The following is a 55,539-nucleotide window of genomic DNA, read 5'->3' as shown; positions in this document are numbered from 1 at the left end:
AATTAGGGGTATAGAGGGGCCAAAAGTCTCTCGTCTTTAACTTTTTTGTTTTTCAATATTTTCAAATGATATTAGTATAGTTGATAGAAACATTTCTTATTAGGCTGAATATATAATTCGTTTGTAAATTTATAAATTCAAACTCGAGATATTAACATTCAAAAATCTGAAGCGGGAACTAAATGGCGGCGGTCTCTGTCAATTTCGACATTTCGCAATAGCGGTTAACAGAGGCAGCCGAGCGTTTGCTTGAACGAAAGTAACATAAGGAGCAATGAAATGTGTAGGGATACTTGGATTGTCACGTCCTAGGTTCGTTGCATTTCTGTGTCAAACTACATTTATAATCCAAGGTCTCCTTACAAGTTTTCTTTAATTGGTTTTGGTTGTTTCTCAAAGTAGAAAAAAGAAAAGAATTAATGTGCAAATTAAGTACGCATTGATGATATTACCTAAATCAAAAGAATTTAATCAAAAGAGAAAAGGTATGATTCCATGATGTTTTATAAAAGATCATAGTCAAAGTCATATCTCATCTAATCGAAAATTCGGACGGAAGACCTACTCGTTGCTTGCAACGAGATCGCATCTAGTTGTTATTATTATTACATGTATTATTCAATATATATATGGCTCTTTAAATAATGTGTCCTTATTGTATTTCAGAAAACTCACCAAATTTAGAAAAGTATGTATTTTGGTATTTTAATATGTCTGTAGTTTTGTAGAAACATTGTAAATTAATTTGTTTTTAATTTTAAATTTTTATGATACACCATTTTATATATGTACATCATACATGTAGCTTACCTTGGTAATAGGTAAATAAAATAAGGGAACTTTTTTAATACATCCATAGTAAAATCAAAACATTAAATTTTATGATTGAATTTATTTTCAGTACCATAGAACAGGGAAAACCAGAGATTTCAGGTAATAAACATTCATAAACAAACTTCAGCTATTATTTTATTAATAGAGCCATTATGAATGGCTGCAAAATTATGATATTTCTTGCACGTCAAAATAAATAGAACTTATTTAGATCCTTTACAGTGATAAACATAGTACACACTACACACCTGTATAGATCCCATCCTCATCGGAACTCCACTTATTATACAGAGAGGCGTGGCCGACTCAACGGCCATGCCTCTCTGTACAATTAGTGGTGGACTGACATCATAAACCCTTGACATTGTGAGGATGTATAGATCCATGCATTTTAAGAAAATCCTTTGCGTTTTAGTGATACCTGTATTTCTATAGATATGCATTTTATTTTTGGTATTTATTTATTTACAGGCCTAGACAAGCTTCTAACAGGTTCAATACAGCATCCAGGTTTCACAGATGAGGTAAAAACTCTTCTTGAAGTTTTATTTTTAACAAAACAAAATACATGCAGGTGATCAATGAATTGCATGTACAAATTATAGAAAAGAAAATTAGCAGCATACAAACTGACACATCAACAAAAGTTATCTTTTTGGCAAAAATAAGAAATATACACTGTAGAATTTGATACCATTGTGAATAAATGAAATCACAATACTGAGATAATTCAAGCAGGCATCATCTGCATGAATTTGTATTTTAAAGGAAAAAAAATCTTAATCTCGTTTATTTGTATTTTTGTACAATGATTTTAATAATTTCGATGAAAAAATATCACAGTATGATAGAGTTTATTTAATGGATTGTATTAATATTAGACCAGTGAATTGATGTATTGGGATTTAAATTCCTAGGATGTGCAGGAAATCCCGTTTGAGGAGGACCAACCCTTGGGAGTCCCAGTGGATCCCATTAACCACACCCTGGTCATGAATGACGAGATGGAGCTGACCGGATTAATCGGATTATCCGACGAACCTCCGGATGACTTTGAGGAACTGAAAAGCAAGAGCAGAGTGGACCACAAATTTCTTCAAAGTCTGATTTCATCTGAAAAGAGGACAAAAAGGTAACACTGGCATATTCTAAAACATTGCACATGGTAATCCCAGTTTTAAAAAAATTCCAACTCCAATTATTAGCTCCCCAGAGCTTTATGAGAGTTTTATGAAAGATATGCATTTACATGTATATACAATTAGAGATAAATCGAGCACCTTGAAGGGGAAAGGAGAAAATTTCCAATGAAAACATATTTTGAATGATATCTACACTGTATATTAATATATCTTAGTATGTGAATTTTTTTCAGTACCAGTTTACAGATAGAGACACCAGAAAAGTTATTTCATGCCAAAACACAAGGGGACCCCGATACGTACGTTTATACAACTATGAATCGTTACAGCTGTTCTATGCAATCCACGATGTCTAGTCTCGTATCAGGAACCACAACTCTGTCAAGTCAACTGAGTGTAGCCAAGAGAGCACCTCTAACATTAGTGCCATCTTCTCAAAAACCAGCACTTCTTAGCTCAGGAACTGCTGAAAACTTGACAGCTGATTTAGCAAGTGAACTTAACTATCAGTCTGATTTAGAGAAACCCAAAGCTACTGGATTTCTTCAGTCGCTCCTGAAAAACCCGAACAAAGATTTCATTGAAAATTTGCGGTCAGCACATTCTACCCCTTCCGAGTTTGAAAGAACCCAGGTCTTTGCTTCAGGGGATGGTATGGATGAGACAGCAGTTCTGGACAACACCATATGGACAATGGAAAAGAGGGATCATCACAGTTTAGATATGATACAGAAACATCACAACGTAGTGGAAAAAATTCATGTGGAAAGCAACTCTGAAGTGACACAAGTCTTTCATGGAGGGGATGCTATGGAGGAAACAAAATTAATTTCAGGGGGAATTTGGACAGAGGAGGAAATTCATATGAAAGAAAGAGAGAAAACTCGCCTATACAGTACAGGTGGAAACATGGAAGAAACGAGAGTGCTCAAGGGTGAAATTTTGATGGGATCGGATAGAGATGGTGGGGTGATGTTCAATAGTCAAGGAGTTGAAAAACCCTTCCAGCAAGGTTGGGAGGAAACAAAGATATTTGTGAAAGATGATAACATGGAAGAAACTAAAGCTCTGACAGGCGGAATTTGGACTGCAATGGAAAGTAATGTCGAAAATACAGACAGTAAAGGCTCATTACAGAGTCAGTTTAAGCAAAGCAAGGAGGAGACAAAGATATTTGGAAAGGGGGATAGTATGGAGGAAACCAAAGCTTTGACTGGAGGAATTTGGACAGACCTTGAAAGAAGTGTTGGGAAGACAGACATCAGAAACTCCTTAGGAAGTGTTTTCAAACAAGGAGAGGAAACAAAGATATTTGGAAAGGAGGATAGCATGGAAGAGACTAAAGCTCTGCTTGGAGAAATTTGGACCGGCTCAGACAGAAGTTTTGGGGTGATAGAAAGCAGAAATCAGGTTGGGAAGAGTTTGAATCAGGACTGGGAGAAAATGCAAATTTTTGGAAAGGAAGACAATATGGAAGAAACTAAGGCACTAACGGGGGGAATTTTTACTGGCCCGGAAGCAAGTGGTGACAAGTCAGGCAAGGGTGATTCCATTGTGAATTCCTTCAAACAAGATGGAGAAGAAACGAAGAAAGTTACAAAGGAGGACAACATGGAAGAAACTAGGGCTCTAACAGGAGGAATTTGGATGGCAGAGGCACAGTCCAATGAGAAGACAAAGACTCTCAGTTTAATGGAAGAAACAAAACCTCTAACTGGAGTAATTGAGGTAGAGGATTCAACAAAAGGAGGTAGGAAAGAAGAAGTAAATGGAATGGGAGAGCAGATAGAGAAGTCTAGAAATCATGTGCAAGATGGGGAACAGCAAGTTGTAGCTTCATTATTTTCGAAAGAGTATGAAAACAAGGTGCATGAAATGGAAGAGGCTGATTCTGATAATGATTCAGAAATTAGCTTTAATATCAAGAAAACTGATACAGACAATACAACCACTCCACAAGCAGAAAATGTATTTGCTGCAAAGAGAACAGAACCATTGGTTGAATCCACAGAAAAGGAAAGGTGTGATGAGGATATGGTCATTGACAAAGGTGATGGAAACACTAGAACTCTGGCAGATCTGAAGAACCTCCTCAAGGAACATACAACTAAATTTGATGACATCTTGATGAAACCAGTCGAGAGTTTGTCAGTAGTCAAGGACAATGTCATAGCAAGCCAGAGTGAAAATGTAGAGAGACAGGGGGAAAATAAAACACTGATGTTCAGCAATAAAAGTGATTGGCTGGAAGAAACAAAGATGGTGACCGCCAATATCGAGATAGGCTCCAAACAAAACATCATATCGAAGCCTGAGATTTCAGATCTGCTCAAAGTTGCAGAAAACAAAACAGTTTTATTTGCTGATAAAAGTGCAGCTATGGATGAAACAAAACCTGTAACTACTAACTTGATCAGTGACAATGAACCATTGGCTTTTGCTTCAGGGGTTGCTGCCCAAAGTCAAATGGTTTCCGAGACAGTTGAGAAATTGCCAACAATTACTGGTAGTAACGTAACCCTTACTTTTGGTAACAACAGTGGGGCTATGGAAGAAACCAAGATAACAACAGCATCACTTACATGTATATCAGTGAAAAATAAATTAGAAGGAAATGATGTTGCTGGATTACCCAAATTAACTGACAGTATTTGGGCAGAAGGGGAATCCAATATGAATTTAAATGGGACACAAAAGACAGATGATAAACCATTAAGTAAGTTAAATATTTCCAGATCTCTACAATCAGTTACATTTAAAATACATTAAACCTATTGGGGGGGGGGCTTGTTTGTCCATATATTCATTGATTTATCTTTATAATATGTGTAGGTACTAATAATTTTTAAAAGAGTGATTTTCTTTAAAACAATTTTTATTTGCTTATCAAATAAATCTTGATTCTCACTTAATAATGTACCTGATACAGTGTACATTTATACATTTATTGATAATGCTTAAACTTGAATATATACATGTATTTTGTACTTTGTAGGTCTTATGATGGAAGCTAATATGGAAGTTGGACTTCTTGAGCAGGGGCCACCTGAGAATTTGTTTACAGATGCCACTCTGAATTCTACTGTTACATCCTTTAGACCTGAAAGTACCTCAACCATTGGTAAGACATGTTTAATGAAAGGAATCATCCTTTTGTAGGGAAGATTCATGTTTGTTAAAGTCAGTGTTAGTTTTGTTTAAGAAATTATGCTGTGTAATTTTAATTCGCACCATTTTAAATTCCCCCAATCAGGAAGAGGGCGAAAGGGGCAAAAATAAAACGGGGGCGAAAATTTCCCTGTATACAGTATTAAAGCCGCTTCATCCGAAACAGGCACATATTATCTTAAACAATAAAAGTATGTCATTACATAGATAATATATAAAAAATTAATTATAAGATTGATTTAATAGTTTATTACAACAATCCTTACATGGAAAACATAGACCAAAAACCTTGTTGACAAACAGCAGTTCCTGACGGGAAGTTAAGATCTGTTTTGATTTCACCTTTGAAAAAAATACTTTTATCGGTTATATCTAGTTATGAAGAGAATTCAAACCCGAGTATTTTTTTTTTTCTATTAGTAGAATCCTAAGTCATGATATATCTTTTAAAAATTAAGAAATTAATTGAATATAATCCATAGTAATTTTTATATTAATATGCATATTTACAGAATAGAGGAAAATCAGATATTCTTAAAGATTTTTTAAAAAGGGAGTTTAGTAATGAGGGCTAGAATATTGCCCATGTGGAAAAAATGCTCGGGTTTGTTCTTCATGAGTTATACATGTAAGCGATAAATTTAATTTTTTGAAGGTGATTTCACGCAATGTCAACAAATGTCAACAAAGGATTATTTTTTGTGTGACCTAACAAAAATTATTTTTTTAACTTTTGAATTTTGATATCTTTAAAAAGAAAAAAACTTTGGGGATATAATTTGACAGAAGTTGGAATAAATTATGGACAATTATTTTTCAAAAAGAAAAACGAATGTATATTTTTAGCGATTAGAATCGGACCAAGCGACTTTAAAGATGGACAACAGTAAAAGACTCAAAAGTTTGTACATGTCACTAAATTATAAGGCCACCAAGAGTCATTTTGGGGGACGTGAAATAGGTTAAAAGATCTTCAAGATATATTTAGAGCTCTTTAAAATCAAATTTAGCTTTAATGTTAAAATGATATACAGACAAGCACATTAGCCTTTACATTGTACACATGAAATTGATTAAGTGGGATATTCCCCCATATTTTAGGGGGCACAAGAAAGGGTTTCAAATACATGTATGTACATGTGACAAGTGTTTTACTTTACAAAAAACTTAATCTCTGGGTATTACTTTAAAGCATCACCCTTAGACTCCACCCAGGCACTTCTTAATAAGGACTGTGACAACATCACCATGCCCCGTAACAATACAACAGCTGTAGAAGAGTCCCTCATTTCCCAATTATCCATCAACAAGACCGCAGTGGAATGTGACATTACTCAGGTATGAAATACCATGTAAATATAAAGACAAAGTTCAGATACTGCATATAATCATAGGATTCATTTTTTTGGGGTTTTCCAAGTATAACAAATAAAATTAAGTAACTTTTCTTTCTTGGGCACTAAAAAATTGTAAAGAATTCAAATACGGGTTTAAATGAGAATTATATCTATGATTTTATTGTTTATGACATAGGATGATATCTGGACCGGCCCCACCACAGCCCTGTCTCTGTGTAATTACCTCCAGGTCGTCAAGCCCTCCTGTCTCAAAGCCTCCAAACTTTACGAACTGCGCAGAACCAGATGCAGCTTAGTCCAGGAGGAGGTAACTCTGTGTAGCTTTCAGGCATCTGATGAAGTTTTTGAACAAAATCTATTTTGTATATATACATGTACTGTAAAAAAAATTTATGGGGTAAAATTTTCATGATATGAGGAAAATATGTTAGTTTAAGGGGACTTGTGGTTGAAAAAATATAGCATTAAAAAATTTACATTTCATGGAGGATATGATTTTGTGGGTCTCTCATGCCATGAAAATGTAAATTAATCACCCATGAAAATTGGTGCTTTCACAGGATTTTTTGAAGTTTTTATTGCATATATTTAAGCATTGAATTCATATTTTAGGATGTCTTCGGTCCTATAACACACCTGGCCGTGCCGACAAATTGAATAACGCGCATTAGCGCGGTATGATAATTTGTCGGCACTGCCAGGTATGTTATATGACCGAAGACATCCCAAAATATGAATTCAATACTTATATTTACATTCTTTAATTCTTCCTCTTCATAAGTGTTTATTTCGGTAATCTTTGATGTGAATTTAGCGCGCTTCAAAACTGGTGTGCTTTATAGACGTAAGAGCCGTTTGTGACGTCGTAAATTTAAATAATGCAAACGAACATTGAGAGGAGAAAAAGTGACAAATTAATTTTAAAGCACATTTGTTGTATTTTTACGTTAATTCAACAGGGTTAATTTTTTAAAATTAAGTTGTGTCAAACAATGTACATTTTGGTGTTCATAAAGTATTAAAAATGCAGATAGTTCCTACTGTGTATTCTAACGTGCGGTGACAAGGTTTCGCGTGTGTTATAGAGATTTGAACGTCATGGATTTCTAGTGGATTTCATAAAGAAAATTACACTGAATGTAAATATAAGTTCTTATTGCATATATAATCATGTTTCATTTTCTTGTTAGCTCACCTGAGCCGAAGGCTCAAGTGAGCTTTTCTGATCACATTTTGTCCGTCGTCCGTCCGTCCGTCTAGCTGTCTGTCCGTTTGTCCGTCTGTAAACTTTTCACATTTTTGACTTCTTCTCAAGAACCAATGGGCCAATTTTAACCAAACTTGGTACAAAGCATCCTTGGGTGAAGGGGAGTTTAAATTGTTAAAATGAAGGGCCAAGTCCCCTCACAAGGGGAGATAATAAAAAAAAAAGACAAAAATAGGGTGGGGTCACTAAAAAATCTTCTTCTCAAGAACCACTGGGCCAAGAAAGCTGAAACTTATGTGGAAGCATCCATGGGTAGTGTAGATATTAAATTGTTAAAATCATGACCCCCGGGGGTAGGGCGGGGCCACAATAGGGAATCCAAGTTTTACATAGAAATATATACAACAAATCTTTAAAAATCTTCTGCTCAAGAACCACTGGGCCATGAAAGCTGAAACTAATGTGGAAGCATCCTTACGTAGTGTAGATATTAAATTGTTAAAATCATGATCCCTGGGGGTAGGGCGGGGCCACAATAGGGAATCCAATTTTTACATAGAAATATATAGAACAAATCTTTAAAAATCTTCTTCTCAAGAACCACTGGGCCATGAAAGCTGAAACTCATATCGAAGCATCCTCGGGTAGTGTAGATATTAAATTGTTAAAATCATGACCCCCGGGGGTAGGGCGGGGCCACAGTAGGGAATCCAAGTTTTACATAGAAATATATACAACAAATCTTTAAAAATCTTCTTTTCAAGAACCACTGGGCAAGGAAAGCTGAAACTTAAGTGGAAGCATCCTGGGGTAGTGTAGATTCTAAAGTTTTAAAATCATAAAAGGGAAGGGGGTAGTGGGCATGATAGGTATAGCAAGAGGGGGAATCTGGTAAAAGAACTGCATCACCCAAGTTACTCAGGTGAGCTATGTGGCCCATGGGCCTCTTGTGTTACATGTACAGTATAATCAAATATGTACTTCTTTTTTCTCAACAGGAAATACTTTGTGATGACCTGAAGAGCAAACTACTGGCTGAATTAACAGTGAAGCCCCATATTGAAGCTCAGATGGAAATCAATGCTCAAATGAAGGCAGAAGTTGAAAAGTATGAATGTAAAATTAAAGAGTCTGATTTTTTTTTGGGTTAAAATTTACAGGTATTTTGTGTCAGAGTGCAAGCATGGTACATGTATATTTATGAAGTTAGCAGTTGTTTGACAATCTTTCATATAACACTCTTTTGTATCTTGTTACGGTAAAACACTTACATGCAATATACATGTAACATAGGAATACTAAACCTCACTCAATATCTGAATAGCTTACTACAGTCTATGCGAAAGTCACCGGACCGTCGGTTTTTACCGGTACAATTTAGATCGGGTCGGTAAAAAAAATCATTTTACAGGACCGAATGTCTGGTAAAAAATAAGGCCAAATAAATCTAAATTAAGAGGTAAACATGGTCCAATTCCCCACAAATGTCCTTAATTTGACCAATTTAGCAGTAATATCTGATTAATTTTTATATATTACAACCCTGTCATGATCGTTTTTATTCTAATTCGAATTTCCTCTGTCAAGGGTTAGAGATCTTTAGATAGCTCAGACGTAGATTTGGTTGGGAAAATATTTAGATAGCTCATACGTAGATTTAGTTGGGAATTTTTTTTCAAATGATCATCAAACTTGAGTAACCATAATGAGTTGTTTCAGGAAAAATAAATATGCATTGAAAGTGCATATTAAATTTAAGAATTTTTTTTGATACAGTGTATGTTGTACAAGTCAAATATGAAGGAAAAAAATACATGCAATTGTATAGATACCTTTAACAAAGGAAAATTATAAATAGTTAACATGTCCATTTCACTCTGAATTCATTTAACAATAAGGTTAAATTTCACAGTGAGAATTAACCCCATCCCACCACCCTCTCAATCTTAGTATCATAATGATGTATGGATTTAAAGGAAATAAAGTCGGTCTGGTAAAAAATTGCTTGGTCTGGTAAAAATTTTATTTTTACCAGACATTTTGTCTGGTAACAATTTTCAACTTTCGCGTAGACTGTTACTATGCATTATAGTATGTCCTAAAGATAAAAAAATATTGCATATAATTTTAGCCTATCTGTTTGTGTTGGTCAACAGTGTTAATATGGATAATTGAGGAAAGAAATTTTATTTGAACATGGGTGTAAATTAATGTCGTAAATGTGTGGGAAATTTTTAATTAGATTGATTTTTATTGAGAACTTGAACCAGATGAAGGATAGAAATGCTAAATGTGTTAAATACATGTGATAATCTTACAGGAAGAAGGTAGAAATAGAGGAATTGGAGGAGAAATGGCTGACAGATCCACCTGAAATTTTTCACTACGCCCAGACCTGCAGCCCAGCTCAGGTATAGATGGACAAAATTTCAGTGTGCTGTAAATATGGGAGATATTACATATATATATATACATGTACATGTTCATGCATTTACATAAATGAGACACATGTATATAATTTATTTTACACCATGCATAAGTACATGTAGGTCAAAAACTCTTTATGGTCCCCTTTTAGGATGACTCTCAGAATAACACTGTAATTCATACACAAAAACCTTTTATTTCTGCATATATCAAATTGTAAATAATTTTAAGTGATTGCTTACAAAATTTTTACTGGAGTCATATATATCTTCATTTGTTTAATTTCATGAATGTTATAAGAGCGTGTTGGCCAGTTCGTCTACTAACCTTACCAACTACTTAATATTTGTTGTTTGTGTACAGAAAATTGTGTTATGCAGTAAAACTTGCTTAGTACGAACACGGATATTTTGAATTCATGGATATAGCGAAGTTATCTTGGATCCCCAGCAATATAAAATTAACGAATTTCTTATATGGATATATAATGAATTACGGATATAGCGAAGTAATTTCAAAGGTCCCAGCGACCTCGTTATAACCGAGTTTTACTGTATGATTTTACAGAAAGTAGAATTAAGGGAGAAGATGGTAGCCATGAGTAATGTGTGTACCAGACTCGGAAAAATTGAATGGAAAAAGGCCTCATTACAAGCAGCTACTTTAGAATTACAAAAAATTCAGGTCAGTGTGATACAATGGATTATCTGTGAAGTACATGTATTTCTATCAATAGAAAATCTCAATGGGTGTCTAGTTTTGTGAAATTTTGCGAGCATCAATATTTACAAGTGTTAACATGAATTTGAAGCAAAAATTACTAGTGGGGTGATTTCCTTGACACTAGAGGCAGATAATTTTTTTACCAAAAGTGTATTTACTCTCTGATTTTCAAATCAATGCAGATTTTGATTCTTAGCAAATGATTAAAGGAATTTTGTAAACATATATGTTTTGACATATGTTTTTTGATTTTGAGCTTGTTATGGAAATATAAGTATTTTAGAAGAGGAAAGAAAAAAATAAACTATAAACGACAGTTCCTGCAGCATTAATTTTATGTAAGATTTTCCAAAAAATATAAACAAGACTTTTTTTGCTAAAACTGAGAAACTTTTTTTGGTAATCGTCCTACTTAACAGAGAACACTAACGAATGCTCGTTACAATATCATCTTACATAAATGACACAAGCTTTTGTGTACGTAAAAGTAACTGCATAGTGCAAAGTCTTTCTATAAATTAAAAAAAATACTTTTTTAATCTAAATCTTTGATTTTTTTCTCCCAAAATGAAAAATAAATAATAGCCTTTCATAATTACAGCCAATAATCACCATTTTCTTTCAAACAGGAAGGCATTGGGAAGCTGAATTTAGAAGTGGGAGAAATTCTTCAGATGGCCACAGATGCTATGCAAAACATAGAACTTGTAAACCAAGGTAAAAGAGAAAACAATAAAAGTAGACTGTACTTAAATCTAAGTTTTTGTAAAGAAATCCCATCTTTATTTCTTAAACATTTAGCTTTATATGTACAGATCTGATATACAGTGCTTGAAAGGAGTATGTGGGTTTAAAGCTTTGTTGCATTATATAAAACTACTCTATATGTCACATGACTTGTATTTTTTCAGCAACATTTTATAGAAAAATATGCCACATGTACAAGGCTGAAGCATGCACATGCTTGTCTTAATGGAATTACTTGTACACATTATTGCAGAGTTGTCAGATATGGATGAAGAAATATTAGAAATGAAACAAACTCCTGTTCCATCAGAGGAGGAAATGCAAGAGTATTTGGCATTAAAGGACGAGATACAGAACAAACAAGCAGGTGAGTTTACTATTGCATGATCTCACAATTTTATGTACCGGTATTCCTATATGTGTACAACTTGCAAGGTCTTAAGGGGATGAAGGACCTTTAGCTGAAAAAATACCTGTCATTTAATTTTTTTCATATTTTGTATATATCTTATTTAGTATGTCCTACATACTATAAAGCAGACATATCAATAGGTTTCTTGACTTATTTCTGAGATATTGAGTGACAAATACCATACCCCACAGTGTCTGAGCGGAGTTTTTATTCTCCGTGTTTCTGGGTCCATTACTCGGTCAATAATTGAAATTTTTCATCATAGATAAAAAATATACCAGCGGAAATGTGTCTTTTAAAATATTTTAGAGTATGAATAGGGTTAAAAATTCGAAAAAGCAAGATTCTTTTCTAACACCATATCTGGAGACGGAAATTTACGACTTTTTTAGGACAACTTAAACCATAAAAAAATTAATTTGCAAAAAATCCTATCATTCAATATTTGAAAATTTAATAAGTCGAAGTTCAAGGTCGTCATTGTATTGATTAACTGTAAAAATATCGATTGGTGAAGCTGAGCTCAATATTGCACGGGACAAAGTTAAACGAGTCATGATCATGAAAAAAACGTGTCATGTTTACATTTCTCGAGTACGGGAAAACCCAACTATGACGTCACACATTCCTGAAATAAGCGAAATAAGACAAACCCACAGAACTTTTCCGTCAACAACCATGTAAAAATATTTTTTGCGTTCTGAAATTTACAAAATACCCTACCATGTACATATTATGGCCGGTTTTTATGATTTTATACTACCCGTTTTTACCGTGTATGATCTTACTGAACTAAGAGATCCACTATGACGTCAAAGACGCACTGGACGCGCAGAGTAGGGAAACGGCAGAGTGGATTAATCTATTCCGTAATTTGATAATATTTGCAAGAAATTTTGAATGTTTTCAGATATTTTTATACCAGATGGTGAACGCAAACAAACAGTCAAAAAAATTATACAAGAACTGTGGTTTCAATCTCGTTTTGTACATATTTTATCAGAGATTATGACGTAAATCAACTGAGTCACGTGACCATACATCCTTCATCCCCTTAAATCTCTTCAGAAAATTCATTGTAGGTATTGGAAAATTTTTTAAGTCAATGCTGATTCTAAGATTTTACTACTTAAAGATTTAAAGTGAAATTTTTTTTATCTTTTCCGTGTAGGAAAATTGTAACAAAAAGTATTTGTAATAATTGGTGTAGTGCTGACTGTGTAAACAAATGAGAAAAGTTGTCATTATTGATGCAAACTTTCATATTTAACATTATTTTTCGCCGCAAGGCCAGCTAATATGTACACATAGGAAATATGTAAATGTAAATACACCATATAGTATATGTATCACACATCATATCATATGTATATGTATTTGAACCACTATTGTACTCTATTTACAGTGTATTTTATCAAATCAAATCTCCATTACCTTTCTTTTGACAGATTTAACAAATATGAAGAATGAAGAAATGAGTATGGCTGAGTAAGTTCCATATACATGTATCATCTTGTGTAGTATAGTATTGTCTGATAGTCTTTAGGGTAATTGTATTCTAAAAAAAAAAACCAAACAACTAGGACCATTGGAAAGGTTTATAAATAGAAGAATATTTGAGCAAAGTTTGGGTTTAGAGCTGGCCTGCCTTGGGATGAAAGGGGTAGGGGGGATAATTCACTTTGAAGTTTTTTGATATTTTCACGTTATCTATAAATTTAATATATAAACAGGCATGTCGTGAAACTCGTAATATAAAAGGCTTGAAGAAATTTTACCCCTGTTTTACAAAATTATGAATGTTTAATCAGAGATACTGTAGACATACTTTTTTTCCTCTGGGTCATAATTCCGCGGAATCTCTTTTGTTCAATCCGCTGGTAGAAAATTATGCGGATTACTAAAGACTCTCATTATATGCCTTATAAGTACATGTATATGATTAATAAGTTAAATGGGACCAATTTCCGCAGCAAATTTGTGACCGCATACATAGCGTAAATTGATACCAAGCGGAAAAAAGTACTTCTACAGTACTATATTTTTCAGGGCTAACAGAAGGCTGGCTGAGGAGCATGCAGCTCTTGCTCAGAAGTTGTCAGAAAAAGTGAGACAGGAGTCACAAAAAGAAAACATGCAGGAACTTCAAAACCAGGCACGGAAAATACACAACGAAATTCAACTTTTATATGGGTCTGTTTCCAAATTTAGCAATTCTTTATTTTAAATTTTTTAAAGGTGAATTTGTGAAAATAAAAGAAAAAATTTAGAAGGTTCACATGCATTGAAGGTACTTTTTTCCTTAGCTTCTAAAGGATTTCTGGCTTACTTTTTTTTTTATATAACCTTGTTTTGTGCCATAGAGATGTACAATGTACTTAAATCTGAAAAAAAAAACTTGTATTTTGATATTTCAGAATGAGTGGATGGTATTTTGATGAGTCTAGTTTCAGAAGTGGTCATAAAACTTTTATGTTCAGCAAAAGAAAACTAAGACTAGAAATAAGTCACGATGAAGAGGAAAAAATAACGTCCATTGAAATGATGACCTGTGACAAAGGTATCTAGAAATGATTTTTTTTTTAAATTTACGGAATTCTCATGGATCTCTTGCATATACTGTGAAATCACTAATTTTCATGGGGGTTTAATTTTCATTGTTTTCAAGGTATGAACACACCCACGAATTTATGTCCGCCATGAAATGTAAAATGTTACATGTTACGTTCTCAACAATTCTTCATCCACGAATTCAAATCCACACGAAAATTTGTGATTTTATAGTATACTTTTAGTTTTATTCATATTACAGTGATATGCTATTTATTGCTGTTATTTCAAGGATAAGTGGGTATTGGTCAAAGAATGCTGTGTCAGATAGTTGTATTTTTTTTCAGATTCTGTTTTTAATATGTTCGCAATGCTTCGTTGGTACATGTACACCAAATAATTTACATACAAATTAACGTATTCTTTGCAGATGTTCAGTGTAGGAGAGAGCAATTTTGTTATCATTTAGCAGTAGAAGCTGTTAATGGGGTCTACTTGAAACAAAAGTACTCCAGTCTAAATGATCTTCCTCAGGTATGTCTTAAAGGAATTTCATACTATTTTCTGAAGTGTACTTCGGTCTGATATGTATTTTTTTTTCCAGAATTAATTTACATTGTCAATAGATGCTAAGAATTTTAACAGAAATTAGACTTCATGTACATGTATTTATTTATTTTTTTTTTATATTGTATAAATTTCAAATGCATTTTTATACGCCCGTCTTAAGACGGGACGTATTATGTTATAGGCTTCATGTCCGTCCGTCCGTCCGTCCGTCCGTCTGTCTGTCCATTCCTGTCCGGCTCATAACTTCAATACTATTAGGCCTAGGATTATCAAACTTTGTCAACTGATACTTCTTGGGTAGACGGTGTGTCGCGCGCAAAAAGTAGGTCGCTGTGACCTTTAATTAAGATGCTATGGCCAAATATGGAAAAATCCTGTCCGGCTCATAACTTGTAAACTATTAGACCTAGAACTATCAAACTTGGGAAATGTATACATCTTGGGTAGAAGGTGTGTCGCGACTTATTTCAAGGTCACTGTGACCTTTAATTTAAGTGAATTTTTTTAAAAAACTAAGTTTTTTAAATTTTGAATTTCATAATCCTGAAAAATGTAAAAATATATTTGTATCCTTATTAAAAAAGTGTTAAATCAAGAAAATACTTATTTTTTTCAGCATATACTTGACAGCAATCTATAACAAATATAATGTATGTTAGAGAAATCCCATGTCTCCCATGAGTGTAATTATCAAGCACTGGTCAAGAGTTTTGATAACAGAAAGTTGCATGTCAAATTAGAGAGAAATTAATGAGTTTAGTGTGAGGAGCAAACTGGAGAGCATCGATGCTATCTATATCCCTTTGGGAATTGGGCAGATGGGTAAGCCTGGTGGATTAAAAATAGCTCTTGTTGGCTAGCCTAATTTAAATGAATTTGATGAAAAGTAATTAACACTAATTTGATTTTGCATAATAAACTGATATGATATTATATAATATGATTAATCTAAAAAACTAATTTCATAGGATTGGAGTCAGCATGTCCATTTTCCATAGAAATCCCATATTAAAATCTTTTTGACATTAAATGTTAAAAAAAAAAAATCATTGAGTATTTTATATATTTTTAAAAATATTTTATGGTAGAGAGTTCAGATTCATTCATCTAAAGTAATGAGTAGACAAGCATCCAGTCAAAGATTAATTAATGAGTTCAATTTAGGAAGGCTAGCCAGCATCTTCTTATCTGTTACCCTTTGGGAATTAGACAGAAGAACTGCTGGTCAGTTGAAATAGCATATGTCATTTGATGGCCAGCATTTTATTTTCAAAATTAATTTGGTATAGATTAAGTTGTTAAGACTACCGGTAATTTGATATTGTTTAATATGATGGGCATTTGACAAGGTCTAATACAACCAGTATAGAAATCTATCAATGATGCTATGATTAATGCCTACACCACAGGGGATGGATAAACAAATATATTAAGGAATTAGAAAAAATTATGGAAATTTTAGAATCAAGGTTGACATGATTTTCTTGCACTCTAAACCATTTAGTTAATTTTAATTTTTTGACGGGCGTATCATGCTGTGGCGTGGCACTTTATTACACCATAATGTTTAAAGTTTTATAAATACGAGGGTTGTCCATACAAATCGTGGACAAGTTGTCTAGTGTGAAAAACACACACACACACACTGAAATTTTCACCATTATTTACACACACACACAGTAATATACACACAAATTTCAGATAAATATATGCATAAATAAACAAATTATGAGATTTTATGCCATGTATTGTATGACCTTACGGCGCATGGATTATAACGTCAAAGTGTCTAAAACAGCGTCATCGTTTTATCTTTGCTGAAAATGAAGTCACATGAGTCACGCCTTAATTTTAAATTTCATTACACACATTCTTTAGTCTCCAAAACAGCCGAGGAACGTCTTAAATGGCACCCTCATGCGATCTTCTGAAGATTTATTAGTAAGTTACGGACAATATTCTCACCATCATTCAACTAATAGTAAATCTCATATCGGCGGTCTACTGTGACAGCGTCTTTTGCTATTACATTAGGAGTTTGTCCGTATGTTTTGTACTCCCCAGGGGCTCGATAAAAAAAACTTCGCTAAGAAAACTCCTATTTCATTTGTATACTTAAGGTATGGGGATATTTTTATAATCTTTTTTCTTCTATGTGTCATTACAACATCGAAATAAAACTGAACTGTTCTCACACACACAACGTCATAAAACGTCGCCATTTTTCGTGTGTTGTGTTTACCACTTTCCAATTTCAAATGCCCGAGAAATTGCCAAAAATTAAGCAAATGCCTTACACAATTTTTACAGAGACTACAAAATTAATTGTGGAATTGAATTAGTGTAATTTTAATCCAAATCTTATGTATTTAAAACTTTTATTTTGAATCCAAACTTGTGTATTCTTTAATAAAACCTTGGTTTTTTGACCGTGCGCACACACAATACCTCGTACACATTCACAGCATACATAAAATCTTTATTTTTGCCTATATTTAATCAAAAAAATTATCATGCACTTAAATATGATAAATAAACATTTACTGAAATTTTCAGCTTATTGCGCCCATTACTTTTCAAAAAAACGCTTTGTCCACATTTTACGGGACAACCCTCGTATGTTACAAGTAAAGTTGATAAACATGCAAATTTGTTAAATTTTGATCATAACGCGCGCGAATCTGTCAGTAATAAAGAGAGAAACAACACAAATCAAAGAGCTTTGAGATCTATATTTGGGACTGAGTTTTCCATGTTTTAAAAGATCAGTTCAAAGACAACAATCTAATTCAGAGAATATTTGTCCCCTGCTTAAGGAAAAAATGTGCAGATGTAAAAAGTGTGTGTGTTGGGGGTGGGGGTGGGGTGGGGGTCAGGTCACATTCCGAGGGATGGATTGGGCCATAGGAAGTTATGGTATAAAATTTCTTTGCAAAAGCTTCTTCAGATATTGCTCGGAAATAAAAGTTTTACACACAAAGATAATGTATAAATTTTTTACCTAGACCTTTGACCTCAACATTAATAGAGGTCTTCTTTAGGCCATTGGGAGGTGTGGAATAAAATAATAATAAAATGTACTGACCTTTGAACTTTTGACCTCTAAATCAAGGGGTCTTCCTTAGGCCACAGGAAGCTGCTATGTAAAAATTCATAGCAAAAGGCTCCAAGGCTTCTCGAGATATCTTGTGAAAATGAAAGTGTTACAGACAGACAGACCCAAATTGATATGAAGGGGGGGGGGGGGGGGGGGGCAACAACCTAACCCAAAAACTTCATGGATTGATCAGTAAGAAGTGAAAGTGGGGTCATCTATTTTTTGTCACTAATTCAGCAAAAGATACACTTATCAGATTTCCATTGCTCTGCGAATATGCCATGACAATTTACATGTGCTCCTACGAAGAAAATGAGAATAAAGCAATGGTTCGTACTTTCTGGCTAAGAATCATCAAACCTTGGAAGGTGATGCATCTTGTGTTCTGGAGGAACATCATCTGAAAAAGGTCACTGTGACCTACGTTTGAAATGTAATGGTTTTAATTATTTTAATAGTTTGGATACTAAATGGCTTATAATCATCAAACTTTGTCAGTCGATGCAGCTTAGGTCCTCAACAGAACCGTTCAATCGCCTGCTGATTTGAACTTGCCATATAAATCAAGCAGTAAACCAAATGGCCTCAATACCTAGCACTGAAACTGAAAGCAACAGAAGTGACGATTTCTAACTAGGTAAAATGTAGAGTACTCGACTCGAATAGGATGCTTTTAATTCGATCGTTTTTTATCGAGACAAGCTACTGACAATTCAGTTGATGTTACAACAATTTTAACAAACCCTTTTTAATGCCAACATTTCTAGGATTCCACTTTCGTTCTTATGATCATGTTTGTAAATTAATACAACCTATTGTTTGGTCGTATATACACAAGTCATGTCAGACTATCTCTAGATACGATCCAACAATAGGTTGTATTGAATTGATTGTACGTTGTTTTGCGTCCCATTTGCGAATTTTTCATTCAGTCTCAGAGAGATTTTTTTCGAAATTAATCATAACTTCAATACTTAAAATAACTAAGCCTATACTCTCTTTTAATTAAACGGTATCGAAATGTAATGTTTGTCTCGGCGTTTGAGAAAATACAGACACCTTAAAGTCGCTCAGTCACAAATATATGTTAACTAAAGCGATGAAATATTCAACCAAAAACAAGACTTTTCCATTTGTCTTTTTAAAATATCATTCTTGCTTGAAGCATTGATAAGATTGATAAAGTTTAAGTGCAGTTTTACCAAAAAATTGTAATGTACCATTAATGCACATACATTCCAATGTATGCAATATATCTTCGTTCATGATAATAAAGTTTATTCCCCCAACTCTTATATGCAAATGCTCTATCAGAAATCCATAACAAAATTTATTCCTCATAACGAATTATAACTTCAGAATATTTTTTTTGTCATCAGAATTTGTGAGAACTTTTCACGAGAGGAATTCTTTTTCTTTATTTAGATATCATGCTTTTGGTTGGTATCTTCAAACATTTGTCGCCGTACATTCGACGTGCGATATGACGTTTTTGTAACTTAAGATTTTACAGTCTTTAGAGCAGTGTCAATTCGAATGAAACCGAAAGAATATGTCACTTGCTCATAAGATACTGTTTTGCAAATCTAATGCCGAGAGAAAAAAAATCTTTTTCACCGGTAGATAAACTTGCTCCATCTCTCATTTCATTAATAAAAGAAAACGAATTCGGTACTAATACCCAGGACGCTACACTAATAAAGTTAACTGTAAAATTTGTTTGCCTATCCCATTGCATAAACATGCTTTCCTCCGAAAAATTGTACCCCTGGCCAACTTCTATCGCGGTATTGCTCCATTTGCACCAGAAAGGATGAAAATCTTGACAATTGAACAGGTTCTCCTTGGTAACCAGCGCTAACTCACTCCCTTTCCTTTTTCTTAGTTGAACAGTTCCAGGTCTGAAAATGATTTGGAAATAAGGAGTTTCAACATCGGGCGAAAATTCGGACAATCCCAGGTGTGGCAAACTTTCGTCAACATCACACGTCCTCATTTTAAATGTGACACGCCCCCTTTTTGCCGACAGTCCGTATCGAGTCACATCAAGAAAAGGTTCAATATACTGATTCTCCGGGGTTTTGATATATAATTCTTTATGTCCAACACCAAATCCTTAAATAGAAATATAAATTAACAACCAATATAAATTAACCAACAAAATATGCATTTAACAATAACTCTTTTGAAACTGACTTTTGAAAGATCTTTTAATTTCCAACATTCTTACTAAAAGCTGAATGTTTTCCATCCATTTGGTAAACTTGGAGCATATGGATCCAGCATATTACATTATTTCATTATTATGTTCCCCAAACGAAGTTGGGGAACATATTGTTTTTACTCTGTTTCTTATTATTATTATTATTATTATTTTTCTTCTTCTTCCTGGGTACTTTTTTGTCCGGGAATGATCTCGTAAACTATACATCCGACTAAGGTGAAATGTTTTTAGGGTCAGTAGACATGTTATGTAGATTTGCGGAACGAAGGTCATTTTGCGCGCACGTGCTTGCAACAGCGTGCACGTGCAACATGTGTAATGACTGATTTAATTGATATAGGCGTAACTTTTTAAATTTTTGATGAAATGCTTTGAAACTTATAATATAAGGATATATTAGAAGAATAGACAATATGACATGGTCAAAATAGCAAGATCTCACGCGCATGCACGTGCGCTTTGCTCTGATTGGCTGAAACTAAAGTCTCAATTTCTTTCTTGTTTTTTGACGAAATCCTTTGAAATTTTGAAAATAGCCATGCATTAGGATATCCTACAACATGATATATAGCAATTATCATGAAAACACGTGCATGCATGTGCGCTGCAATCTGATTGGCTTAAACTTTAAATAGCTATAACTCCCTTGATTTTCAACCAAACAGGATGGGATTTGGAATATAGATAGATATACTGGACTACTACAAGAAAATATGGTCACCATGCACATGCATACACGTGTATGTACGTGCGCTGCAATCTGATTGGCTGAAACTTTAAACAGCTATAACTCCCTTGGTTTTCAACCAAACGGGGTGGGATTTAGAACATAGATAGATATAACGGACATCTACAAGAAGGTATGGTCACCATGCTCATGTATGCACGTGCGTGCACGTGAAATGAGCAAAATCAAAAAAACACTTGAATGAGCGTATCTTTTTAATACTTTTGGATTAAATACTTTAATATTTAGTATATTAAAATATACAGATTGTGTAGACAAGATGATATGGTCATTACACACATGCATTCACATGCACACGCGTGCAATGCTAAAATCTGAATGAACTTTGTACACTTCTTGGTAAACGTTGTTAAAGTCTCAAATGCATCGAGTTTGTCTTATTTAATGAAGCTTCCAGGGAATATGGCACCAAAAGGGAGTTGGGGAGCGTTTGGGGAACATCTGTAACGGTCCCCGTTACAATTAGCACTAGTTTGAATTTTTTTTAAAATAACCTATTCACGTACCTCTCAGTAGATATTTCCTCCAACCCTCGCAGCATCTTCCTTCCCGTATGGTGCAACTGCGGTTCTTCTGCCTGTAGAAAAAGTTCTCACATTGTCCGTCTGTCTGGCACAATGAAGCACAATCTAGGAGGGAGCGAACCGAGAGCTCCACGCTGCTGTTCTTTTGGCAGGTGCCCGTACAGTCTACCTGTGTAAAATCAACACCTCTGTCCACCTTATCAATGGTTTGTGATAGACTAAGTGTGAATCGGAGCAAAAAGACCACTGTTACGACCTCTGAAATCATGTCTGGTTTGAAATGAAGAAAAAGAAACCAAACTGGCGCAGATCAATGATATATTGTACAAAACTTATCTGTGTGGAAAATTATAATACTAGTATACATAATGTATGTCTGATATGATGGATTCTTAAGAATTCTAGATTGCTTTTACCCGTTTTAGAAACATTAATAATTTATAGATTTCGAGATTTTTTTATTAAGTGACATTTGCAGAACTGATGTGATGACAGTGATAAACATAAACAAATCACAAGAAAGTCCAAGGTTGTGTTCATGTACAAGGAAATCATCAAACTCTACATAATTAACAAGCTAACTAAATCAAGATCAAGAGTACTGTGCAACAATATATTCAAGAAGTGGTGTAAATCAGATGTGGATACAAGTACTTAAAAATTCCAAGGAACTTTTGTACATTTGGAATCACAAGATTTCACCAAAAACAGCTTAAAAACTTACGACTTTTTCAACTTTATACACAACCAATCCCCACGATAAATTAACGTCCAGGCTTTTTGATATCATTGACAGCTGCTTTTTCAATGAAAATGGAACTCGTAAATTTACTCACCTTGTCACTGGTCATTTGCAACAATTATTCTGAAGCTGACATTAAAAAGATGCTTGAATTTCTAATTGACAATATTTATGTTGTGTTTGGAGACCAGGTCTTCCAACAATCTATTGGAATTCCCATGGGTACCAATTGCGTCCCGTTATTAGCAGACTATTTTTGTAAACATATGGAGCAGAATTTATGCAAAATCTTATGCGTGAAGAGAAAAAAACACTTGCTGTGACACTCAACATTTAGATATATCGACGACGTATTGTCAATTAACAATGGTAATTATGTTCCCCAAACGAAGTTGGGGAACATATTGTTTTTACTCTGTTTCTTATTATTATTATTCTTATTATTTTTCTTCCTGGGAAAATTTTGTCCGCGAGTGATCTTGTAAACTACACATCCGACTTAGGTGAAACCTTTTTAGGGTAAGTAGGCATGTTATGTAGATTTGCGGAACGAAGGTCATTTTGCGCGCACGTGCTTGCAAGAGCGCGCACGTGCAACACGTGAAATGACCAATATACTTGAAATTGCCGTAACTTTTATATTTTTCGATGTAATGCTTTGATATTTAGAATATAGAGACATATTATAAATATAGATAAGATGACATTGTCAATATGCCATTTTGCGCGCACGTGCTTGCAAGAGCGCGCACGTACAACACGTGAAATGACCAATATAATGGATATAGCCGTAACTTTTTTATTTTCTGATGAAATCTTTTGAAATTTATAATTAGTAGTGTAGACAAGATGACATGGTCAAAATAGCAAGATGTCACGCGCATGCACGTGCGCTTCGCTCTGATTGGCTGAAACTAAATTCTCAATATCTTTCTTGTTTTTTGATAAAATCCTTTGAAATTTTGAACATAGTCAAACATTATGAAGATCTACAGCATGATATATAAGAATTATCATAAAAGCATGCGCAAGCACGTGTTCTGCAATCTGATTGGCTGAAACTTTTAATGCCTATAACTTTCTTGTTTCTCAACAAAACATGATGAAATTTAGAATATAAATAGGTATAATGGATTCCTACGTGATACTACTATGTTTGCATGCACTTGCGCATGCGCAATGCGTAAAATGATCAATATATTTGAAGAACGGTGACATTAATAATTTTATGATTTTTTATTGGTTCTTGGAATATATAAAGAAATGTTAATGATTTAGCAACATGCCATGATCACCTTGCATGTGCAAGCACGTGCTTTTGCGTGCAGTGCGTTAAATGACAAAGTTTATATCATTGTAGCTTTTAAAATTCTTTTATGAAATCCTGCAATACTGAGCATATTAAAAAAGTTTTAAAGGAAATTGGCACAAAAAAAAGGAGTTGGGGAGCGTTTGGGGAACATCTGTAACGGTCCCCGTTACAATTAGAACTAGTTATTATTATTATTTTTTTTCTTATTTGTTCTCCGGTACTTTTTTGTCCGCGAGTGTTCTCAGAAACTGTTCACCCAACTGAGCTAAAACCTTTTTAGGGTTAGTAGGTGTGTAGTGTAGGTGTGCGGAACGAAGGTCATTTTGCGCGCATACGCATGCACGTGCGTGCGCGTGAAATGAGTGAATTGACTGATATACTTAATATAGCTATAACTTTTACATTTTTTGATGAAATGATTTGAAACTCATTATATAAGGATAGATTAGTAGTGTAGATAACGTGATACTGTCAAATTCGCACGAACTCACGCGCATGCACGTGCGCTTTGCTCTGATTGGCTGAAACAAAAATCTCAATATCTTCTCTGTTTTTTGACGAAATGCTTTGAAATTTAAAACATAGGCATGCTTTAGGATATTCTACAATATGGTATATAAGAATTTTCATCAAATCACGCGCATGCACGTGCGCTGCAATCTGATTGGCTGAAACTTTAAATGGCTATAACTCCCGTGTTTTTCAACCAAACAGCACGGGATTTAGAACGTAGACAAACATAATGGACTCCTAGAAGAAGGTATAGTCATCATGAACATACTTGCACGTGCATGAACGTGCGCTTCGCTCTGATTGGCTGAAACAAAAATCTCAATATCTTTTTTGTTTTTTGACGAAATGCTTTGAAATTTAAAACAAAGGCATGCTTTAGGATTTCCTACAATATGATATATAGTAATTTTAATCAAGTCACGCGCATGCACGTGCGCTGCAATCTGATTGGCTGAAACTTTAAATGGCTATAACTCCCTTGATTTTCAACCAAACAGGATGGGATTCAGAACATAGATAGATATTATAGACTCCTACAGCAGGGAATGGTCATCATGCACATGCATGCACGTGCGTGCACATGAAATGAGTAAAATTCCAAATACACTAGATTCAACATATTTTTGGATTAAATGCTGTAATATTTAGTATATTAAAATATATCAATAGTGTAGACAAGATGATATGGTCATTACGCTCATGCATTCAAATGCGCATGCGTGCAATGCTTAAATTGAATACTTCTGGTAAAACTTTGTTAAAGTCTTAAATGTATCGCGTTTGTCTTATTTAATCAAGCTTACAGGGAATAAGGCAACAAAAGGGAAATGGGGAGCGTTTGGGGAACATCTGTAACGGTTCCCGTTACAATTAGCACTAGTTTACATTCTTATGTCGATACATTATATCCTGGTGAGCTTGAGATAAAAGATACCACAGAGTCTGACTCATCTTTTTCATATTTGGATATTTTACTTGAAAAAGACATCAGAGGTAATCTAACTACCGAGCTCTATGATGAACGTGATGAATTGAACTTTTATATCGTCAAATTCCCTTACTTATACAGCAATATACTTTCATCACCTGCATACAGAGTTTATATTTAAGGAATCACTGTCTAGTTTTGAGAGTATGCCAGGGCATCAACAATAGTGGGTAACATGGGATAATTTGCATAACGGGCGAAGCCCGTTATGCTAAAATTATCCCATGTTTCCCACTATTGTTGATGTCCCTGGCATACTCTCATAACTAGACAGTGATTCCTTATATTTCCATTTCATTGTGAAATAAAATTGTTGATTTAGACTTTAAAAATGCAGACATAGATTTAAATTTCACGAGGATTCCCATCCCAATTTTAGTAGGCGTCGCCGAACACAACGGCAGCCGCACGAAATTTTCATGCATATTTGGCCTCCTTAGCATCAGACTCAGAGACAGATGCGCACGAGATTTTCATGCATACTAGGCCTCCATAGCTCCTGACCTATCGACCTGCCTAATTTACATTCCGGCAGAATTATCAGGAAATAAACTCCGCTTACTTTCAAAGGGTTATCATAGAGAAAAAATTTAGAAATGGAAATATATCTCAGTTAATTCGATACGCAAGAGCATGCACTACGTATGAACAATTTCTAAAACGAGGTAAATTATTGACAGACAAGTTGATGAATCAAGAATTTCAGCTTTCTCGTACTCTCGTTTAAAGTCATCATTTCGTAAGGTCTATGGTTGATACAATGACCTTGTCAGCAATACAGTTTATCATTGAGTCAAATGCTGACTGACGTTTTTCATACTAATTGTTAGTCCATTATTTATACACTGAATTGACAACGGATTTTCTCGTTATTTCCCGAACATGACAAGGAGCACACGGGGGGTGTGACCGGTCGGCAGGGGATGTTTACTCTTCCATGGCACTTGATACCAGTTGTGATGTTTTGAAGGTCCTTGTTTGCCCTGCTCCTATATTCTATTGTTTTATAGACTTCTGATCTTGAATATTGTTCGTTATCTCTATGTTTCATGTTAGGTCCGCTCGCTTACTCGAGCGCTTCATTAGTTTAGCGTGTATGCGAGCAGATCTAACATCTAATTTTATTAAATTGTATAATTAAATATTTTTAATGATCAGTTTCACATTTTGTGATTGTAGAATTTACCTAAGAACATTGATGTGCGTGTGAAACACTGATGCCCGCATAAGGTAGCACATGGAGAAGTTTTTACAAGGGCAATGTCCTGAACTGTATGACATACAATACAGATATCATATGACATTAAGCTTGACATTCTCTCATAATTGAATATTTAATGAATATATAACAGTTTATGTGACTACTTTTCGTCACATAGTTTCATTGTGAGAAACTGGGAAACAAGGGCTATTCGAGACACTGCATTATAAACGAATGGTAAAGATTCAGTAAACTAGAGTTAAAATAAAAGCTTCATTAAAGCTGCTGTAAAACGTGTTAAAAATTCCAAAGAAATTTTCACTGAAATTTGTGACATTTACAGCAACCATTGCCTGTTTTATAGACAAATGAGCAGGTGGATTTAAATGATAAAAAAATATATAACGGGATACTGTCCTTGCCAACAAAAATTATAACAACTTATGTGCTATTTGCCCAATTTCAAAAAATAATATCTGATAATGTATGATTGACTTTAAGACACATAGCAAATTTGATAGACATCATTTCAGGAGTAGTTTACACTTTTTTAAGAAAAGTTTGACGGTAAAAAAGCTTAGTACTCAAAGGTCACCCTATATTTTGAAAAATGAGTGAAAACGAAAGCGTGTACGAATGTCTTAACAATTATTTTAAAATATCAGTAATTGTAGCTATTAACTTTTGTTTGGAATTCAAACAGATAATGAAACTTGAATCCATTGTTTAAAACCCTCGAAACAAAATTTACAATAAGATGTACTTGACAAAAACAGCGAAGGTCTGACAAGAGCAAAGAATTGCAAGAGCACAAAGACAGATTTATATGCAATTTTCTTAAATATTAGTGGTATTGTTGTTCAAATTCGTATTCGGGGAGACAGTTTAATTTCTGGAGGAGTCTAGAAAGCAATTTGTTTGCAAAAAAACTGAAAGGTTTATTAGAGGAAGGACCGAAACTCAGCAATCCACTACATTAAATTTCTTCATGACAGCGTCCAAACCCGCACGCCCTAAAGAGTAAAGGAGCTTTGCGGATAAACAGAAAGTTAACATTTTTCACATTAACAATATTCGCCAGATCTTTGACTTTTTGACTTGTTTCTATTTCCAAACTTGAAAAAAACACCTTTCAGAAGGAAGAAACAAGTCAAGGAAATCACAGGATCTGCCATTTTCGAGTATACTTAAGGTCATTCTCAAAAATGTCTTCTAAAATCAATCAGGAATTGGATAAAAATGTTATGGATATGTGTTTTAATTAAAAGAAAATATTTAATAAGGGAAATCAGTAAGACTAAATTATTGATAAGTTTTTTTTGGTTTCTTTCCGAGTACCGAGGACATTATTTATTGAACAGCTATGGAACACCATCACTGCCTTATAGCATAAAACTATGCATTCATTATGTCAATCTATCATTACGTGATGTGAACATATCTTAACGTTATGTCAATTTTTTATGGGGTGATGTAAAAATATCTTTACATCATGTCAATGCTGCATTACATGAAGTAAACACATTCTTCCATTATGTCCGCACTTTATAACTTGAAGTCCAAAGTTCATGTGAAGTGAAAATATGTTTACATTGTGTTAAAACTTTATTACGTGAAATGAATGTTTCTTTATATTATTTCATTTCTTTAATATGTGAGGTCAAAATTGCATTACGTCAAGTTAATTTCGTTTTACATGTGTTCTATGATTAAAAGTCAAAGTCCATTCCCTTTTGTGAGTGTATATTTCTATTATAATTAAGCATTATTGCGTGATGTTAATGTATCTTTATTCTACGCCAAGGTCATCACAATGTGAGGTAAAAACATCTTACCTTTATGTCAGTGCTTTATTACGTGATGTAAAAAGGTTTATAATATAATGTGAACATATATTATGGAGACAGTCCCGGCTTTCCGTATTATACCAACACTTTATTACATTATGTCAAAACTCCATTCCGTGATGTGGATATATAATTACGTTATGTCAATTCTTTCTTATGTGATTTAAAACTATCTTTACATTGTGTTAATTCTTTATCATGTTGATTACAAATATTCACTACGTGCCGTAAAATAGATTTACATTATGTCAAAGTTGATAACCGTGTTTTCACGACTGGAAACGGGGGGGGGGGGGGGGGGCCGGATTAATAGTAATTAGGACGAATTACAGACAGATTATATGGGGGGGGGGGGTCCGGCTTCCTCTTTTTTTCCGACATAACTTTATCATAGAAAATGTTCATTGAAATTCCGTCCCACTTTTTGCTGAAGTATATGGGTAATGTAGTATATTTGGAAATTTTTTTAGGACTGATCGAAGTTGGACCCCCCCCCCTCTTTCACCCGAAAAAGGATTTTCGAGCTTGTAATTTTTTTTTCTTTTTGCTTTTTCTTGTACGTTATTTTTTTCTGGCTGACAAACCTCCCCCAACTTTCAAAAAAAAGGATATAAAGACTGACAAAAAGCTTGGGACACTGTTTTGTTGTTAGATCAGAAGTTTCGGACTTTTCAAAATAATTCAAAATAAAAAGGAAAATATTGCTGCATGACACATACTATTTGATTAGCAATAATTATGTTATGAAAGAACTATATGCGGTATATTGCATATATTTGCCCCCATAAAAGTCAAATTTTGAAAACTTCCTGAAATGTGCTGAATTCAATAAATTGTATGAGAAATATAAATGAACAGAACATATTATTGTTTCAAAGTAGTTTGTTCACAATTTTTGTTTTTATGACATCACAAACTAGTCTGATTTTATATTCTTTTTCAGAAAAAGGACTAAATGGACTCAATTTCAATAATTTTAGCTTTAGAATTTATAGAGCGCAAGTTTGTTCAGGAACAATATTGACATATTTCATTGATATTATCATTCTACACATTATATCAAAATATTGATCCTGAACACGCATGCGCTCGGTGACTTTTACTCAAAATATCGACGAAATATGTACATATTTCTGTAAAATTCATAAAAACTGAAATTTACGTCATGTTTGTGACGTCATTACGTACATATGACGTCGGTAATTATGAAAATATTCAGTGCTTCGAAGTCAGCATATATACTCCCCTGTTTAAGAACTTAATTAAATATATCTCCATCAAAGTTTGATTTGGGGGGGGGGGGGGGGGGGCAAATATTGGTTAATACCGAATAAAGTTCTTTAACGGCCATTGAATTTCGACGTTAAAAAAAAACAATCGTCAATAAAGATTCCACGGGAACATGATCCTATTTATAAATTTTTAACCTGATATTTAATTAAGAATTAATTAAGTCTTGTGTATAATTTAATATTTGATATGTTTTATTTAAATTATTTGCATGTTTAACATATGTGCATGTAATATTGAAAACACAAAACGAACTTTTAAGCTAACCTAAACCTCACGTCACGCAATAAAAAGTTGAAATATTATAACATATACTGACAAGAGGCTAAGCATTTTAGACACAATGTAAAGATATAATGGCATAACATAATAATGATTTGTCAAAAAGTAAGGGAAAATTGACATCATGTAATAGATTCCCGTCGTCATGTAGCATATTGATGACACAATATAGTAAAGAATTGGCCACATGTGACAATTTTTTTCACATCATGTAAGGAAATTCTGACATCGTGTTATAGCGACTTAATATTGAATTAAAGATAAATTCACATCATTTAATGAACTACTTAGACCAAATAGTAGAGAGTGCACATAATGTAATAATGAGTTGAAATTATATAAAAACATCTTTACACCACGTAAAATTGTTTTGACTTAATGTCATAAAGAGCTGATATAATGCAATGGAAGATTGGCGCAATGTAATTGAAGTGCGAGTTAATGCCATAAAGACTTAACATAATGTAATGGAAAGTTAACATAACGCAATAATAGTGTGTGTAAATATCATAAAGAGTTGACATAATGTAATGGAAGATTGACATAATGCAATAGTGGTGTGGGTTAATGTCATAAAGAGTTGATATAATGTAATGGAAGATTGACACAATGCAATAGAAGTGTGGGTTAATGTCATTAAGAGTTGATATAATGTAATGGAAGATTGACACAATGCAAAAGTAGTGTGTGTATATGTCATAAAAAGTTGATATAATGTAATGGAAGATTGACACAATGCAATAGTGGTGTGAGTTAATGCCATAAAGACTTAACATAGTGTAATGAAAAGTTGACATAATGCAGTAGTAGCGTGTGTAAATGTCATAAAAAGTTGACATAATGTAATGGAAAGTTGACTCAATGCAACAGTACTGTAAGTAAATGTCACAAAGTGTTGACATAATAGAATGGAAAGTTGATCCAATACAATTGTAGTGTTCTGCTATAAGGCAGTGTCGGCTTCAAATGCAAATTAAACTCAAAGGTAAATGTTAAGTATGGAACGCCGTCACTACCTTATAGCAGAACACAACGATTGCATTGTGTCAACCTTCCATTACATTATATCAACTCTTTATGACATTTACTCACACTGCTATTGCATTGTGTGAACTTTCCTTTACATAATGTCAACTCTATACGACATTTACTCACACTACTATAACATTGTGTCAACCTTCCGTTTCATTATGTCTACTCTTTATAACATTTACTCACACTATTATTCTATTGTGTCAACCTTCCATTACATTATGTCACCTCATTATGACATTTACTCACTCTACTACTGCATTGTGTCAACCTTCCATTACATTATGTCACCTCATTATGACATTTACTCACACTATTATTACATTGTGTAAACCTTCCTTTACATAATGTTAACTCTATATGACATTTACTCACACTACTATTACATTGTGTCAACCTTCCATTATATTATGTCAACTCTTTATGACATTATCCCACACTACTATTGTATCGTGTAAACCTTCCTTTGCATTATGTCAACACTTTATGACATTTACACATTCTACAATTATATTTCGTCAACTTGCATTTCGTTATGTTTACTGTTCATGACATTTAAATAACAACAATTACATTGTGTCAAACTATCATTACATTATGTCAATTCTTTATGATATTAACTCACACTACTACATTATGTCGATTCACTATTACGTTATGCGAACACGGGTATCCTCGGCCTTTATATGAGCATAACGTATTTTCCGCGTTCCGCAAGCACTAAAATTGGCGGGAGAGAAAATTGTCGTAGAAGAAAATCTCAGCGATTTGGGAATGGCATCTTTAAATAAAAACTTTAAGCGGCAAATGATTGACAATCTTGAAACGTGCAAAGCCTTAACACTGCGACTGTTAATTAAAGTCACGTCGAAATTTAATGGCGTTTACTTTAATCTGATAATTAAATAAATCAAATATGAGTCGTGCAGCAATTTTTTTTCTTTTTAGTTTGAATTGTTCGTTTGTTTGTTTGTTTGTTTGTTTGGTTTTTTTTTTTTTTTTTGATAAAAGTCTTAAACTTCTGATCTTACTAAGAACATTGTCATAAGTTTTTTTTATCAGTCTTTAACTTTCCTTTTTTTTTTAAAGTGTAAACACATTGTATAACACACGTGCACTGGTGGAGGGGGGGGGGGATTCCGCCCTACCATCTTTAGTGACCAAAACATTGCATTAGTTTCACATTAACAGATTAAGTTTAGCTGAATTAAGTTGAAAACTTTTCTATAAAACTATCAAGCCTGAGAGCTTCTCCGCTTTCCCCCTTGGTCTCCAACCATATACCGTCCCCCTTCGGGCTTGGACAATTTTTGTGTTCAAGATTCTCATATCCGCCACTGATATGTGCCCACGCATGCTTACTAAGGCATATTCAATTGATTTAGATGAGGGATTGGTAGATTTTTGTTATAGAATTCTGGCCCTGGAATGGTTGAAAAAATTACCAATTCCAGTGACGTTCCATCTTTCTTGAAAGTAGGGTCAGCCAGAAAAAAATATTCGCCCGAAAAAACCTGACAAGCCCCCCCCCCCTCCAAAAAAATTGTCCACTCCAAGCCCTAAAATCCTATTTCGGGGAGGGGGGTCCAACTTCGATCAGTCCTAATTTTTTTTGTCAGATATACTCCAATTTATTATCCTCAGTGGACTATACTTCAACAAAAAGTGGGGGTGGGGGCTGTACTTTCAACGAGCATTACATTTTCTATTGTAAAGTTATGTCTGGGAAAAGAGGGGGGTTGATTTTTTGTGCCTGTAATTCTTCCTAATCAATTAGGACACCCCCCCCCCCATCTTACCAGTCATAGAAACAGGTCGTCAACATTCATTATATACCAGATATACAGCTTTGAGATAATGTAAATGTAATTTACATCAGGTAATGCACTTTTGGAATCAACATGATAAAGAGTTAACACAATATAAAGATATATTAAGATCACATAAGAAAGAGTTGACATAACGTTATTATATATCCACATCACGGAATGGAGTTTTGACATAATATGATAAAGTGTTGATGTAATATAAAGAAATGTTCACATTATGTTACACACTCTTTACACCACGTAATAAAGCATTGACATAAAGGTAAGATGTGTTCACTTCACATCATGATGCTCTCGCCGTAAAATAATGATAAATCCATATCACGTAATAATGCTTTGATATAATAGAAATAAACACTCTCAAAAACGAATGGAATTTTAACTTCATGTAATGATAAGTTTAATTATAAAACACAATTCACTTGACGTAATGCAATTTTGACCTCACATATTAAAGAAATGAAATGATGTAAAGAAATATTCATTTCACGTAATAAAGTTTTAACACAATGTAAACACATTATCACTTCACATAATGAATTTTTTACTTCAAGTTATGAAGTGCTGACATAATGAAAGGATGTATTTACTTCATGTAATGCAGCATTGACATGATGTTAAGATATTTTTACATAATCTCATAAAAAACTGACAAAACGTAAAGATATGTTCACATCACGTAATGATAAATTGACATAATAAATACATATTTGTATGCTATAAGGCAGTGATGGCGTTCCATAGTTAAGAGATAATCTTTTTTATAGTAAGTAAGGACTTGTTACAATGAATGTACATGCGTATTTTTTTTTTTTGACAATATCTTCATCTGAGTACCATTAATTCTTACCCTTTTCTTTTGACCTTGAAATTTTACGAAATTTTTATGCCTACGTAATCGAGGATTCGGGGGTGTAAAGTTTTTGTTGTCTCCGTCTGTCTTTCTGTCTAGCTGTTTGTCCGCAGAAACTTTAACCTTGCCCATATCGTTTGATTTAGTGGAGCTATGACATTCATGTTTCACATGTGATTTTCTTGTGACAAGACCTTTTTATTGGTACCACCAAATTTGACCTTTTGACCTCGAAGTTTGGTCTACTTTTACACAAAAATTCCAAACTTTTACTTTGGCCATAACTTTTGAACGGTAAATACTAGGTCTTTCTTACTTCACATATGTATTCTTTGTGGCAAGACCTTTCATTTGATACGAACAACAAACTTGAGTTTGACCTACCTTTCAAAAACTTAACCTAGGCCATAACTTTTGAACAGGTGGTGCTAGGGCTTTCATATTTCACAATCTTATTTATTGTGAGAAGACCCTACTATAGGTACCAATATATTTAATTTGCATTGAAGAAAAGTTTAATCTTCGCTATGTTGCCATACGGGGGCATCAGTGTTTCACAAACACATCTTGTTAATAAAAAAATCTTTGCCATAACTTTTGAATGATTAGTGCTTGGATTTTGAGTTGCATTTGAGAAACTTAAACCTTTGCCACAAGCTGCCATCGCGATACGGGGAGTATTAGTGTTTCACAAATACATCTTGTTTTCTTTTCTTTTAGAAAACATATTGCTTCAATTTTTTATTGAAGTGTAGTATCATCAGGGCTTGTGTATTGGGCAATGTTTGAATAAAAACAAATAAATTTTGCTTAGATTTTGGAAAAAACTTCCCCCACCCTTAACCCCATTGGAAATAGGAAGCATCCAGTATGGAAGTCGGTCGAACAAATGTGCTTTGTTCTTTGTTCACTGATCTCAGTCAAGTTATCGGCAAGTTACTTTTGATTTTCGAGATAGATCAATTTTCTTGTATTTGAAATTTCGATTTTTATACCTCCGTTATCGAAGATTTTGTCCTGTCCATTTATCTGTCTGTTTATCCGCAAAAAAACTTCAACCTTGCCCATAACTTTTGCCTGGGTGGGGCTATGGCTTTCATATTTCACATATGTATTTCTTGTGACAAGACCTTTCTTTGGGTACCACCAAATTTGACCCCTTAAACCTTGACCTTGGAGTTTGACCTACTTTTACAAAAAGAACACACTTTAAACTAGTGCTAATTGTAATGGGGACCGTTACAGATGTTCCCCAAACGCTCCCCATGTCCCTTATCGTGCCTTATTCCTCTAAGACCTTTTATAAATATGCTAAGTATCCCAGGATTTCATTTAAGAATATAAAAGTTACAATGATATCAACTATCAACGATATATTGTTTAACGTTTTGCATGCGCGCACACGTACATGTACATGCATATGCAAGATGATTATGGCATGTTGATTAAGCGATTAACATATCTTTCTATCCCGCGAATCAAAGAAAAAAATACATATATAAATTTACCATTTTTCAAGCATATGTCATATTTTTAATATATCGATTCACATTTTATTTCTCTACTTATTAACCTCGGGCTCAAAGTTGTTTTATTCCGACGACAAGGCAGGGTTAAAGTCGACTAAGGGTATCACGCCAATACCTAACCAATCAAAATGAACTTATTCAATAGTAGTTCCATACATGGAAAAGAGATTTTCCTTTCTGTTCAGAATTTTTTTAATATTTCAATAGTAGTTCCATACATGGAAAAGAGATTTTCCTTTCTGTTCAGAATTTTTTTAATATTTCCTCTCAGGCCATTTTGACAACTCTGATACCTGTTCCTGTAAATAAATATATGAAGGTTTTTTGACCGGAACTATTCATTTTTTCCAATGCATAGGGGGCTACTCTCTGGGTTTTACAAGAGATGTTTAAAAAGACATTAGTGTCAGCTAATGTGACCTATATTGTTTAACACCTTCTTATTAATATTTTTTTCATGAATGCAAATATCTGATTATTTTACGAAGAAGCGTACATGTATATTGATTTTTAATATACCGAAAATCGCTATTTCTGGGGATTGCGTAATTCTAAAAAAATTCAAATAAATTTCAAAGGTTAATTAAACAAAGGATGCTTGGTATTAAAATATTATTTCAAATCAGTAGAATTGAATGCTACTCACGACATCTGAATAAATAGGCTATAAAAGGCTTATATGCCAACTTTGGTCATCTGCACTTTAATTTTAAACACGACATGATTTGCAATTTTTTCTGTATAAATTAATAATTTCTATATACTTTGGAAACTCAAATGAAATATTTTAATAAACTTTCCTCGAGCTCTTTTCTGCAGTTTTCCTGAAATTTTATGTGGGTCCGAGGTGTTATTTGAGTTTAACAGTGATTCTCTATGTTGCCATTAATTTGATTTGTTTGTGTGTGTGGGGGGGGGGGGGGGTATTTTTATTCTTAACCTATTTAACGTTGGAGTTGAATCTTGTATCTTATTCCAAGAACTTAAGATTGATTGTGACATTTGGATGAAAGGTCAAGGTCATTAAAAACCACCACCTCTTTACTTCTAACCTGTCAACCGAAATAAACTCTGAAAGGTGTTTCTAGATACATGTACATGTACTTCATGTTTGTTTTTACCCTTGGGTCAAGGACAAAGGTTAAGGTCGATTTCAAGTTCATAGGTCAAGGTGATTTTGGTAAATAGCTAATATCAACATTTTATTCAGGTTACCAGTGACCTTGACCTAAGTTTCAAGGTCAAGGGTAAAAAGATCTGCATGCTTCAGTATGTTACATGTCTTGACATTTAGAAGTTCTTAATTCTGCATGAACATCAAACACTCAAGTATACTGTCTTTTAATACATTGTGTGCGGTCGCATGTGCATGCACGTCCATGCATTTACTTTTGATAGTAGTATAATGTAGGCAATCATTATATCTATTCATATTTGAAATTTCACCCTGTATTATTGAGAACCAAGAAAGTTGTAGGCATTTAAAGTTTTAGCCAATCAGATTGCAGCACACGTGCATGTGCGTGCGTTCATGATTATTCTTATATATCGTGCTGTAGATCTTCATAATGTAAGACTATGTTCAAAATTTCAAAGGATTTTGTCAGAAAACAAAATAGATATTTAGACTTTTAGTTTCAGCCAATCGCAGCGAGGGGCACCTGCATGCGCGTGAGATCTTGCTATTTTGACCATGTCATCATGTCTATACTACTATTATATCCTTATATTATGAGTTTCAAAGCATTTCATCCAATATTTAAAAAGTCACGGCTAAATCTATTATATTGGTCATTTCACGTGTTACACGTGCGCGCACATGCACGCACGTGCGCGCAAAATGACCTTCGTTCCGCACATCTACATAACATACCTAGTGACCCTAAAAAGGTTTCACCTAGATCGGATAAGTAGTTTACGAGAACACTCGCGGACAAAAAAGTACCGGAGAACAAAGAAAAAATTCAGAAAAAGTAAAAACAATATGTTCCCAAACTTCGTTTGGGGAACATAATAACTTCGGCCATAACTTTTGGAAGAGCTAGCGCTGTTAGGGCTTTCATACTTCACATGTGCATTCATTGTAAGGGTATAAATATTTTGACCTTGACCTTAGAGTTTTGCCCACTTTAAAAAAAAACTTTAACTTTGGTCATAACTTTCATATTTCACATGCAGGTGTATTCCTTGTAACAAAATCTTCCTTTGGGTACCAACACTTTTGACTTTGACTTTTGGAGTTTGGTCTGCATTTGAGAAGATTCAACCTTCGCCATAAGCTACCATACAGGGGCATAAGTTTTCCACAAACACATCCTGTTTTTAATCAAAAGAGAACCTCTTATTGAAAATTGAATATCATCTTTTGAAAGTCAACCGAATTTCAGGTTTACTTATTCAAGTGAAACTGGTGTTGTATTATAAGTTTCTTACGTAAATTACTGGCTAGTAATGTTAAAGACCGCTTAGTCGTTTAAACTTTTAAACGGCGACCCTTATCGCTGAACTGTGCAGACGGTACATACCTTTACATGGCTTAGCAACGAGTTGTCGTTCTTGTCACCAGGGCCGCTTTAGACGAGAACAGGCGAAGTCGAACGAAAACTTTGAACTTTTGTGAAGTTAGTCTATAAAGAAAAATGGTTTATCGCGATCAGGGATAACTGTTCCTTTCGACAGACTAACGACGTTTATTTGATAATACATACACCTTGTTGTGTATTTAATCATAATATTGTCAATACGGAAGAAAAGCCAGGTAAGAAATTTAAAGAGATATTGTTTGAATTGGGTGGTTTCATTTTCTTCAAATTTCAATGCTTTCAAATACGATATCAACTTGTCAAGTTTATTAAGCAAAAGTCTATTTGCATCTCTCTCGTTTAGATAAATTGGTGTTTTCTTACATGTTTTTCGTGCATTCTCCTCCACACCATTTTAAAACTTTGCAAAAACTTTGTTTGTCTCCGATAAATAATTATAATATAAAGTAATATTTTAATTTTGAAAAATGCATATAATAATCAAGTCATAATAAACATACATTTATTTTTATGATTTTTTAAAAACTTTCTTCTTTATTTTTCTATAACGAATTTTAAATCGCCGTCATGCTACTTTAGAGTCGGACAATAGTATCTTTCCCTTAAGCAATCAAATATGACTAATTTTTTTTTCATTTCACGTGGCTTAATTAAAGTATTAAAGAAACGTAGGTATTTAAATGTTCAATTAGCAATTTGAAATTTATGCCATTTAGAATTTAAGTCAAATACCATAGTCGAATTTTATCCATGCACAACAAAGCTTCATTATGCTAAGTAGCGACTAAATTCTGCACAGGGTAAAATTTTATGCCAATAACGGCATTTAAACTGCAACATGTATATGTGTATTTACATTTTGACCTCAATTGACTCGTCGCGTAGGTAGCCAATAACACATTTATAAACTATCTTGTGTTTCCAGGTTGTCAATTTTGCTCAAATGAAATGAATACATGACCTGATCGATCTGTTAAAACCCCTCTAGTGAGGGTTTATAATTACTGTCTAAATATGCATTTATTTACACGAGCGAAATGTATCCTTAACCCTTGTTTCGGTTGAGTCAATCCCCCCAAATAGAGAAAAAAAAACCTAGGATTATAAACTGGACTTTCAGTCAAATAGTAAGTCTGCTATAAAATATTATATCTGTTTGAAAAATATTTTTATTTTCCGAAGAGGAAAAAAAAAACACTCAACCATGTTTAAATATTTACAAAACACATTTTTTCAATTTTAGAACTTTTGAATTTAAAGTGCCACTGTTGTTAAATACCGCCGAACATATCTTGTCTCTAAGCGAGTTTTAATCTCGCGAGTTACACATTCAATTGATTAATTTTAGGGTAAGAAAAAAAGACGAAGTTAATCACGAAATCCCATCAAAGCTCTCCGGTCCCCCTACTCTGGAGTGTTCCTATTGGTTTCATGTCCACGGTGTTACAGCATTGATTACCCTCACCAGCTAGGGGGCCGTCCTCGTTCGAATCCTTGGACATCGATTGTCAGTGGTACTTCAAATCTCCGTGAATTTTTTTTCAATTAAAGCTTAATACGACGGTTATACAACTAAAGATTTTTTTTCCTATCGCCAATTACTAGTTGTCTAATATGAGCTAATTACATTTTCCGGAAAATGAGGATATTACTCGATTTCATTTTCCTCCCACCCTTTATCCTACTTTCAATGAAATACTTCTAAAATAGTAAACATTTTTTCAATATAGGAATTAAAAACAAACAGAAATGAACGCTTTCAAATGGCAAGAGTCTAGAAAATTCCAATTAGATTGTTTAAATAGTACCTCGTTTCTCCAATAACAAGTTATTATTACAAGAGCTTTTGTTTTGGTAACAGATAAATTGATTGGAATATGAAGGATCAGAGATCTTTTAAATATTTTGGCAGGGAAAGGTTTCTTACGAATCCCTATAGACAAGACGTTAAGTAATTGTAATTAATCGGATAACAAATCTTTCTTTATAGATAAGAATGACATTTGAAGGGTTGTGAGTTATTTTAATATTTAGTTTTCCAAGAGTTTCCATGTAGATGCCTGTGTTATAAAGCTATGTTCAAGGCGTTTCAGATTAACCATTTTTTGGATTTTATTAAAACCAAGAGACATACATCTCATAGGTATAAAAACCATTGACATATGTTCTTTTTCCCCCTTTAATCTGGATAGGATCATGTATTCAATTTCGCACAATCGAGATTTGTGTCGAAAGTGCAATAACGCAATAATGGTAGAATTCTGCAATGGCGATGACCTATAAGCGATGACGATGTTCAAAGCGATACTCGCTACACATGTATTGCTTTTATTCTATCGTTATTGCTCATCGTGTCTTCGTCATTGTACCGTAGCGTCAATGCATCATCGTATCATCGACCCGATCGATAGTGCGATAGCAATACGGGATTCTATTCGGATTCCATGTCCCATTTCCTCCAATTATCCCCATATAAATTCCTGAACCAATGTGTTCTCACCCCTGGACCGGATGTATACAGATGTATATATATATACAAGTATATACACTGTCATGATCATGTTTATGAGGAAAACGTAAACGAATCTTACGGTTACAAGTACTAGTAGTTTGCAAAAAAAATAAATGTACTTTTTCAATCAATTTTAGGTATCCTAGCCATGTTATAATGAATGAAAAATGAGCAAGGACAAGGACGAAGTAGTTCCCATTCAAGGCCCTGGAAGTAGAATCAAGGCCCTTGCGCCCACTGTGCGCAAGCATCTCATCTACACAGATGAAAATCTCAAGGTCACTGTGGATTTCTCTACCAATGGAATCAAGGCATTTCCAGTAGAGATCTGGAAAAACGAGGAGGTTCAAATCAAGTCTGTCAAATTACTGGGCGAAAATAACCGTCTCAAGAAGCTGCCTAAAACTATATCCGACTTGGACAACTTGGAGTTTATAGATCTGAGAAACAATTCCCTGGGGGCTTTGCCAGGGACAATATTCAAGATCAAAGCACTGAAAGAACTGCAGTGTGGGAACAACGGTCTGAAGAGCCTCCCTGCCACCATTAACAAAGGACCGTCATTGGAGTACCTGTATGCCCAGAACAACAAAATCAAAGCTCTGCCTAAAACCATTAACAAGTGCCCTGCATTGGTACTTATAGACCTGACTGACAATGTCATTCGTTCTGTGAAAAAGACAATATACGAGGTTGGTGCCACTTTGAATCTTAGCAAAAATCGACTTGTTGAACTGCCTGATGCCAACGTTAAAAATCCGGCTCTTAAAAAGCTAATTGTGTCTGGAAACTCAATATCGCATATCCCTGACAACATCAACAACGTACTCACGTTAACGTACTTAGACCTAGCTGACAATGACTTGACAGAGTTACCGAATCAGATTGGGTATCTAAAATACCTCCACTACCTGAATATATCCAAAAACAAAATAGGTTACCTTCCGGAGGAAATCACCACCCTGCACTTTGCCCTCACGTATCTGCACGCTTCTGACAACCAGATAAAGAGACTTCCCAAGGAGATCCATAAGCTTCAACGACTCCAGGTCTTAGAACTGGCTGATAATCAGATAGAGAACCTTCCAGAAAACTTCTACCAACTTAAGAATATCAAGAAATTGGATCTGTCAGGAAACAAACTTCAGACTGCAGCTGTCATCAGCAAACTGAAGTCCGTGGAACATATCGGGTTAGCAAGGAATTCCATTACTGCTCTCCCAGAAGACCTGCCGAACCTAAAGTCGCTGATATCTTTAGATGTGACGGGAAATTATATTAAACATATTCCTGAAAACCTCCATAAAGTAGGCACTCTAAAGAGTTTTAAGGCTAATGACAATAAAATCAGCAGTATTCCTGAAACTTTGGGAGAAAACCAGTTAATAACAGAGCTCTGTGTCTCAAGAAACCGTCTGCAAGGTCTACCACAGGATCTGAAAAAGCTCAGAAGTTTGGAGGTTTTTGAACTGGCTCACAACGACATTAATGCCTTGCCAAAAACCTTTGACTTCCTAAAATTTCTGCGAGTTCTAGACGTAGCTGGTAATGCGTTAACCGAGCTCACGTTACCAAAAACGTTGACATCTTTGAATATGTCGTCAAATCCGGTATCACTTCCGTCCGTGGATCCCAAATCTGTACTGACAATTCTTGGTGAAAAAACGTGGGCATCACAAATGACGGTTCTAGAAATAGAAGACATCAAACTAGACGAGGTACCAAGCACCTTGAGTCACATGAAACTCCTCAAAAAGCTCAATTTGCGGAGTAACATCCTCAAGGTCATTCCCGATGAACTTTGCAAACTTCGACTTCTGGAAGAACTAGACATATCGAACAATGAACTGGCCGATCTTCCAGACAGTATAAGCAATATGAAAAATCTGCGAAAGTTGAACGCCTCTGAAAACAAAATTCAACATTTCTCGAATGGACTTTGCCTTCTGCATCAGTTAGAAGAAGTCAACATGTCCTACAATAATATAATGGAGTTGCCGGAAAATTTCGGAGAACTAAACAAAGTGATTCGCTTGGATTTATCAAACAACGAGTTAATGGGTTTACCAGAGGACAGATGGGACGTGCTGGCGTCCATGATATATCTGGATGTTTCCAAGAACCACATAAATGTCGTACCGACCGATATGCCATATTTATACCGCGTGCAGGTTCTGAAAGCGGCGTGCAATGACCTAACATGTCTGCCGGGAGATATTATTAAGATGACGAGTTTAGAATATCTGGATGTGTCGGATAATTTATTGGAATCTCTTCCAGATAATATATGCAAACTTCCCAACCTCACAGAACTGAATGTATCGGACAATAAAATCAAGTCTTTCCCAGGCAAGATGGAGAATCTGAAGCAGAGGTGTACGGTCAATGTAGAGTCACAATCCGCCTACAAACAACGGGATCCGCCCGATACTCTCAAAGCCGGTGAGGTTCAAACGGACGCCGATGATTCTCCAAGAAGCTCAAAGAAAATTGATTCGGAAAAGTAATGCATGTCCCTCGCTGTGCCAAAAATATATACTTTATGTTCATATAAGGTATCAATATTGAATTATGTTTGTGACGCACATACTGAACTGTTTTACAATATGGTGTTATGAGACTGTTATTTTTGTACTTTTACAATCATTTCACATTTTATACTTTTACAAGCATTCAACTGTCCTTTCTGCATGTATATTTTATATGAATTGCTTGAAGGAAATAAATGAATGGGGTTTCAAGAGAAAATTTTGTTTATATTGGGTAATTATAAAATCAGTAGATAAACGTAACAGATATAAGTACTGTAAAAATGTACAGAATAAGGCCACACCAATTTAATTTCTTGATCCTCGGACATCTAATGAAAAAAGTACCAGCAGGAGAATGATTTTAAAAATAATAATATTCTTGCTTTTCTTGTAGGCAAATGTTTAATCTAGACATGAAAAAAAATTGAGCGGACAGCTATATTTTCCCTGCTTTTTCTGATACGTATTAGAGAAAGTAGATTTAAATACACAAGAAAGCAGTGAAAACTCAAAACCCTCAACACTGGGAACACTACCGCATTTTAAGAAACAAAGTAATTGATGAAATTAGAGCTTCACGAGATAGACTCAACCAAAAACTTTCAGACCAAATAGATAAATCTATACCCCCTGGAAAATGGTGGAGAATAGTTAAATCTTTATCCAAACAAAAAGATAAAAGCAAACCACCACCACCTTTAAAGTCCTCAAATTATACATACTTTCACCCTATTGAAAAAACTAACTTACTCAATGAATATTTTGCTTGAGTTTCAACCCTTTACAATGAACCTGAGGTACCATTACACGGACCGGGACCACCATTGAACTTTTCACTTGATGATTTTGTTATCACAGAACAGGAAGTATTGGATCAGCTCCAAGTTATAAATGTTACTAAACCTCCAGGTCCTGACTGTATGTCACCTTTGATTCTTAAAAATATAACTAACTCGATAGTAAAACCCCTTACCAAACTATACAATTATTCACTTACTGTTGGGCAACTTCCAGACATTTGGAAAAATTCACAAATTACTCCCATCTATAAGAATAAAGGAAGTGCACAAGATGTTAATAATTATCGACCAATATCAATAACCTCAGTTGTATGTAAAATCTTAGAAAAAATCATATTCAAGCACTTGTATAATTATTGTCTTGAAAATAATTTAATTAATAAATTTCAATCTGGATTTCAACCAGGTGATTCCACAACTAATCAGTTACTAGAAATATATCACACAATAATATCTAGTCTTGATAAAGGTAAAGATATTAGATTTGTCTTTTGTGACATTTCAAAAGCATTTGATAGAGTATGGCATAAAGGTATCCTTTATAAACTAAAATATTATGGTATATCAGAACAAATTGTTAATTGGATTGAGAATTACTTGTCTGATAGAACTCAAAAAGTAGTTCTTGATGGTTTTTCATTAACTACTAGAGCTACCAATTCAGGTGTCCCTCAAGGATCAGTCCTTGGTCCCTTTTTATTCTTATTGTATATTAATGACATATCTGAAAAATTATCATGTCCTGTAAGGCTTTTTGCAGATGACACCTCTCTTTATGTCATAGTTGATGATGATATTATTAATTCTGCAAACTTATTAACTAAGGATCTTGGACAAATAAGACAGTGGTCTAATATATGGGCAGTAGAATTCAATCCTTGTAAAACAGTCAATCTAGATTTTAGCAGGAAAAATATTTGCCATCCAAAAATTAAGTTTGGTGAAGATGGGCCCACTATTAAAAATGTTGAAACACATACTCATTTAGGAATAAGATTTCAAAAAGATGGTAATTGGAGATCCCACATACTTGATATTCATGCTAAAGCATGTAATCGCTTAAATATCTTAAGAATGTTAAAACACACACTTAAGAGGGATGCTTTGATAAAAATATATTTTGCTTTTATTCGTCCTGTTCTTGAATATTCAGATATTGTATGGGATAATTGTACTGAAAGAGATGCAAAATTACTTGAAGATGTTCAAGTTGCAGCTGCACGAATAATAACCGGTTTAAGAATCAATTCATCAAGATCAAAGCTTTATGAAGAGCTTGGCTGGGATACTCTTGAAATAAGAAGAAAAATACATAAACTAGTGTTATTTTATAAAATAGTGTATGGATTAGCACCCCAGTATTTGCAAGATTTATTACAACAATGCATTCTTCCAGATAATTCTTATCCCTTAAGGAATCAGGACAATCTTACATTTCATATTCCACAAGCCAAAACAACTTCATTTATGAAAAGTTTCCTCCCTTCAACTATAAGACTTTGGAATGATTTACCATTTAATATCCGAAACCTTTCTTCACTTACATCATTCAAGACTGCCATAAAGAATATATACTGCATAAAACCTAAGAAATATTACAATTATGGAAGTCGTAAAATGAATATATTGCATTGTCAGTTGCGAAATAATGCTAGTAATTTAAATGCTGACTTATTTAATCATTTTTTAAAGGAAGATAAAAGTTGTGATATGTGCGGGTCTAGTTCAGAAACATCATATCACTATTTTATGAATTGTCCAAAATACTGTATGCAAAGACAGTACCTAATACAAAACTTTAATACTTTGCAATTACCAATGCCTTTATGTTTACAACTTATTCTAAATGGAGACAATAATCTTACATACAACCAAAATATTGCAATATTTAAACTTGTTCAAGAATTTATTGCAACTACAAAGCGATTTGCATGATATTCTATCTGCTTTTGTTTTTTCAATTGTCAAATCACAGAACCAAAACCTATTTATGTTTTCTTATTTTTTTTTTTTAAATTCATACAATCATTAATATAATTGTCAGTCATATATGTTAAAATATAAATTTAAATTATATTATCAGCTCATATATTTCTCTTTTTTTTGTTCTTCTTAATTTGCCTTGTCATATACATTTCTACTGAATATATGCATGTATACATTTATATTTTTCAATGTTATATTAATAATGTTTACTTGTACATGTATGATTTTGACCTTGTATGGTGGAAAGGACTTATATAGGCAGTGCCTGCTGTCCAATCCAATTATATTTATTCATAATAAAAATTTTGTTTAAATTAAAAAATTAAGTAGATTTAAATCACGAACAGTTGAGTGGAAATAGAACAGAAATTATCACAGATTTTCCAGGGTGCAAGAAATATAAATTATTAATATATACTTATACAAGCAGACGGGTCCGACGAGCAAAAAATTAAAATGTGGCCTAATTAGTGTCTATTTTCTTGTTTTTGAAATGACAACCTATATTGGAGCTCATCCTCAAAATCAATAAGAAAAATACTAATAATGTTATATTGTTATACATTACAGTCAATATGTTTTACATTTTACCTCACAGAATAAATACTTTGAACACCTCTTCATTTTACAAGAAGCATACAATTCCTGAATTCCTTAAGATATCATGTTGTTAATTTTGAATTTACCAGGAGGGATGGAAAATTTACAGAATTTACTAAGCTTGATCAATGCAATATATATAGAAATTTTTGCACCCCCCCCCCCCTAGGAAATAAGAAAAATTACAACATGATAAAGGTAACAATGAACATATTTCTTGGCCGTGAATTTGCTACCAATTTAACCAGATTGGTTATAAGAATTCACTTTGCAAATTCGGTTAGTGTTCTGGTAAAGAAATAAACAAAACAAACTTGAGTTTGTTATAAATCAGGACACTGTTCACGTACATGTATGTTAATTTAATGCCCCTGGATTCGGAAGATCCCGTAGGTACATTGTGTTTTGTTTATAATTTTGTATATTGTGTTTTTATATAATTTGTTTTGTCCTGTCTGTTTGTTTGTCTGTTGTCAACTTTAACCTAGCCCATAACTACCGTGGTATTGCGCTCTCAAGCGTAAGGCTTTAATATTTGTCATGAGTGTTCATTATGACATGACCTTTCCATTGGTACAGAAATTTTTGGGTCATGACCTTTGACCTACATTTGAAAAACTTTACCATTGGCCATAACTATATTGCATTGTGTTTCACAAAGTGTAGATGTAATTATAACCATAACACAATACTATTTTTAAAACAACAGGTCTTCGGTACTTTCACCTTTGCTATTCTTAAAACATTTTACAAGTGTATACCACTTCAGTCTATGTCCCAATTCTGATTTGTGTTACCATCGGGGGCAAAGTGTTTCACACACGCATCTTGTTTCTTCGGGAAATTAACTTGAAATATATTTAATTAATAATCGGTACCCACCTTCTAGTCAGCGACAGGTGTGCAGAGATGTTTTCGACCACAGATAGATACGATTCCTTAAAGGTAATTGGATTTATAGGTATCCACACCTATATACAGTGTTCGAAATTCGGAATTATTTTCTGTGGGTCCAAAGGACCCACTGAAAAAGGGTCTACACAAGTCCTTCCAAGGCAGCATAGGCCCAAAAATAAAACCATCAAATATTTTGGATAAATTAACTTTAATTGACAATCTTGATAAGTTTATCAATTCTCTACCAATAAAAAATCATGTTATTTAACAAACAAAAAAAATACAAAAAAATATGTTGATATTGCAGTAAACATACTTTTTGTTTCCTGTAACACTTTCCCTAAATACCTAAATAAAGAGGACCAAACATCCCTGGACTGAAGTAAACAGGTGGGATATTTACAGTAGACACCAAACATGGCTGTCTTGCGATAGAAAACGAAGCTAAACAAATGGGGGGAGGAAATTCTTGATGATATAAAAATGATCATTCCTCTTCATATTTAAGTGAAGGTTTACTAGGATGACATATTTATATTTCAACTAAAGCTACAATTTACATTCTTTATAAGAATTGCACCAGCTGATTGAAACCGGCACAGATATGATAGCAATTCGAATGTGTCGGTCGGGTTATAGGATAGAACATATTTTTAGGCTTTCTTTCTTGGCAAATCATCATCGGCCCAAAATCATTTCAAGGACCCATTTAGTCATACTATACATGAGTCCTTCCGTTTGTACGTCGGCGCAGGACCGACGGGCCGACGCTAATTTCGAACACTGCCTATATACCCCTCAAACTAGTCCTTACCTTGGATATACTATACCTGTAGCAAAACAAAAACAAAAAACATTCTCTGTCCAAAAAATGTGTCTGTAATTCATATGCACTACCAGAAATCACTCTTTCTGATTCAGTTATATAAAAGTAAGTCATATGCCAAGGGCATGGCTTCGGGTGTTCTATACAGTTCATTTTGATGAACATCGCATTTCATTCATTCACTCAAAACCGCATAATTGATACATGTCAGAGGTGCAAAAACAAAAACATATTTACAAACATACGACAGGCACGGGAAAGGCAAAGTTATTTACGAATACAGGTAGATCATGATTAAGGCTACACCAATTTAATTTTTTGCTGCTTCCATCTCTTGAGACTGAAGGTAACTCTATCACCCAGCTTCAATCCCTTAAGATTGAAGACTACCCTATCCTTCTGCTTCTTTATTTGTAAAGAAAGGTTGTTACTAGATCACCTGCTTCCCTCTCTTTTGAGTTACACTCTTTCGCCCTCCTTTTCGCCTCTTGCTGAAGGTTTCTCTACCACCATGTTTTCTTCTCTTATGATTGAAGGTTATCAAATAAAGCAGTGCTTCACTCGACAAATATTATCTTTAAATTTCAAAAAATTGTCTCGCACTAAACAAATAATCTAGAATTGTGCAACATTTGTCCAATTTTGGTCCAGGAAGTACTTGCAGTTACATAAGAAAAAACTTGTTCTATGTAGTAAATTGGTCAACCATTCAAATATTTGGAGATCAGATGTAACAGTCAAATCAAGCCTGTCAGTGTACATCCCTTAATGCATGTCAGTACAAGTTTGGTACATGTAGGCCTGGCTTATAGTCACTTGGGAATGACCCTGTGTAAAAGTTTTAACATGGTCAATCTTCCATACACTTCACATGAACTTGGTATATAGGTATGGTATCTTTCATCCTTAGATGTATTATTAATGCAAGTTAGCTCTTTGAATGCCTTTTAACTGGAATGAATCTTCTCCAAAACATTTAAATCGAACACTCGTCAAGAAAATGTAGGTCAAATCCATCTCTGAAGAAAGTCTGATGATGTGCACCACTAGATGCAAAATTCAAACAAGCGTAGTCCAGATAGGGCTTTAAGTTTACAATGGAATGAGTCTACTCCATAATGTTCATTCAGAAAAGTTAAAAGCAAGTCTGATAGTGTGCAAATCAGCGTATCTCTAGTGCAAAGGTTTAGTCAGCATAGGGCTTATAGTTTCCTTACAATAAACCTATACTTCAAAAGGTTTAACCTGGTCAGTCATCCAGAAAATGTAGGTCAGATCCAGGACCAACAAGTCTGCACGGTAGTGAACATCCTTATAGATGTGTCATCCGCTCAGTTTTGATCAATACATGGATTATAGTAACATGAAAACACACCTGCTTCAAAAACCCCATTAACCTGCACAAACATTAACCTGATTATTCTTTGGCTGATAATGCAGCAACTGAAAACTGGATTTTTACAATGAAACATACACTTATTTATACTTATTACTTGTACTTATAACATCATCCATGAGTTAATGTGTAAATGTAAACAGGAATAGAATTACTTGAAAATTTGATCGAAAAACTTCAAATTGGGATGCCGACGTCGAGGATATTACATAAGGCCATTACATTAGCTCCCTCAACTTTGTTGAGATGAGATAAAAACTAAATTGGTTGAAATTATAGGAGTATGTTCGCGTAAATATTGTTCATCGGTGCTAATTAATTTAAGACAGAGGTGCTCTAATGATATTGATTTTTCCCTTCATCTTCAGTTAGGAATTTGTCAGCGTAACAGAAAAATTGTAAAACTGAACAAAACGTTTTGTCTCTTTTTCATGTTCATCAAAAAAAAATTAATTAATAGCCTTGATCGGGCTTCTTTGCATGAAAACAAGTACGAAGCTGTAAAGGGGCAGGGATAACTGCAGAACTTTAGTTCTCTGCTTGAGAAAATTCAGACAGATAAAGCAGAGAGCTATATACATATGTATATATATACACAGATCCATGCATTGTAAAAACCTTTTACGCCGCCGATATTTTGTCGCTCACTTCAGGTTTTATATCTTGAATTTTAATTTCACAAGTCATCCTATTTAATCAAAGTATAAATGTTGCTCCATTACGTTAACCAAAGGGGAAAGCAGTTTCAAGAATTCTTCAAACTATATGACCCAAAGTGTTCTCATTTACTGGTATTTATAAAAATAACCTGGCTTTAGGGGAGGGAACCCTTCAGTATACCCCCCGTTCCAAAACTGTGGGAAAACCTTAAAGTTATGCATAGAAATATTAGAATCCGAAAAAAAAATTTGGGTGATTTAATCCAGTACATGCAACCAACTTTATTTTTTACCAAATGATTGTACTGCTTTATTAGTCAGACATCATAACAAGTCAATATGTTGTTTTCTCCTGTGTTTAGTACAGAAAAAGCACACCGATGTATTTTTGGAGTGCCTAGTTTCATTGGCTTTAGCAAAGTTGTATAAATATCCCTGGTTTAATTAAGTCAACCGTGATTTCTTTGCAAGTTGCTTGAAGGACAGGAAATAGTGAGCTGCCTACAGATATTTATGTACCGGTACTTTGTAAGCTCATTAGCATGTCAAGAGCGCATACACCCTACAACTCATATCAAATTACACCGGTTGTTATAACCTATCTCGTATTGTTCACTACAAAACAATATTTATATATATAAATATAAAATATATTAAAAAAAAAATAACTAGCAGAATAGCTGTTAATATTTTTTTTATTTCTAGAGGAAATATATGACATAGCTGTGGTTTACATAGACATCAACGAACACTTAATCCATAATGCAACATGTTAACTTGTAAGCACTTGAGACGCAAAAAAATTTCGCTGTTATAACGCAATCAATTCACATTCTATTTTCAACAATAAAACTGCGTGGTCAAGCAGTCAGTTATAATTAAAAAAAAACCTGGCCAGTCAAAAATGGTCCCTATTTTGATTTCAAATACAATTTTGATTTCATATTACATGTACTACATTATCTTCATCTTTTAAACGTTTTTCATTTTCTTCATTCAAAACTTCAAATTCACTAATACAACAACAATATATATAAAAGATTTCAATATGTTAAGTTCATTTAAAAAAATACAGTGTGGCTATGCAGCAGGAAAAAAGCTTGGCAGTATAGCACTATGTAACATGTTGCATTAGTGATTGTACCAGCAGATCCAAAGGTCACCGGGTCACGAAGCAAGAGTTATTGTTCTTTCTCATGGTACTGAAGAAGACATTGCAATTCTTTTTTTTTCTCTCTAATGATTTTGCCAGAAACATATAGCTGACCTGAAAAATGTTTGTATTTTCAGCATTTTTTAAAAAAATTATAAATATATTACAAAATTATTTCCAATTACAATTTATAGTCATAATTTTTCTATAGATCTTAGTAGAAAATTGCATTGCCTTCTCCAAAAATCGTAAAAAATTACATACAATATTACTAGCTTAAAAAAGAACTTAGAGACACAATTACACAAGCAGTAGTCATAGTCCTTCATTACCCATATAATGTTCGAAGGACTATAAATAATTACCAATAGTACATCGCTTGGAGGGGGAGGGGGGACAGAAAAAAAAGATTTTTTCTGAGGTAGTTTCAAAAAATTCAATTATCTATACAAAAATATCAGCAAATTCGGATTCAGCTTTTCTGTTCAACATATGGTGCAGTCGTTACGAGTTTTGAGGTAATTAATTAAAATTCTGTGGATTTGATGGCAGGTATTAATTGCCTTATTGAGGTAGCGTTATGTGGATTTACTTTCTGATGTAAAAATACTGTTATCTGAAACAACGTACATACTTTATCCCTGGATTTACATCTGGTTTTGTTGAGGTATTCAAAATCTATAGAATAAAATTTTCTAGTACACCATCTCTTCACTTTTTAACAAAATCTAAAAAATTATGCATTAGAAAATAAAACAACTTCAAAGAGTCAAAAAACTATACAAAAACATAGACAATTATATATATATCAATTAGAATGTCTCTCAATACAAAAAAAAAAAAACGTATGCTTGATATTGGTGTAAAAATTCTGCTTGTAAATTAGTAACATCAATTTCATAAAATCAGTATTCACTCATTGCTGGAATATCACCTGAACAAAACCTATATATATATATTTTTATATATCTATTACATTTATAATGGATCCAACATTTGATAATCAACTATACAAAATATACATGAGAAGCAATACCTTTAGACAATATACAGGTATAACTATATACAGCAAACAATATATATTTGAATAAAAAGGCCTTGAACACCCAGATATTAAAAGCTTACACGTACAAGTAAGACTTATCAAACTTGAAGAAGCTATGACCAATAGATGAAAACTCTTAACAACTTACTCCTCTGGCTTACAAAAATAACTCCTTAAGCTCTCTTGTTAAATAGGACATATATCCTCAGCAGCCTGGGTTAACTTAATTTTACTCCTTGACACAAACGTTAAGACCCAACTCCTCAAATGATCCCCATCGCCAAAATCTTACCAAGAAAAAAATAATAATACAGTCAAAGCACAGAGAAAGTTAAAAATACCCAAGAAACAGTTGCACATAGAATATTACCAAAGCTAATAGGTATTATGTATATATACAGAATTACTCTTAAAATGAGGTAGATCATAATTCACTTGTCGTCTGCTACCCGTCTGACGACAAGACTCCTGAGTTCAAGACGTAACATAGTGAGAAGGTGAAATGTCAAGGGTCAAGGTCATGGATACATGGAAAAATAAAAATACCATATGCATATGTATATTAAAGCAATCCTGAGATTAGAAAATAAATAAAGAACAAACATTAAAGAGATATTAAATGATCTTCAGGATAGACCCTACTCTTTTTCACATGTACTTAATTATATTTAGTGCAGTTCATTAATTACTAATTTTAAAGCTGACATGTGAAGAAAAAGGCAAGGATTAAAAATGACTTTGTTTTTAAACATCATTTTCCATATATTATTTGACAATATCAATAACAAATCTTACAAAAATTTTTTGTTTTTAACAGGTTCAATCAGAATTCATTTTTGAAAAATGAGAAGGAAAGGGAGACTACTATACATAAATATGGAGAAAAAAAAATATATGAGTAGTTATATATACAATCAACATTCAGTACTGACTTCTGCATTTCATCAGTGTCTTTCTTTAGTTTTCCAAAACAAGAGTGTCTTCTCATTAACACTGAAACACAACACATAAACAACAAAGTTTTAAACACCGGACCAACAGCAATATCCTATGTAAGGATAAGTTTAAACTTGTACAGAAAACAATGCAAGACAGCAAGAAACAAGACAAAAAAATATGAAATTCCACTCCATGTTCTTATAAAATTGTAGAATTAAAAAATCCAAATATAAAGTAAATTGCAAAAAAAATGATCAAAATTTTGATGTCATCATTTTTGACTTGTGCAGTTCAATTTTGATTTACGGATCACACTCTATTGTTCAAAAATGTTTTCTAGCTAACTAGTTCATGCAAAAATAATAATTGTGTTTGAACACCATTAGCGAGACAATTACACACCGGAGGCTCAAATATGGCAATGACAGAGAAAAACTTCGCCCTGGAATGAAATGCAACTTCTGTATTCAGCAGATGTAGTTTATTCCTCACCGGACATTAGGCCATGTGGCCTGTTTGTATTTCAACTCCGCAATAAAAAAAATTATTCTCTTGCAAAAAATGTTAATAATGTTTTAAAACTTTTGTCATTTCAAAAAAGATCAACAGATAATAATCTAAACCCTAAAAATTCTTATTTAAGATGTATTGAAAACTCCTGTGAAATTTTTCTAATCTACCAATGAAGAATATTTATTTTGATTTTGAATGATATTAAAAATGCAAGTAATGAAACATTAGCATGAAAATATGGCTTGCAATTTCATTCACCGGAGGAATAATTGCGTTCTGAAGCAGTTACAATTTACTGTTTCAACTGCTGAGCAAAATATGTTTTGGTTAAATTTGAGGTGAACACATGAGATAAATCACTTTAAAGCCCCCATTTTAACCATTAACCAGAGCGAAATATAGTTGTCCTGGACTAGTGGGTTATTAGCATTCAAATAGGTCTGCTTTATCATCAGGACCAAAAGGAAAAATCTCTAAAAATTCTTGTTATGCACCAAAAGGCTGCCAATTAAATAATTTAGTCTTAACAACGGAAATTAAAATGCTTTTTTTCTGCTAAAAAAAATCCTAACAACCTCTTACTGATCAAGAGAACATACCTAAAACATAACAAAAATGAACATATCAGTCTAAATATAAACACAAAATACGGGTTTGTTCTCTAGGAACATGACAAAAAAAAAAATAGCTCCCTAAAACAACAGTATAAAAGTTCTATCAGGAAGTTTTAATTCTCCCGAACACAATGATAAAAAACATATGGCACAAGTTTTTTCAGTAAACATGAAAACAGAGACGATGTGTATATATCACATGAGTTATAAATATGACGCGATGACAATGGGTACCCAGGTAGGAATCTTGGTAAAATTAAATCCACTAGTATGTTCGATAATGTGCTTTAGATGAGCTCAAGACACGAAATATTATACCCGTATTATCGGTTTTCCTATCAAATTTGACAGAATATTTAACTGGCACAAAACAGCACTATCTGAGGTCAAATTGTTTCCCCCTGGTGAAGCTCTTCTGATAAGGGAGATAAAAAAGGATCCCTACCATTACCATGGATACATGACACTTCAGTGTCAAAAGATCAGCCTTGCTGAAGCCTGTTTTTACAATACATGATACCTAAATAAATGAATTCGTCTCTTAATAGCACTGAGTAAGTATAATGAAATAGTACTAATCCTGTTTCTAAAAACTGAATCAACAAAATTTAGACAACCAATGAAAAAAATCTTATTTTTAACATTCGGTAAAACTACAAATCAAGTAAGACAGAAACTGGACATGTGATCATCTTTAAAGTTTTAGAATTAAATTGTTTTGTCTTAAAATTCCAGTACACTTTATAAAGCGCTTGATAAAAAGAGTAATGCCAAAACTGACCCGAATGAACTTTCAATATGGATGTCCCAATGAGCTATTAAAATGCAAAACCCTTAAAACTTTTTTAATTGAACAAAAATCTCCCCATGTTATGGATTTACTGTTTGTATTTTGATAAAATACTTTTTTTTAAATGGGAAGGGATAAGTAGAAATATAAATCAATTCAAAAATATACCATGAATGATTTTTGTCAAAAAAATTGGATACACATATATGAAATTCAACAAAAATTCTTCAATTACAAGCACTAAGGTAAAAAGTTTTCACATATCAAGATTACATTTAAATAGGTCAAACATCGAGAGACGATTCCGCTGGTGTTGTCCATTACACACCAGACTACATGTAGCGAGATCTCTTTGTATTACAGATACATGATTAAACATAGAGAGAGGGGATTATCTCCCTTAACCTGACTTGATCCAAAGTTCAAAGAAGTGAACTCGGAACTCCAAAAGCTATCAACTCTGAACTTCAAGGAAGGTTCAGGAGTGAAGGCTGTACACCTTAAAAGGTTTCCAAAGTGATCTTTGAACTTCTAGGAAGGTTACCAAGTGGATGAGGATGATGTATTGCACTTCTATTGAGGTTCA

At 33.7% G+C, this 55,539-nt stretch overlaps 2 protein-coding genes across 3 annotated transcripts; both read left to right on the top strand.

Annotated features, from left to right (window-relative positions):
* Positions 1-901: 901 nt before the first annotated feature.
* Positions 902-26,504, top strand: LOC134236407 (uncharacterized; the record flags this gene model as incomplete). Its single annotated transcript, XM_062718576.1, has 17 exons — positions 902-933; positions 1,306-1,358; positions 1,752-1,966; positions 2,210-4,692; positions 4,972-5,097; positions 6,337-6,482; positions 6,678-6,809; positions 8,708-8,817; positions 10,030-10,120; positions 10,704-10,820; positions 11,489-11,576; positions 11,860-11,973; positions 13,467-13,506; positions 14,068-14,211; positions 14,436-14,578; positions 14,999-15,102; positions 26,466-26,504. Coding segments are annotated over 17 exons (4,177 nt in total), but the record flags the coding sequence as incomplete, so codon positions are not given.
* Positions 26,505-37,728: 11,224 nt separating this feature from the next.
* Positions 37,729-42,934, top strand: LOC134236410 (leucine-rich repeat protein soc-2-like). Of its 2 annotated transcripts, none has more exons than XM_062718577.1 (2): positions 37,729-37,907; positions 40,342-42,934. In XM_062718577.1, the coding sequence occupies exon 2, from the start codon at positions 40,372-40,374 to the stop codon at positions 42,709-42,711; it is 2,340 nt and encodes a 779-aa protein (XP_062574561.1). In that variant the 5' UTR covers positions 37,729-37,907; positions 40,342-40,371; the 3' UTR covers positions 42,712-42,934. The 2 variants fall into 2 exon arrangements, with proteins under 2 accessions (XP_062574561.1, XP_062574562.1); XM_062718578.1 differs by lacking the exon at positions 37,729-37,907 and adding an exon at positions 38,758-38,819.
* The last annotated feature ends 12,605 nt before the right edge of the window (positions 42,935-55,539 follow it).

This window comes from Saccostrea cucullata, unplaced genomic scaffold, assembly GCF_032062105.1.
Source record: "Saccostrea cucullata isolate Sc308-1 unplaced genomic scaffold, CSIRO_AGI_Scuc_v1 ctg4376, whole genome shotgun sequence".
In the NCBI taxonomy this organism is placed as follows: domain Eukaryota; kingdom Metazoa; phylum Mollusca; class Bivalvia; order Ostreida; family Ostreidae; genus Saccostrea; species Saccostrea cuccullata.
This window is presented reverse-complemented; position numbering and strand designations above follow the sequence as displayed.

Excerpts from the sequence above, each read along its gene's own strand:
- LOC134236410 (XM_062718577.1), top strand. The coding sequence starts at position 40,372 with ATGAGCAAGGACAAGGACGAAGTAGTTCCCATTCAAGGCCCTGGAAGT.